Raw genomic sequence first — 72,089 nt, forward strand, 5'->3', positions numbered from 1 at the left:
AATGTGTTCGACGCAGACTTGTTCGAAAGCGGATTGAATAACTGCACAGACCAGATGGTAATACTCTAGGAGGATGGGGTCTTTGATCTGAAATTCGTCATTTAGATGACCTACAGTGAGTTTGGAGTCGGTTTTGCATGTTAACTTCTTGACGCCGACTTCACGGGCTAGGGAAAGGCCGGCGAGGATGGCTTCGTATTCGGCTTGGTTATTTGACGTTTTGAAAGCAAAGTGAAGGGATGTTTCGATGAGGATGTCGTTGGGGCCTTCTAAGACGATGCCGGCGCCGACACCCCTTGGATTTGAGGAGCCATCTACATGAAGCGTCCACTTGTCCTCAATGGGTGTTTGTTGTAGGTCATTGATGAAGTCTAAAAGACACTGGGCTTAGATGGGGCCGTGGGGTTCATAGCGGATGTTGAATTCTAACAGTTCCACGGCCCATGATGACATGCGTCCGGCTAGATCTGGCTTTTGTAATATTTTTTGAATTGGGTAGTCGGTTTTAACGGTTATGGTATGGTTTTGAAAATATGGGCGAAGGCGGTGTGCTGCGTGGACTAAGGATAAGGCTAGTTTTTCTACCATCTGATACCTGGTTTCAGGATCTTGCAGTGTTCTGCTCACAAAATACACAGGATGTTGTGTGCCCTCTATTTGTTGAACAAGCGCTGCGCTAACGGTATAGTTGGTGGCCGTGATGTATACCAGCAGGGGTTGGCTAGTGTCCGGTTTGTGGAAGATAGGCGGTGAGGTTAAGGTTGTTTTGAGTTTTTGGAAGATCTGTTCACAATCATCAGTCCACGTGAACCGGGTGGATTTCTTTAGCAGTTGGATTATGGGTTGGGTTTGTTCAGCTGGTTTGGGTAGGAAGCGAGAGATGGCTGTGAGACGGCCAATGAGACGTTGGACTTCTTTGACGGTAGTGGGGCTACGCATTTCGATGATAGCCTTGCATTTTTCAGGGTTAGCCTCTATGCCGCGTTGGGTTAACATGAAACCAAGGAATTTACCTCGGTCAACGCCGAATACGCATTTGTCGGGATTTAGGCGGAGGTTATATTGGTGCAGCGCGGAGAACATTACCGCCAGGTCTTCAGCGTGTTGATGATGGCTTGGGGACTTGACAACCATGTCATCGACGTATACTTCGACACAGTGTCCTGTTAGGTGGCTGAAAACTTTGTCCATTAGTCGTTGGTAAGTTCCCCCGGCATTTTTGAGGCCAAAGGGCATGACCCTATAGAAGTAGTTGGCATCGTCCGTGATGAAGGCGGTTTTGTGCATATTTGTTGTGGGCATTGGGATTTGGTTATACCCTGAATATGCATCCAAAAAGCTAAGCACCTTGTTTCCTGCCGCGCCGTCTACGAGTCGATCAATGTTGGGTAAGGGGTAGGCGTCACGAGGGCAAGCCTTGTTCAAGTCCGTGTAGTCTACGCACATCCGCCATTTGCCATTGGCTTTCTTCACCAAGACAACGTTAGAAAGCCAAGTGGTGTATTGAGCTTCTTCTATAAATCCTGCGCTCAGTAACTTGTTGGCTTCCACCTTGGTTGCTTGTCAGCGTTCTTCCCCAAGCTTGCATTTTTTCTGGGATACGTAGTGGGCTTCTTTATATATGGACAGCTTGTGGGATGCCACCTGGGGGTCTACTCCAGGGAGGTCGACGGCCGACCAGGCGAAAAGATCTGTGTTGTTGATGAGGATAGGTGTGATTGTGGCACGCTCGTCAGAGTTTAAACCGGTGCCTAAGTTAATAGAGTGACCATTGGGAAGCGCTAGAGGAGTGGTGTCCTCAACTGGTTCGAGGCGGACATCCCGACCTATTCTAGGGTCAAGGTCTTCGCCGGATAGGGCTATGCTGGAACCAGGGGGTCGTTCGATATGGTTGGTTTGTTGGATTGGGAGTTGTGGTCGTAAGCTTGCCATGTAGCATTCGCGTGCCAAGCGCTGGTCACAATGTATGGTCAGGATGTCACCGGATGGGGCAGGGAACTTCATGGCCAAGTGAGGGGTGGAGACGACTGCGCCAAGTGTATTGAAGGAAGGACGGCCCAGGAGGATGTGTAAGATGTTGGCGCATCGACAATAAGGAAGTGGATTGGGATGGTTTTGGTGTGATACTTGTTCGCCGAAAAAGCCATATATGGGCTCATCATATGGGATCATGGCGGTGTCAGGAAGTTGTAATTTTTGGTAGGTGGCCCAGTAGAGGTTGTCAACTGAGCTGCCTTGATCCACAAGGACTTTCTTAACAGCATAATTCTCAATTTCGACGATGATGACCATGGGGTCATCTTGTTGGTGGTCGAGGTCGTGGAAGTCATCATCTGTGAATACAATGGGTGGCATAGGGCGTCTGTGGTGGGAATGGGTGATATGGTTGATGGATTGTATATGGCGGAGGTGTCTCTTTCTGGCAAAAGAGGTGGAGCCTTCGCTTGCGAAGCCACCAGAGATGGTGTTAATGGTGCCTCGTAAGGGGGGTCTGCATGAGTGATGTCGGTGCGGGCGGGTTCTAGTTGTTGATTGTTGGGTTGGGTGGGGTGGCTATTGTGATGGGAGTCATTTGGTTAAAGTCTGTGGTCAGGTCGCGGGGGGTGGCGGGATCGAGAGGAGGAGGAATGGTCATCCCTACGGATGAAGCGGCGAAAGTGGCCTGCACGAACCAGTTCTTCTATTTTATCCTGGAGTGCTTTGCATTCTTCCGTAGTGTGACCATGGTTGCGGTGGTAGCGACAATATTTGGTCATGTCGGCGTTGGGAGGTGTGGTTGCCTTGCGTGGTGGAGGGATTAGATCAGCTTGGAGGGCTTCGTCTAGAATGCGGGAGCGGGCTACTATGAGGGGGGCGTATCTGGTGAAGCGAGGTTGGCGGGGTTCACGTGGGTGGGTATCAGGGCGTGGGTTAGGCTGTGGGGTGGGGTTGGAGGTGGTGGCGGCGTAGTCGTTGCAGAATTTGGTGTGAAGTGTTTGCATTTCCTCCATGCGGACGTAGTCGGCTGCACGCAGCTTGAGTTTGTGCATGGAGGCAGGTGGGTGGAGGTAGACGTTGTTGGTGAAGGGGCCGGGTTGTAGGGTAAGAGTCATGCACTAGAGAATCATCTCTTGGTTGAGGTGCGGTGTACGAAGGGCGGCTTTACTAAAGCGATCGATGAACGCTCTGAGTGGTTCGTTAGGTTCTTGTCTGATACCCAGTAGGGATATGGTGGTGGTTTGATGGGGACGGCTTCCGGCGAAGTGGGTGGAAAACAAGTGGGAGAGGATGTCGAAACTATCGATTGAGTAGGGCGGAAGAGTTGTGAACCATTCTAGGGCAGGGCCTTTGAGGGTGGTGGGGAAAGCTTTGCAAAAGACTGCGTCTTGGGATGTGTACAAGGCGACATGGGTGATGTAGACTTTAAGGTGCTCGTCAGGGTCGATTTCGCCAGTATAGCGATCCAGGGTAAAGGGTTTCCACTAGGTTGGGAGAGGGGTGTTGGCGATAAAGTCCGTGAATGGGTGGCGGCGTCTGGGCTGGTGAGGAGGGGGCATGTGAGGTGGGGGGTGGTTGATCATAGCAGGAAAGGTGGAGGTGATGTTGTGAGGGGGAATGTGGGTTGTGGGAAGATATTGTGGGTTATAGGGTGGAATATGTGTGGTGTGGAGGGCGGTGGGTATGTTGTAGGGGATATGGGTGGTAGGGAGGGTGGCGGTGGGGGTTGGGGGTGCGGTAAACCCCGGTTGACCATATGGAAAGTGATGGGGATGGGTAGAGGTAACGGGTGTCTGTTGGGTGGTGGTGAAGGTGTGGAGGGTGGGATTGTATTCACTTTCTTCCTCTGTAGGCTGGAAAGCCGGAGACTTCACAGCTTCAGAGGCTTCTTTGGCTTTTCCCTTCAGGTTGGGATCAGCCTCGATCCTTCGCCTGAGGCGGGAGTTCTCTTGTCTCAATGCCTTCATTTCTTCAGCACTGCGCTTCTTCAGGTCTGCGAGTTCCTGTTGCATCTTTGCTTGGCCGTCTAGGATGGCGGCCAAATCAGGGGTGATGCTAGGAGGTCCAGAGGGACCAGCATCCGCTTGCTTGTTCGCTCTAGCTCTGCTGCGGGTGGAAACCATCTTCAGAGAAAAACGGGTACTAAAGGTGTTCGTCTCGTGCCCCACGGTGGGCGCCAATTGTTCCTGTAGAAGAAACAAGATAAGTTAGGCACAAGCGTCACCTTACCACGTAGTCCGTTATCTCTTCGGTTGGCCTCTATCTGGTCGATACATGTCAGCTTGAACCCAGGAGGGGTTACCTGCAGAAGAGTCTCCGAAGCTCAAGTAAGTCAAAGCTCTCAGTGATTAATGAATGCGTACCTTTAATTGATGGGGTCCACGTGTATTTATAGAGCATTAATGATGTTTGACCATCCCATGGGCTGGGTCTTGACTTGGGCTCTAGCTAGGGCTTGCGAGTGGGCCAGGGCCCTAACCCAGGCCCTTAAGGTTTATTAGACGCAGACGCTTCCATTATACTGAGTTCATTAGAGTGGTCGGCCTAGGCTGTAAACTTACTGGATACTGGAGTAGTCGGTCTAGGCCGGCTATTTGTCTTGATGGCTTATGCTGGTGCAGGTTGTCCCTTTAGGTGTTTAGTTTACGTCAAAACCGGTATAAGTTAGGCTAAGACGGCCTAGGCTGGATACTTGGCTGCCTTGATATACACATTGTTTACTTATTTGGTCGAGTTTGGCTAGGTGTGGTACACCAGTCCCCCAGCCTTGTCCGATATGAGTTGTCGGTCAAGGGTGATATGTGTTAATATGCTAGCGGAACTGGCTAGGTGTGATACAAAATGTTTTCCTTTTTCTACATCGCTAATATTGAGTGTAAAATGTTTCATGCATACGGTTCAATGTTTTTTTTTTGTATAACATTCATTTACATATTTAAATATCTTACTAATTATTTTTGAATTTTGTTATGTACATTATTGATGTTACTTTGAAATATAATATTGTTTTTAATTGAGATAAATTCTATGTTCAGGACTGTGCACAAGGATACAATACAGTATTGATTTTAAAAAGGCATATAAACTCAAAGGAAGGTTATTTGATACTTCTATATTATTATGATTTTTTTAGTTCCATAGATTGTGTGAAAGTACAAATTCTCCCTCACAAGGATTAAGTCGTCAAAGAGTTCAAAACACAATATTGAAGATGAGTTTCCAAAGCTTACACCTTGGACTAACATACAAGGACTCTAAAGAGGTAATAATGTATAAGCAATCATAAAATAAACATTGACATAATCATTATTCTCATAATTTGTTTGTATTGTTAAAGGTAACCGCTTATGTATTGTTTAGAACCATTAAAAATATTGTGGTTGACGAGGACTAGTTGTATACCGCTCGTGTTTGTAACACGTAATATATCTAGATTCTAAGTTTTATTTATTTATTTTGCAAAAGGTGTAACAACATGTGATCAAAATGTTTCCAAGTTAGTCATACTTTCTACATTTACATTTTTATTTTACTTTTGCAATATATGTTTTTAAGAAAATACAATCTTAGTTTTTCATATATAGATCAAGATTCGAGTCGTTGACAAATCAGATTCAACAACTTTTGTTCTATTTGACCAGAATGCAACTACTCTTTTAAATAAGTTATGTGCAAAGTTTTTAGAATGTAATGATAAGGTTAAGTTTTTGAGAAATTTATAAATTTTAAGCATTATAATAACTATTTTTATTTTAAATCACTTAAAGCTTCTTTCTAAATGTAGAGTATTGTTCCTAGAAATTTACCAACCGAGTTTGCTCAATTAGTGGATAAAAGTCTTCTATTTAAAGTTGATGCTAGGAATGACAAAAGCTTCATATTGAGTCAATCTTTAAGAATTAAGAAAGTATGTATTTGTACTATAGTGGTTAGATTGCCCACTATCCCATAAGACCGTCAACCCAAAAGTCGCTAACCTAAAATAACCGCTAAGCCTAAAGTACATTGCGAGTACCACAACCAGGTACATAGCGACATACTGGGTAATAAAGTTTCCCAACCACTAACCATAACTTATATGAATCCACTCGCTCACGTAGCGACAAAGTCCGTCAATTATCTGGTTTCCTCGATTATAGAGAGGACATGTACAATAACCAGTCACGGTCGTCGAAAGTATATATAGAAATAATAATGTCTTGGTGTCGCCTACTCTAACTTAGGGAAAAAACCAGCTGAAACACTATAAAAGGATGATGGTCCTACAACCTAGGCCCTATTACATTCCAACCGGATATTACGAATATTAATAAAACAAAATTAGGTAAACAATAAATGCTCATTCATTTATTCTGCCTTTTCCCAAAAATGAGACAAAATGAAAACCATTTATTAAACTCGTAGAAAGCAAAATATACAAAAGTTATAAAAGTTTACTACAACTCCAAATTTGACAAAATAAAAGTTTACAATTTTATTCAAAACCATAAAAGACAATCGTAATAAAAATCCAAAAAGCTTCTGCCCATGTTATCCCCGCTCTGACTGTATGCCTCACCAGATCCACCTGCAACATCATATGCTCCCATGTATCACGTACATGATCATCGCCAAACACAAGCAAATAGGGTGATCTAACAATATATAAAACATATATATAAATCACATTCACACCAAAGGAATTCCATACCATATGGTCACCACCATGTTCCCGTGTTCTACGTATTTATATGAATACCTTAAAATGTCTTGTTACCACACCTACAAACACAACTTGTAGAACACGTGTGGTAAACCTACTACGGACCACACTCCATAACGCCAGGTGGAGTTCCCAATACGAACATAGTTCGTAACGTCCCAAGACTACCAAACTCGTCAGCTAAATACTAAGGAGGGCATTCTATCTGGACCTAACTGTACGAGCCATAACTCGCACACTCACACTGACAACACTCGCCAACCTGAACCACAACTCAAGAGTTCCTTGTGTTCATCCGCCATCTAGAACCACAACTCAAGAGATGTCATTCTGAGCCACAACTCAAGGAATATCACGTGTTTAACCCCTATCCCGAGCCACAACTCAAGGGATACGTTCCGAGCCACAACTCAAGGAACACTCCATCAAACTGACCTTTGAGGTATCACCAAAGCCTTGTGGACCATGCACATCCAAAACAAACAGATATTATGTTACTATGTCATCGTTTGGCGCTGCTATACAGCCGCTAAGCGAAACTCAGTTCCAGACCGCCTGGCAGAGCTTCTTTGCCTCTAGATGCTAAGCACCTTTATACCCACTACCTCTGTAGTTATCGCCTGGTGGGATGACCGTCACCGCCAAGCGCCACACCAATACTTAAGCATACCAGTTTATACTAGTTTTGATAATTGTGAATGTTGTTTATGATCAGTAAACCATTACCAATTGCAATTCAAGTTACGTCCCAGATTACTAGCTATATTCACCCATACCAATTCTTCATAATTAATTTTTTATACATCAATTCGCTAGTAATATAGGTCTAAGTATGAAATCTCAATTATGTATAATTTCCTTAACATATGACAAGGCTAGGTATCCTCCATGAATCCTTTAAAATTCTATTATAGCATATCGTAGTTCCAATTTCTTTCATCCCTATAGGTACATACCCCGTGTGCACCCTTTAACTCCTGCAATAACTCATTATTCAATTATATTCAAACCAAATATGACTCCACAACCCATCCATGCCCTTTACTCAACTATTCACTCTCCATGCATAATTCCCACCACGACACACCTCTATTATCGTCCTCTCATTTCATTTACTTTACTTATAAACTATAGTACCCACTCATGGAAGTCCAACCCAACAAACCTCCATCCATAGAAAACTCTACTGCTGTCATTGTTGCGGTGTCGCCTTGCGGCAATCTAGGAGCCACCAAGCAATGCATTACTTTTTGGGCAAATTCTAGATTTGGTATTGCACCTATACGAACCCAAAAATGACCATCATCCTCATTTGACCAATTCATAAAATCTGAACACGATTAACTGCACTCAAGTGTTAAATTAATATACAACAAATCACTCTCTGTCCAATTCACGCTGCAATTGATTCCTAAACCCAAGAATCCTCAATTATTCAAATCCTAGAACGAGAATATACCATAATCATCCAATTTCCTCCAATTAACATACAATCACAACATAATTCAACAATTTCTGGCATCCAACAATCAACCAACAATTATAACTCCCTTTTCCCCCAATCAAAATCAACCCAGAAAACCAAAACATAAAAAAAGGAGAAATTTGGCTTGTAAGACCCGTGAAAATTAATTAATTAAATAAATAATTAATTAATAAATGCAGGTAGTTAGAGCCTTTATGGAATTTAATTCTGACTTGTGTGATGTGAAAAAGTATTAGCTTAAGTGGTTGAGAGTACTTTACTGTGTGAGATGACTTGCGTTGAAGTCTTATGTATGCCATTTATGTGTTAGTTGATTTATTATTATTTTAATAATATGCATGATCAATTGGAGTGATAATATAATTATAGAATTATGTTAATTATCACGAAACATGAATTGGTTAAATGGTTGTGCATGGAATTGGACATTGGCATGGTTAGGGGTTTGAACCTTGTTAGAATCAAATTAAACTTTCTTTTTGCCAAAATTTTATTTGGAATGAAGGTGAAAGGGCATAGAAACCCTAGTGGACAAGGAGGAGCCAAGAATTAATTGAGAGAGAGAAGAAGGGTTTTGAAGGGCTAGACAGTGGGAGAACTCAGAGAAGCCATTGGTGAACAAGAAAGGGACTCAAGCATTATATTTTAAGCAAGGAAACCAGTTTAGGGGAGTTGGACTACGTTTCTTTCACTGTCCGCATAATTGTATGTATTATAACATGTATTTGTATGATTGTTTCCCTACATTACTCGAAACTCGTGTTTCTGGTAATTTCCAGAAACCGCCTAGCGGACGATGAATTGCCGCCAGGCGACTCATCCTTGTATTGCTTATTTTTGGGTTCCTGTAGAGGAACCACCTGGCGGCACATCCCTGGCCGCTAGGCGACACATGCTACAATCCAGTTTTTTGGATTTTTAATGAACTACCTAGCGGTGATGAACACCTTCCAGGCGACGCAAACCAATTTGGTTCGATTATGGTATTTTTTGGGTTCTAGGATAATTCTGATCGGAGGAAAAATTAGTTTCAATCGTTAAGGGATGATTTGATGTCAAACTTCATTAAGTTTCACGTGATTGAGGGCTAAATGTGATGGAGCAGTGTGAACATGTTTTTAGGTTTGACAAATTTCGAGATTTTGATGATTAGAGTACAATTATTGTGTAATTGCATTATAAACCTTGTTGGTATAGTTAGAAGTGAATATTGTGTCTATATCGTTGTATTCTCGTACAAAAATGAAGGAGACTGGATAGAGAAAGGCCAAAAAAGGTAATAGGAATTTTGCCAGGTGTAACAGAACCTGGATTTTTCCCAGGTCTGATGCACCGCCTGGCGGGATATAGGGTACCGCCAAGCGACAAAGCGACATCAGTGGCATTTTGGAGGTTTTAGGTGTGATGGTGATGAAGGATTATCTTGTTTCCTTTTAGATTTACGAATATGGTGAAGTTGTTTAAGAAAGCTTTTCGAAAATTCCCACTTGACATTAAGATAGCAAGCTATCTAGATGTGAAGGTTCATTTCTCAAGCTCATAAAAGGGAGGAGAGAGTTGGATTCAAGTTCAAATAGCACACGATTTTAACAAAACTTAGAAAACAAAAGTGAAAGAAGAAACAAATAGAATGGAAAGCATAGAAGGTGGTGCAATGGAGGAAGCATGCCACTCATAGGGGGGATCTAAGCCAACCAAACCCTAAAGATGAGTGAATGGTGCCGCCACTTGCAAGAAAGATAAGGCAAAGGTGAGTTTCACTGCATGGAACGAAAATTTAGTGGTTGAAACACAAGGTTTATAATATCAAATGATCAACCCTTTTACAAGACAAGGAGCCCCCTTTAAATAGAAATCCATAGGGGTCCTTTAGCAAAAAGACAAACATGAAAGGGATAAACTAGCAAACCCTAATTCCTAGGCTATGAATGCCACACAGCCAAAATGAGAGGCATTGATTGGTGGATGCATTTCCATGAGGATTAATAGGCCAAAAAGGGAAGGAGACCAAGTAGCTTTCAAAGGAATCATCCAAAATGGCAAAAGGAGACAAAGTACATGTCTACTTTTGCTTTTACTTTATGCTTTTTTCTTTTCTCTCTCCTCTAAATCATCCACATGCTCCAATCACCATGCGCCACCTAACATGCTCTACTTTCTTTAATTACCTACAAAAACAAGACAAACAAAGATTAGCTTGTTAGTTTAAGTTAAGCTAATCTTGGTCAAAGGTCAACTTTGGTCAAAGTCAACAAGTCAACAAAAATAAGTCAACTAAAAACCAACTTAGGGGATTCAAACTAAAGTAATGGAAAACAAAGATAAAGGTGATGGAATAGAAGACTCCCCTCTAGACATGCTTCTAGTGATCCTTCTTGAGGGTGCTTCTATAGAGGTATTATTGTTGGTCACGCCTTCATCATCCTCCTTTTCTTGGAGAGAATTCGACCACGAATTCTTAAACCCTATATCAAAAGGAGAAAGATCACAAACATTAAATGAGTTACTTATATTATAGCTTGGTGGTAAGCCGTACCCAATCTCCCTCTTGGAAAATGACTTTCTTTCTTCCCTTGTTACCATCCTCTTGTTGTTTCTTAACTCTCCTCTCAATGGTTTCCTTGACTTGCAAATGCAAATATTGGATGTACTTGGCTTTGGCCTCACCATCTTGGCAAGTCCATGCCTCATGAGTGTGTAGGGGAAGGAGGTCTAAAGGAGTTAGGGGATTGAAGCCATACACAACCTCAAAAGGGGAATGAGAAGTAGTGGAATGTACAACCCTATTGTAGGCAAACTCTATGTGGGGAAGAAGTTCCTCCCACTCTCTAATATTTTGCACTATCATACACCTCAATATTTGCCTTAGGGTTCTATTAACCACCTTGGTTTGGCCATCACTTTGGGGGTGGCAAGTGGTGGAGAAAAGAAGTTTGGTGCCAAATTTACCCCATAAAGTTCTCCAAAAATGGCTTAGGAACTTGGTGTCCCTATCACTCACAATGGACCTAGGTAGGCCATGTAGTCTCACAACCTCCTTGAAGAAGAGATTTGCAATATAAGTTGCATCATTAATCTTATGGCATGGAATGAAATGGGCCATTTTAGAAAACCTATCCACAACAAAAAAAATGGAATCGCTACCTTTTTTTGTCCTTGGGAGGCCTAAGACAAAATCCATAGAAATGTCAACCCAAGGCTTGGAAGGGATGGGCAAGGGGGTATAATGATGAAGGATTATCTTGTTCCTTTTTAAGAATATTGAATATGGTGTGAGTTGATTAAGAAAACTAAGTGAAATCCCCACTGGACATTAAGATAGCAAGTTATCTAGATGTGAAGGTTCCTTTCACAAAGCTCAAGAGAAGAAGATGATGGATTGATTCAAAACGAAAAGGAAATCGAAAGCACATAAACCATAGAAAATCAAGAACAATTAAAGGAAGAAGAAAACACAAAATGGAAAGGAAAGAAATGGTAAAAATGTGAGAAGCACGCCACTACAAGGCTAGGCTAGAAGCCATGGCAACCATGAAGATAAGTGGATGTGTGCCGCCACTTGCTATGCAAGATAAGGCTTAAAAGTATTCACTCCCAAGGGAGGAAACTCTCACTAATGGTTGAGATACAAGAGTGTTTTTACTTCAAAATGTTCAACCCTTTTACATGTCTAGGAGCACCCCTTATATAGAAGAGTTTAGGGGCCTCTAAGAAAATAAAAGATACCTAAGGATATCTCTACAAAAACCTAACCCTAGCTTCTAGAAACTAGGTCAAATAAGGTTACAAAAATGAGAGACAAAAGAGCCAACTATGGTGTGTGCAAGACTAATTTCGTTCTAGCACGAAAGGAGACAAAGAATGTGTCTCATATGTCTCCAAAAAGTGGCCAAAGTGTGCTAAAAACAAAGGAGACCAAAGGTACATAGGTACACTTGTTTTATGCCTTTTACTTTATACTTTATGCCTTTGCTTTACTCTCTCATCCACATCATTTATGCTCCCCAATCACCATGCGCCACCTAGCATTGCTTTCTTACTCCTAATTAACCTATAAAGCAAATAAAAATAGATTAGCATGTTGGCTTAAGTCAAGTCAACTATAGTCAACAAGTCAAACCTAGTCAAAGGTCAACAAGTCAACTAAAGTTGATTCAACTAAGTTAACTTAGGGAATCAAAAATAACAAACACAAATGAAAGGGATGAAGGATTAGTGAACTTCCGTTCTAAACATGCTTAGTCTTCTAAAGCATGCGCCTTCATCCTTGGTGGGGGTCAATCCTTCATCATCCTCCCCTCCTTGGAGAGAATTTGACCACAAATTCTTTAAGCCTTTGTAGATGGAGCTTGACTTGATTTGAGGGAGGATTTGCGCCTCCCTTTTTTGAGCTCTTGTTCCATCCTTTCTAAGGATATTACCCTTAGCTTTGGTTAGGCCATCTTTATTTTCTAGAGTACTCTTCCTCTCTTGCTTGTGCTTTGGGCCTTCCTTTTTGGCTTGAGAAGAGAAGGAATGGTGATGCACATCTTGCTTTGGAAGAATTTTTTTGTAGGCAAGTAACACCTTAGTGAAAGCTTGCCCCTTTTCTTTTTCTTCTTTATCTTTTCTTATTATATTTCTATCCTTATTAACTTCTTGAGGTGATAGAGGTTGTAAAGTGGTCTTTTTCCCATTTATGAACAAAATGTATTGGTTGGTATGACCATCATGTTAAGTTTGTTTATCAAATTGCCATGGCCTACCTAGTAAGATAAGTGTGACTTCCATGGGAACAACATCACATAAGTGTGACTTCCATGGGAACAACATCACATAACACCTCATCTTTGTAGCTTCATATAGAGAAGTTAATTAGGACTTGTTTATTGACATCTATTTCTCCCTCTTTACTTATCCAAGCAAGCTTGTAGGGCTTAACATGAGGAATGGTCTCTAAGCTAAGCTTTTCCACCAACCTTGTGCTAACTACATTGGTACTACTTCCTCCATCAATAATTAGAGAGCAAACCCATTTGTTAATTTTGCATCTAGATTGAAAAAAAAAATTCTCTTTGAGTTGGCTCAAGGTCACTTTGATCTTGACCTATTATGCGCCTGAATAACATAGGGTCTTTCTCAAAAATTTTAGTTTTACTAGAGGAAGAAGATTCTTTTGAAAGAGAATAGGGAGATGAGTGTTCACTTTCAACATCATTACTCTTCTTTCAGATCATGGTCCTTTTGGTTGGGCAATTTAAAGCAATGTGATTATAACCCAAACATTTAAAACATTTAATGGAACTTGATCTTTGAGAAGTGGAATGGTGAATGTGATCACTTGGTGACTTACTTTTACTTGGTGGTTCTTGATGAGAGTTAGAAGGAAACTTATCATGTTTCTTTTTATCATTTCCCTTCCATGAGTGACTAGAGTAGTGGTTGGGTGAGTAACTTTTCTTTGCCCTTCTTTTTCTTTTCAATTGAATTTCAATCCCAAGGGCAAGTGTGAAAAAATTTTCAAGAGTGGAGTACTCATACAACTCTACTTGGTCTTTTATATCTTTCCTAAGACCACTCACAAATCTTTTTTATTTTCTCTTTGTTAGTTTCTTTTATTTCAACCCTACGCATTTGAGACTCTAATTCTTTAAAGTATTCACTCACATTCATAGGACCTTGGTGAAGCCTTTGGAGCTTCAAAAGAAGTTCCTTACTATAGGAGGGAGGAACAAATCTAGCGCGCATAAGAGTTTTAATGTCCATCCAAGAAGCCGCGGGTGGCCCTTGGTCATAATTCTTACAAACTTTATGCCACCAAGTATTGGCATACTCCAAAAATCCTAAAACTACTAGATCAACTTGTGCTTGATCCTTTACATAATTTTCATTGAAAATTTGATCAACTTTACCTTCCCAATCAAGGAAGACTTTGGGATCACTTCCACCATAGAACTTAGGAATCTTTGGAGTTTGCTTCTCTTGTGTTGGGTTGCGCCTAGAATGCCCTCTTTTCCTAGCCTTTCTTTCTTGCTCTTTAGCTTCAAGCCTTTGAATGTGCTCTTGGATTCTTAGGTAACTATGGTCCTTTTCTTTTCTCAATTGTTCAAAGGACTCTTTCCTAGACAACTCCAAATCCCGAAGCAATCTCATTAATGTATTGTTTTTGTTTGGAGTAGGTGCATTTGATGAACTTGCCATGATTCCTACAACAAAACACTCAAATCCAATACAAAATAAATGAATTAGGGGTTAAACAACATGAAAACCGAGACCAATTCCAACTCAAAATTCAACCCAAGTGTTTAGATCACACTCCCAAAGTAACAAGGAAAGGCTAGCACTCAAAATCCACCAAAGGATTGAAGAAAACACTTTTAAAAACTTGTGCAAAACCTTTCAAATGCAAGACAAGTGATTCGGCCACAACACCCCAAGAGTTTCAAGAAAAGAAAACTAGTAAGACAAAACAAAGAACACCTAGTGACAAGCAAGAAAAGCACAAAAACAAGGAAAGCTAAACTCTAAAGAAAGAAAAATATTGGTGACAAAACTTTGAACAAGACTAACACAAGAAAAGCAAATTTTTAAGACTCTATGGAAAGTACTTGACAAGCATCTTCAAGTCTTAAATCATGCATGCACCAAGAAAGATCATAACCAAGTTAAAGCATGGAACTAATTAGCCAATATCACCCAATTCTCAAGTATGAAAACTAGTAGCATCACACCTAGTGAAAAACACACTTTTAGGTCACCAAGGAGCAAGGTTGCTCTCGGTTTTTAGGCAAAAATTGGTGCAAATTTTTCTTCTTTCACAACTAGTTTCATAAAATGGTGAGAAAGAGTTTTAGGTGGCTTGGACACTTAGTTCCTCAAGTTTTAGGCCAAAATCAATTTCATGGGGCATACATCAAGCAAGACATAAAGTGAAAGCAAGATTCAAATACTTGGAAAAACAAGAATAAGAAAACTTCAAGCTAACATATGACATATGACTCAAGCAAAAGTTAGGCACATTTAAAGACTCAAACATGTAGCTATCATGCATTTAAACTTTTGGAAATGAAGGTCAATGATTAAGCACACAAAGACATGTTATCCAACAACATTTAGGAGTAAGAAGAGTAACAAAAACAGTAGCCAAAACTGCCCAACATAACTTGAAAAACGTTGATTCGCGGTGATCTCGGCAGCTCTGACCTTTGCTCACTATTTAAATCATAACTCTCTCCACAGAACTCCAAATGCATTGGTTCTTTTTTTGTTAAAAACTAGACTAACAGAGCTTTCTTTGGACATCAAGAACGTAATTTTTGGACCATTGAGCAGGTGCAGTTTAATCTTTTAAAATTGTGAACAGTTTCTGCCAGCATTGTTTTTATGTGGACCATTCAAAGGTAGCTACACAAGACAAGATTAGAACATGAAAACACCATATTCAAGGACAACCAAAGCTCTGATACCAAATGATGAAGGATTATCTTGTTCCTTTTTAAGATGATTGAATATGGTGTGAGTTGATTAAGAAAGTTAAGTGAAATCCCCACTGGACATTAAGATAGCAAGCTATCTAGATGTGAAGGTTCCTTTCACAAAGCTCAAGAGAAGAAGATGATGGATTGATTCAAAACAAAAAGGAAATGGAAAGCACATAAACCATAGAAAATCAAGAACAATTAAAGGAAGAAGAAAACATAAAATGGAAAGGAAAGGAATGATAAAAATGTGAGAAGCACGCCACTACAAGGCTAGGCTAGAAGTCGTGGCAACCTTGAAGATGAGTGGATGTGTGCCGCCACTTGCTATGCAAGATAAGGCTTAAAAGTATTCACTCCCAAGGGAGGAAACTCTCACAAATGGTTGAGACACAAGAGTGTTTTTACTTCAAAATGTTCAACCCTTTTACATGTCTAGGAGCACCCCTTATATAGAAGAGTCTAGGGGCCTCTAAGCAAATAAAAGATACCTAAGGTTGTCTCTACAAAAACCTAAACCTAGCTTCTAGAAACTAGGTCAAATAAGGTTACAAAAAATGAGAGACAAAAGAGCTAACTATGGTGTGTGCAAGGCTAATTTCGTTCTAGCACAAAAGGAGACAAAAAATGTGTCTCATATGTCTCCAAAAAGTGGCCAAAGTGTGCTAAAAACAAAGGAGACCAAAGGTACATAGGTACACTTGCTTCATGCCTTTTACTTTATGCTTTATGTCTTTGCTTTACTCTCTCCTCCACATCATTTATGCTCCCTAATCACCATGAGCCACCTAGCATAGTTTTCTTACTCCTAATTAACCTACAAAGTAAATAAACATAGATTAGCATGTTGGCTTAAGTCAAGTCAACTATAGTCAACAAGTCAAACCTAGTCAAAGGTCAACAAGTCAACTAAAGTTGATTCAACTAAGTCAACTTTGGGAATCAAAAATAACAAACACAAATGAAAGGGATGAAAGATTAGTGAACTTCCTTTCTAAACATGCTTAGTGTTCTTAAGCATGTGCCTCCATCCTTGGTTGGGGTCAATCCTTCATGAGCTATGGCCCATGTACGCTTTACTCTTTAGTATTCTATTAACTTTCGTTTAGTCCTTGGATTCTTGGTTGTATCTGCATCACGGTGTGTCTTAGTTTTTCCTAGCATTTTTGGATATTGTAAGGAATAACGTTTATACTCCAGGACGTGTCTCTAAATTTCTATATGTGTAGCATTTCATTTAAATTAAAGTTATTATTTAAATGGGGTGTTACAAATAGATCCTTTTATTTTATGGTAATTATCGACAAAAGTGATCATAATATGATGATTCAAGGATATTAAGAAATTCCACTAAAAAAATTGAATGATATATATAATAAGAAGACATTTAAAAATCATTTAAAAGAAGCATGGAGATAGATATTAAAGCCCTACTCACAAAACATGTATGATATATGGACCATTTTTATACATGAGCACAAATACAAATGTATATCGAAACTTTGAAGAAATCCATAATATCTACGTAATATCTAATCTTCTTTAAAAGAAATTTCCTCTTCTAAGCATAAGTTAATTTTTGGGTTAAATATGTTTTTGGTCCCTTAACTTTCAGTGAATTTTGGAATTAGTCCATTTTAAAACTTTGGACCAATTTAGTCCTTCATCTTTCAGAATACGTGGATTTAGTCCTTTTAATCAAATTTTGTTAGTTTTATTTGATGTTTCGTACGCATTTTAGGATTGAATTTGAGTTGTTTATACTCTTTGACACATTTTTGCTTTAATGTTAAGTCAAATATTATTGTGAAACGTACTTGAAATGTCAAATAAACTTAGCAAAATTTGATTAAAAGGACTAAATTCACGTATTTCAAAAGATGAAGGACTAAATTGGTTCAAAGTTTCAAAATGGACTAATTCCAAAATTCACTAAAAGTTAAGGGACCAAAAACATATTTAACCCTTAATTTTTTCACTTATTTAAATAAATTATTTATATTTCTTTTCTAACATCAAATCTTAGTTTGTGTATATGTCTTCTAATTTTAACTAAAAAAAAATCCTGTAAAAAACTTTTTAAAGTTTCTATTTTCCATAGAAGTTTTTCACATATTAATTTAAGGTTCATGAAGTCTTTTTTTCTTCAATGTCATTCTATTTTTTTAAAGTACCTAAATCTTTTAATTAATTTACTCTTTAATAACTAATTCGTATTTATTGTTAAGTAAAAACAAAAATATAAAAAAAAAACCTTCAAACTATTTATGAAAAATAAAGAATAGTATATATTTTTTATTTGAGCATAACTTAAAATAATTGAAAATAAAACTCAAATATTATGTAAAATTTATATAATAAATTCTTAATTTAAAAAGGTTTAAATACATTATTGGTCCCAATTTTCGTAAACTTTGTTTCGTTTGGTCTTCATTTTTTTGAAATGTTCAAAATGGTCCTAATTTTTTGTAAATTGTGGTCAATTTGGTCTTTTTTACAGATGTCGTTTAAATCATTAACGGAAGGTGAACAGTAACGGTCATGTGTCACTTCATGGTTTTTTTAATTTTAAATATGTTGTTCACGTGTCAAGTCAACATTGTGACACGTGCTAGTGTCAGTGCCACATGTAAAGCTAGTGTCATTGCCACGTGTCAAGTTATGGCATTGCCACGTGTCAAGTTAGTGGCATTGTCACGTGTCAGTGTCTCGTGACTTATATTCAACTCGATCCTAATTTTTGTTAATTTTGTTCAATTTAGTCACACTTTTCATTATTTTTGTTCAAATATGTCTCAATTTTGCCCCTCTCCAAATTGACCAAATTTAATCTCTACATAAATGTTACACTAAAATTTTTATTTTTATTAAAATTTAAATTCACTAAGAATTTTCCTTATCATTTAAACAATAATAAAGAGTTTTCCTTATAATTTTAAAAATGATAAAGAACTTTCCTTCTAATTTTAAAAATAATTAAGAATTTTCTTTATCATTTAAAAAATAACGAAGAATTTTCCTTCTAATTTTAGAAACAATGAAGAATTTTTCCTCTAATTTTAAAATAACTTTAACCATGTTTTTTACAAGTAGAAAAATCAAACATATATATAATAATTTCCTTCCAAAAGTATAGTTAGGTTAGGTATAAAAATAATGAAAGAAATATTTAAAATAAATGTGAATTTTATTAAAAATAAAATTTTCAATATAACATTTATATAAAAATTAAATCTGGTCAATTTGGAGAGGGACAAAATTGGAATTGATTTAAACAAAAATTAGAATTAAATTGATACTAGCTTAACACGTGACACCAACACGGTTACGTGTCACAATGTTGACTGGACACGTGGATAACATTTTTAAAATTAACAGAAAATTAAAAAAATTAAAATTAAAAAAAATTAAAAAAATCACGAGGAGACATGTGACAATTATTGTTTACCTTTCATTAATAGTTTTAACGATATATATAAAAGAAAACCAAATTAATCATAATTTACAAAAATTAGGACCATTATAAACATTTAAAAAAAACAAACTATTTAAAAAATCAGAACCATTTTAAATATTTCGAAAAAAATAGTATCCAACAAAATAAAATTTACAAAAATTAGGATAATAATATATTTAATATTTTTAAAAACATACTATATTATATTCTTCTTATTCACATTATCCTGAGCAAAAGGAAGAGTGTTAATGGAGTGATATCAGGGATGAGAGTGAGGATGAAGTGGCAGTTATTTGACAGAACATCGGACATGACAGGTCTGTCATACATATGCCACGTTCCTTCACCTTAGCCTCTTTCTCTGGTTTTTTCAATTTCAGTTTTTTGCAATGTTATTCCTATTGCCACCCAAGTTCCCTTCGCAAACGCGCTTGCCTTTTCCCTCTTCTCCCAAACTGAAGGTTGTGTCCGAAACCGATGTCTTCCCTTCATTTGTCCCTAAAGAAGTCCACAGAATCAAAGACCCTTTTGCGAGAAGCCTTTCTAAACGGATTCAGAGACTTCCCGTTTCTGTAAATTCTGCATTTTATCAATTCCATCTTCCAATTTACTTACTTATTCACTAACTTATGCTCTGTATTTGTCGCTCAGCTATTTGAGCTTGTTCTCTTGAGAAAATTGCTCGATATTTACTATTGCTCATCAGTTATTTGGTGTGACACAACCAGGTGAGGTTCTTGGAAGATCCTATCATGAGTAGTTGTGTGAAGCCGATGATACAGAACAAGGAAAATCCAGTTGTCCTACTTCATGGCTTTGACAGGTGCTCAAAACAAGCAAGTGACAGAATTTGTACATTTTCTTGCACAAGTTACCTTTGGATTTCATTTCACTCCTTCTCATTGTTCAGCTCATGTTTAGAATGGAGATACACATATCCATTGCTTGAGGAAGCTGGTTATGAGACATGGGCATTTGACATTCTTGGTTGGGGTTTCTCTGATCTAGGTTTGCTTTTTTACTTCTCCCATGTTATGTTCATACCTTTCATTCACTTTAATCATGGAGTTTTCTCTTTTTCTTCTTATATCCGTCAGAGAAACTTCCTTCATGTGATGTGGTGTCAAAGCGTGATCATTTTTATCAGGTAGTTAGGTGTTCATCAGCCCATCTTCTGAGGAAATGGTTTTCTCCACAAATTGACAAATTTCTTTGCGTCTCTGTTTTTTTACTTCCTATTGTTTCATTGTGTTGTGGGTGAATTGGTTTTATGTACCAGTTTTGGAAGTCCCACATAAAAAAGGCAATGATATTGGTTGGTCCAAGCCTTGGCTCTGCACTTGCCATTGATTTTGCAGTCAATTATCCAGAAGCTGTATGTGCTATCCAACAATTTAACTTCTGAATATTAACACATTTTGATGATTTTTATATTAAAAGGCAATTCTATCAAGTAATTCTGTTGTGATATAGTAATTTATTGAAGTTCATTTTTTTAGGTGGAAAAGCTTGTTTTGATTGATGCTAGTGTGTATGCAGAAGGAACAGGAAACCTAGCAACCTTACCTAGAGCAGCAGCCTATGCTGGGGTGAGTATATCTCCAACTTTGCACAAGCTATTGTCTAGAAAATCATGTCTCTGTCTTTTTCAACTGGATAAATTCATGTGTTTATTCAATTATCTACAATATTGTTTTATATACTGTCTATAGAATATTTTTTGAAAACATTTGTCTTACTCTACTAGAATGATATTCAGTTTAATTTGTTATTCCTTTTATTTTTTTGGTTCTACATATACTCTCAAATAACCATATCATTTCTTAGTATGACGATTTGTTTTAGGAAATGACTTCTCTCTTTCTTAGGTATCAGTTACTCTTGTTGTGTCATCTTGTTATAATATAACATAATGAATTGAGCTTGGATGGCTCATGGCCTCTTGGCCTCTTTGATCCAAATAAAGAGCAGTTGACTTAATTTCCAATTGAAATTTCCTGAAGTTATAATAAAGCTCAAGGAGGAACACTCCTTGTGGAGATTAGCTTTTAGTTGAAAGAAATGGAACAGAATGAATTAAATAAGCAAGAAAATGAACAATCAGATTTAAATTGATAGATTCTGGCCTCCCTGGTTTAAACAACTCTCTCTAGCTTGTATCAGATATGAATGGTTAGTCTATGGGGTCAAGTCTATCCTGTGGCTTTGAGACTGATGATCCTTTCCACATTGAATCAGCAGCTAGTAACATCTGTGACACAGAAGCGTGGAAAACAAGTAACTAAGTGGGTCAATTTGTGGAATGGTAAACCAATGGAGGAGGTAACTTGGGAAGATGCTGACAAAATCTGCAATCATTTTCTTCTTTCTGCCTTGTGGATGATGTAGCTTTTTGGTGAATAGCATTGACAGTACTTTGACTTGCTGAAGGTTCAGATAAAAAGGCTTGTACAAGCTTAGCTTAATTGTAATTAATAGAGGTTAGTATAGGAAACTTAGTTGGAAGAGAGAAAAAGAATTGAATTTGGTATAAAAAGAAATCTATGAGCAAGTGTGGGGGAGGATTAGGACACATTTTTTATCAGCTTCTTAGCTTATAGTTGGGAGCAAGCATTGCTCTTACATTATTGTAATGATTTTCATATCTATGAACCAAGTTTGCTACAAAGATTATGATTTTGTGGATTCCGTTGAGTTTTTTTTGTGAACTGCATCTGTCAATTGGGCTTTTGAATTGATGAAATTGGAAACATCGCATCTGTTATAATTATAGAAATAAGGATTTGATATGTAAACAACAATATCTAAACTATATATGTATTATTATGAAATAAGGATTTGATATGCATTATTTCCCTGTAAATGCTGTTACAACTACTATATAAGTGTAGTTCCCCTTTCAAGTTTCACTTGTTTGCTGCTTTTGCTCCAAATTTTAATTCCTTGTGCAAATGTTATGTTCTATTCCTAACAAATTCCCCGTTGGTAATGCCATGATTCAGTATTGTGCTTCTATATTTGATCTTGCAATGATAGCATGAGATTGTTAATTCTTAAATGGTGCAAGTTGTGCTGACCATTGGCACTATTTTGAATCAGGCATATGTATTGAAGAGCACTCCATTACGCTTATATGCTAACTTTTTGAGCTTTACAAACTTGTCTTTCGGTACTAGCCTCGATTGGACTAATGTGAGTTGCTAGATCTTAACATTATCATTTTCTTTAGATAATGTGGTGTACATATGTGCATTTGTTTTCAATTTCATAATGCACCATGATGAACGTATCAAACATATTTATATCAAGAAAAGCATGTTATTCATCATACCACTTAACACTCAACATCACAAGCTTAAACATGTTTTGTTCATCACACACGTGCTCAGTGGCACTCATTCACAGTCATCTTTAGATGTTGCTGAAGGAAGTTGCATAACATGGTCGTATAATCTTAAACAGGTGGGTCGCTTGCATTGTTTATTTCCATGGTGGGAAGATGCTACAGTTGATTTTATGACTAGTGGTGGTTATAATGTTGTCTCCCAGATAAAAAAGGTATTTTCACCCATTATCAGATTTTTGGTGTCATCATCTTCTTACATTATTTGTTATAACATCACCAAAAATAAAAGTTAGAGAAAGAATGTTTAATCTATGTTGTCACATAGCACCCACCATTGATGATGGAAGGAGAGTTAGTAACACCGATATTTGGAGTTTCAGAGTTCAATTTGGATTATTCCAACAAAATTAAAGAAATCACAATTTTGAATAGCGGAGGGTGAAGTAAGTAAGTTAAAGAGATAAAGGAGTGAATAGAGAGAAAGATAGAAAGTTTAAAGGCTTGTTTAAGTTAACTCCAAAACAGAATAAGAAAATTGGATAATATCCATAATTAACTTTTTAACATTAGGGATTCATCATCATCTCTTTACTTGCAAAGGAACGGACTGAGTAGCGAAAACATCACTTATTACTCAAGAATATATGTTGACGGAATGTAATCATATTAGGGTTTTTTTTTTTTCTAATAAACATTTAAAACCTATAATTAATAACAATAATAAAATGAATTGTTAATTATACTCTATGTTCACATTTTTTTTTTCTAAACAATTACCCCATTTTTCCATATAAAAATTTATTATTTATATAACTGCGTACAAACTTTAACTTAAATGTCATTCTCTTAAATTTTTATTTAAATTAATCGTTTTTATTTTATTTTTTAACAGAAGAAATAAATGAAAAGTAAGTATTATCTCGACACTCCATTAATGTTGAACAAGAACTAAAGAAAAAAGAAAATGTATTTCCAAAAGTAATCAATCCTAAAAAATAAATAAAAATAACATTAAATTTAATTTATTTAAATAAATTATCATGATTAGAAAGTTAACATCCAAAAATGACATATTTGTTGATTATAAAATTCATTCTCTATTCTTATCTATATTCTTATCTATAGCTAGCCGTCTTTGCTCAAGATGAAGAATATTGTGATAAATGGCATGCTTATGTATGGAACTTCATCAATATTTAGTTCCACAATAATTAATTTGCCCCGTATCAAATCAATTTTATCATCTTTTCATTGTTGGTTTTTCCAAGTTTTAAATCATATTTTTAATGTATACATGGCTATAGTTTCAATTTTTGATTTATAGGTCTTTATGTTATTAGAAATTAGAGCTCTCAACTTTGACCATGGTCCATGGACTAGTCTTAGACAATCCTTAAAAGGTTCTCCTTTTAGGGAGATTGAGGGGGCCAAAATATAGTTCCAATCTCCAAAGCACTTTTACAAGTGTGTTAAGATGAGTATTAAGGTAGGTTTCACCCCAACACAAGACTTTAATCAACTCATAAAACCAATACCTTCAACTTGGGTCATATGTTAGAATCAGGTCGAAGGTCAAGTCGAAGGTCGGGACGAGCTAGCAAGGGCTGAAGGTTGACACCAATCGACCCAGACAGAAGGTCAACAAGGGTTAGCACGAGACAAAAGATCAAGATCGATTCCAAACAGAAGGTCGAGATGGGCCGGTCCAGGTCAATGGTCGAGACGAGCCAGTCGGATTGATGGTCAAGACGAAAAGGTCTGGGACAAAGCTTAAGACGATTAGTTCATGCAAAAGGTCTAGACAAGCCGCCCCAAAATGTAGGTCGAGACGGGTCGACCTGAGCCGAATGTCAAGACTAATCAGCCTAGACTGAAGGTTGAGACAGGTATGATATGGTCCAACGTCGAGACTTGTCAGCTTGGGTCGTAGGTCGACACGAGCCCCAACCAAAATTCGATCGAGTCGACCTCAATTGAAATTCTATCCAGTCGGCTCCAAACAAAATCGGTCGAATTTAGTAGAGTCTGCTCCAACTTTATTTCAGCCGAGTCGACCCTTGCTGAAATTCATTGAACTTAGCTAAGTTAGCCCCGACAGATATTGGGCTGAGTCGACCCTTTCTGAATTCAGTTGCGTCCACCCCAAAGGAAATTAAACTAAGTCAACGCCGAATGAATTTTCACTAAGACAACCCCGACCGATATTCAGTTGATTTAACCCCTAGCGGATTTCAACCAAGCCAACCCCAACCGAAATATGACCAACCTTGTCACCTAGTTGGCCCGTCCAAAAGTTGGCTGAATACGGCTTAGTTGACCTCAGATGGTGAGTTAGTCCTGTCCGAAATTCGACTGAATTTGGGCGAGGTGGTCTTACTTGAATTTAGGCGTATCGACCTTGACTGAATTTCGGGCAAGTCAGCCCGATCAAAATTCGGGAGAGTCGACCCCAACGCAAATTTGGCCCTGTCGTTAGCTAAAGGTCAAGATGTGTATGTTGTACACCCGAGAAAAAGTTTTCTAGGTGGGCCGAATCAGGTCAATGGTCGTGACAGACCGACCCGAGCTGAAGGTCGAGACGGTTGGCCCAGGCTGAAAGTTAAGACTGGTGCGTCTTAGGCCAAAGGTTGAGATTGATAGGCCCAACTTAGGCCACAGGACGACTCGAGCCGATCTGGGCTGAAGTTCGACATAGGTTGGCCTGGGCCGAAGGTCGGGATGGGTCGACCCAAATTGAAGGTCAACCTTGGTTGGTTTGGTTGAAGGTCGAGACAGATTTGTTTAAACTGAAAGTCAACCACTGGATTTTTGTGGACATTCTGACCCTATAATCTTTTTCATTAAAACACTATTTGATCTTATAGATTTTTTTAGTCCTATCTCACATGGTTCTTCCTAAATGTTGAGCCAAATTGACCGCTCTGTTAGAAGATGCTTGTCGTAAATTATTTTCATTAACAGTTTTTCAGTAATTTCCATTAAAAATTCATATTATTTTTTAGAGTGTGGGGGAAGTGCTGCTATATAAACTAGATCACTTGCATGGTTGTTGGCACGTGTCAACATTTCTATTTTTTGTTAATGATGTTCGATGCAATTTGAACTCTGATGTTTGGTAACTTTTATTCCTATTAGAGTGTAAGGAAAATGGATACAAAAGCTCAAGAGGTTGACTCACGTGTCGGGTCAGAAGGTGTATTCAAGGATGGACATGTGGTAGGAGGCACAAAAGCATGATGAGAGGCAAAGGTGCACGATCCAAGAGCGTAAGCACAAGGCTGAAGGATTTTAAGTGGGGTATTCATTAGTATAAAGGCAATAACTGTTTAGTGAGAGAGAGGGGATTTTTTTGGGTATGTTGCGATTTCTTCTCTTTTTGATTCCTTTCTCTCTATTACGTTGTCTATGTTTTGGAAACTGATTTAATTTTTTGTATTCAGAGTTGGGTTTATGCAATTTCATACTATTCTTCATTCCATGGAATAGAAAACCATTATTCCTTGTTCTATGAATTAATTCCTTTAAGTGCTTTCATTACATTTGGTGCTTTCATCACATCATGGCGGAGAACACTCGTTTGAAGGAGATTCTGCCTAAGCTATCATCGCGTTTGAAGGATGTTTTGGAAACTGAAGTGCTTTCATCGCGTTTGAAGGATGTTACTATTGACGTCAAGCAATTTTCAAAGTCGATTTCTGCAATTGATCATCATTTACAGGCCTTGATTGCAACTTTAAATGATCGTCATAAAGATGACTCTAAGTGATTTGAGACGTTGAAGTCCATCACTGTTCTCGAATCGGGACCTCATCTTTCTGCTCAGTCCTCGTCTTTCACTCCCTCTTATAGGTGCCCCAATAAACAGTACCTATGGCTGTAATTAGAGGAGGAAAATGATGTTAGTGATCAGCCCAACTCTTCTGTTGAATCTGCAGTGGATGAGACTCAACCTGTGTCTAAACCCCATTTGTCATTTAATGCCTTAAAGGGCTCTATTGGGGTTGGAACAATGAGATTTCAGGGAATTCTCAATGGGTTGCCTATTTAAATTCTTTTGGATAATGGGAATTCAGATAACTTCTTACAACCAAGGATTGCCAATTATCTAAATTTACCTATCGTACCAATACATAATTTCAATGTCTTGGTAGGAAATGGTAGCACTTTAGTTGTTGACGGATTCATCAAAGATCTCAAGGTCACCATCCAATCACACTCATTAATGCTACCAATATACTTACTTCCCATATCAGGAGTTGATTTAGTCCTCGGTGCTTCATGGTTGGCCACTTTGGGATCCTATATTTCTGACTGTAGCACCCTGACATTGAATTTTTTGTTGAATGGTCAATTTGTTACTCTACATGGAGATCATATCAAGCTTTCTACTCAGGTCTAATTTCATCATTTGAAAAGAATGCACACCACTAACTCCATTGCTGAAATGTATTCCTTACATATTCAGTTTCCTAGAGTTCCTCAAGATCAATTTCTCGCGCTGCTTGCTGATGTGGAGCCAGAAATAGCCTCGTTGTTGCACACATATCAACAAGTGTTTGATGTCCCTTCTGCTTTACCTCCTCATAGATCTCATAATCTTGCGATACCTCTCATACATGGTGTTAATCCTGTTAAAGTTAAACCATATCGGTATCCTTTTAGTCAGAAACAACAGATTGAAGAAATGGTCCAAGATATGTTGGAGGAAGGTAGTATTGTTCCAAGCAATAGTCCCTTCTCTTCCCCTATCATTTTGGTGATAAAGAAAGATGGAACTTGGAGGTTTTGTGTAACATCCCGTCAGGATATTACAGATTTATAATAAAATAAAAGAAATAAATTAAAATATACTGCATTTAATAATACCTCATTTTCCCAAAACGCAGGAAAATTTAAAATTTATTAAATAACCAACCAATGTTCAAATCCATAATCACCAAAACAAAAGGTTATAATAATACCCATAAGGGTTTACAACTTATTTCAAAACCAAAGAAAATAAACATAAGTTTCCCCGATCTATCCCCTCTCCGAAGCTAAGCTTCACGACAGCCACCTGCATCAACAACATATACTTCTGTGTACCGCGTACACGATCATCGCCAATCACAAGCAGCTAGGGTGAGCTTAACAAGTATAACATATAAAATAACACATCCTATATAACACATATATATTTAGACATGCCCAAACATCCATAGAATACTATGTACCATGGCCACAACCATAACTTTCGTGTTCTACCTCTTCTAGTGATTACTTGAAGATGACTTGCTGCCATACCTATCGGCCACAACTGATAGAGCACGTGCGGGAAACCATGTTACGGATCATACACCGTAACGCTAGGTGGAGTTCCCAAATACGAACATAGTTCGCAACGTTCCAAGACTACCAAACTCGTCAATCAACTACTGAGGAGGGCAACCCATCCGTACTGGCCATAACCAGCACACTCACACCGGCAACACTCGCCAACCCGAGCCATAACTCAAAGGTTCCTCGTGTTCATCCGCCATCCCGATCCACAACTCAAGAGGTGCTATTCCGAGCCACAACTCAAGGAATACCACGTGCTTAACCCCTATCCCGAGCCATAACTCAAGGGATACGTTCCGAGCCACAACTCAAGGAACACCAGCAATCCCACCTTTAAAGCATCACTAAAAGCCTTGTAGAGCACACCTATGAAATCAACAACTCCAAGCTGCAGCAGTAAAAATCGTCTGGCGAGGGATACGTGCCGCTAGGCGCTGCCAGCTCCCAGACCGCCTGGCGGGTGTCGCGTACCGCCAGGCACACAACGCCTCAGATTTATCCTCGCTGCAGGTACCGACTGGCGGAAGGTCCCTCACCACCAAGCGCACGGGGTTCATCAGTCCCCTGTTGCGAAGCCATCGCCTGGCGGAACCACTCATGCCGCCAGATGCACGCGAACCAGATGCCCTTTGTTTACACATCTCTCGCCTAGCGGATTCACATCGTTGCCAGGCGCCGTATCAGTACAGCAACGCACTCCAATTTGGGTTCTTCACTCGGATTTTCAAGGTTCACAAATTCTAGCACTTACTGTAATTCTCACTAAATGTATCACATCAATTCTCATAGACTTGGCTGGTCACCAATGTACCTACGCTCATTTGAGTACCTTAATTGAATCCTTTTCACTTTCTAGACTCCCGTAAGTTTCCCCTACTCACAATTCCAATCCTGATATTTGTGTTCCTACTACTATTTAGTATAATCCATCATTTACTTTAAGTAGTACCTATGTTCTTACGAGAATTGTTTTCCTTACTCCCTCTTTATAGCTTACTTACCTATAAAAATTCAACTCGCTATCTTATACACCTATTTCCACTAATCTTAGGTATTCACTATGGCATTCCAAATAGGGCCCCTCAAGATCCTGTATTATTCTCACGCTAGTTTATGCCTCACACCAGAATCTCAATTACTATTATTCCTTATTATTCTCATGTACTCATCTCCACATAACTTATCTACTATTTAGGTAATTTCATTTCATAGGCACACAATCCCATGACTCCAAGCTCCATCATAATGAACCCATTCTCACAGAAAACTTCCTCAGACCCTCAACTCCCTCTCAGCCAAGAAAAACACAACCTCTGCACTAGCGCTTGGTGGCAAGCCCCGCACTGCTAGGCGGTGCATCAGTTCTGGAAATTCCAAATTTTTGCACTGCACCAACGAGGGTCCAATTATTTTCCCAATTCTCACGAAATTTCACATACATAAAGTCCATTATACGAACTGTACCTACTCCATAAATTTTCCCCTCAGGATTGCCACACAAATGGATTTCACAGTATCAAATTCCCCAACTTTTCAACCTTAATACCTAGTTGCACTGTTTCATTCAATTAAACCTCAATTACATGACATTAAATAGTATTTTCAACATCTGATCATCCCTCAATAATTATCACAGATTTTCCCCCGATTGGAAATCACCCAAAATCATCAAAATCGAGACCTATCGCTCGCGTCGCCTGGCGGCTTGATCAGCACTGCTAGGCCCTTCATCCAAAAACCCAGAAATTGGTAAAAACCCCACGTGTTGCCTGGCGGCCAAAAGTGTGCCGCCAGGCGGTTCCTCCCCAGGAACCCCAAAACCCTGTTAAAATACATGTGCTGCCTGGTGGCTATGAGCAGCCCGCCAGGCAGTTTCTGGAAATTTTCCAGAAACGCATAAATCCAACCAGAAACAGAAGATGTTCATACAAGTCATAATATATCATGCAATCCAGTCCCAGAACATAAAATTCAACGTGAAAACTCCCCTAACTTGGATCCTTTTGCTTATAGGTGAATTGCTTGAGAGCTCCCAATGATCACCAATGTCCTTCCTTTTGGTTTCCTCTCAATTCGGCCCTAGAACCTCACTCAAACCTCACTAATCTCAATAATTTTCGTGCTCTAATTCTGAGTACAATCCCAGCTTGCCAAAACCCTCACTCTCACCACGATTTTTCCTTTTAAACTTGACTTTAATGGGGTTTAATTGCACAAAACGAAAATTGCATAATGGTGATGTTAATTACCATTTATTTGGCCTTTATGGTCTGTTTTTCAGCTAGCCATGGCTGCCCCTTAACCATCTAGGGTTTTTATGCCTTTCCACCTTCATGCTAAAAGAATTATTGGTAAAAAGAAAGTTTACTTTGGGTTTACCTAGGTTTGAACCCACAACCATGCAATGTCAACTCAATGCCAGACCATTCAACCAATTCATATTTCATGCTAACAAATATAATTCAAATATCATATTATTCCACAGCATGATTAACATATATTTAAAACAATAACAAACAATAACACAAAATTGGCATACATAGGACTTGAACCCAAGTCCTCTCACACAATCAAAGTACTCTCAACCATTTGAGCTAGTACTTTTCCACATCATATCAATCAGAATTTAATGTCATAAATGTTCTTCCCACCCGTATTTATTAATTAATTAATTAAATTTCACGGGTCTTACATTTTGCATGGATTATAGGGCCTTAAATGCTATAACAGTGAAAGATAGCTTTCTTATTCCCACAGTTGATGAATTGATTGGTGAGCTTCCTGCTGCCCAATACTTTTCCAAATTGGATCTTCACTCAAGCTATCATCAGATTTTAGTAAAGGAGGAAGATATGCATAAAACAGCCTTTCGTACTCATCAGGGTCTATATGAATGGTTGGTTATGCCATTTGGGTTAACAAATGTCCCGACAACTTTTCAAGGTTTGATGTATGAAGTGTTTAAAAGGTTGTCTAGAAAATGTGTTCTGTTTTTTTTTTTTATGATATATTGGTCTATAGCCCCTCTTGGTTGACCCATTTACAACATCTTGAGATGGTATTACAGTTGTTGTAGGAAAATAAGCTCTATGCCAAGCACTCTAAGTGTTCATTTGGTCAACAACAAGTGGAATATTTAGGACACACAGTTTTTGGAAAATGCATTGCTATGGAGGTCAGCAAGATACAAGCTATACTGGCATGGCTTGTTCCTAGAAATTTGAGACAATTGAGAGGTTTTTTTGGGCTTTCAGGCTATTATAGGAGGTTTATAAAGGGATATGTAGCTCTTGCAGGACCATTAACAGAGCTCTTAAAGAAAGATAATTTCCATTGGCAGGAGGAGGCTTCTCTAGCTTTTGCAAAATTAAAGGAGGCTTTAACTTAAGCTCATGTACTTGCTTTACCAAATTTTTCCTTGCCCTTCGAATTAGAGACTGATGCGTCAGGTGTAGGCATTGTGCTGTTTTGAGCCAGAACTTGCATCCTATTGCTTTTTTCTCAAAGAAAATGTCTTCCTCCATGCAAAAACAATCTGCTTATGTTCGGGAATTTTGTGCAGTAACCGAAGCAGTAGCCAAGTTTCGTCACTACCTGTTGGGGCATAAATTTGTTATTAAAGCTGATCAGAAAAGCTTGATGACTATAATGGATCAAAGTTTTCAAACTACTGAGCAACAGAAATGGCTGCATAAATTACTTGGGTATGAATTCACTATTGAATACAAACCAGGCAAAAAGAATGTTGCAGTTGATTCTCTTTCTCGATCATTTCACATGGCATGGTCTCAACCCATTTCTTAGTTGTTAAACTCTTTACAGGAAGCTCCACAACAAGATACAAATATTAAAAATACTCTTTGATTCTTGTTCCAACAATACAAACACTATACCTCATTATTCCATCAAGTTACTTTGGAAGAATAGAATTGTGATACCTGTTGGCCATGCTCTTTTACAGAACATCTTACAAGAGTTTCATAGCTCCTTGATTGGCGGACATGATGGGTTTGCTAGAACGCTAGCTAGAATTTCGGCTCAATTTTATTGGCCACGTATGCATAAGAACATTAAGTCTTTTGTTCAACAATGTTTGATTTGTCAACAGGCTAAAATTGCTACTACTTTACCTTCGGGTTTGTTACAACTCTTACCTGTTCCTGATGCAATTTGGGAAGATTTGGTCATGGATTTCATTACTGGCCTACCTTCATCTCATGGCTTTACTGTGATCTAAGTTGTGGTTGATAGATTATCTAAGGCAGCTCATTTCATGCCATTGAAAACTGATTACACGAGCAAAGTGGTAGCGAAGGTTTTCTTTAAAAATGTAGTGAAATTACATGGAATTCCTAAGTCCATTGTATCTGATAGAGATAAAGTGTTCACCAGTCGATTTTGGAAATATTTGTGGCAAATCAGTGGCACCACATTACAAATGTCATCGGCATATCACCCTCAATCTAATGGCCAATCTGAGGTTCTCAAGAAGTGTTTGGAATTGTACCTCAAATGTTTTACTTTTGAGTCCCCAATGGAGTGGTCCAAGTTTCTTCCATGGGCAGAATATTGGTATAACACAACCTATCATACAAGTGCTCTCATGACACCCTTTAAAGTTGTGTATGCTTGTGATCCTCCCCAACTACTGAAATATGTCCCTAATGACAATGATCCAACTACTGTGACAGAACAACTGTTTGACAAGAGATGCTCTATTGCAAATGTTGAAAATGAAATTGCAAATAGCACGGTAGATTCAAAAGAAGTATGCTGATCAGAAAAGACAAGATGTGCAGTTCGCAGTGGGTGATTTAGTCTTGGTTAAATTACAACCATATCGACAACAGTCATTAGCTTTGAGGAAGAATTAAAAGCTTGGTCTGAGATATTTTGGTTCCTTTGAAGTCATGCAGAAAGTGGGACAAGTTGCCTATAAATTGAAACTTCCGAATTTAGCTAAAATTCATCCAGTATTCCACGTTTCTCAGCTGAAATTGTGTCGTGGAAACCATGATCAACCTTATGTGCCATTGCCCATTTGTGACTCTGATGTATCTCTTGTCATTCAACCTGTTGTTGTTTTAAAGTCCTGTGTGATACTCAAAGAGAATCAACAAGTTCCCCGATCCTTGATTCAATGGGAAGATGGTTTAGCTGATGATGCTACCTGGGAAGATAATGTAGTGCTTGCTCAAACTTATCCTCACTTCAACCTTGAGGACAAGGTCAATTTCGATGGAGAGAGAAATGTAAGGAAAATGGATATAAAAGCCTAGGAGGTTGACTCACTTGTGGGGTCAGATGGAATATTCAAGGATGGACATGTGGTGGGAAGCACGGAAAGCATGATGAGAGGCAAAGGCGCACGATCCAAGAGCGTAAGCACAAGGTTGAAGGATTTTGAGTGGGGTATTCGTTAGTATAAAGGCAATAACCGTTTAGTGAGAACGGGGGGATTTTTTTGGTTTGTTGCGATTTCTTCTCTCTCTGATTCCTTTCTCTCTATTACATAGTCTCTGTTTTGGAAACCGGTTTAATTTTTGTATTCAGAGTTGGGTTTATGCAATTTTATACTATTCTTCATTCCATGGAATAGAAAACCATTATTCCATGCTCCGTGGATTGTTTCTTTCAAGTGCTTTCATTACATAGAGTCTAACTTTGAATATGAAGTCTCACAACGGATAAACAAAGAACAAGTTGACTACGACATAGATAAGAAACACAACTTGAATGCTTTAACGTTGAGTTGAACGTTGTACTAAAATTTTGTTTAGTTGGTGAAGATGTCTCAAGTATTTTTTCTTTTTTTTTCCTCTCATACTCTCTACACTTTGTTTTTAACTCTTTTACTATCTTGGTTTGAATTCAAGTTGATATCACACTTTGGAGATAAAATTAGGGTTCCAAATAGATACACACGGCCACGGTTAAACTCATACCAAAATAACAAAATAAAAGCGTTTTCATGTATGCACATTTTAATTTTAACATGTTAAACAAGTATATTTATATATATATATATATATATATATATATATATATATATATCAAAAGTAATCTTTTTTTAATAAATTTTGAAATAATATATAAGAAGTCATGTTTACAAATTTTTATTTTAACATTATAAAAGTAGTTTAAAAAATATATATTGTTTTTTGAAGATAACAATTTAGTAACATTCTAAAGAAAGTCACAAGTCAATTTTTATAAAAGATTTGACACCATTTTAATCCATACAGTTATTAATTCTTTCTTTTTATATATTTTTCATCCTATCCACTTAAGTTGAAATTCCCAACTCGACTTATGAATTCATAACGAATTCAACGTTATAAGAAAAGTAGTTTTCTTCTCTAAATCAATATGCTTTGATACTGAATTGAATTTATTTAACAGGTAAAGCAGAAAACTCTAATAATTTGGGGGGAGAATGACCGCATAATCAGCAATAAGCTTGGTGTGGTAAGTTGATACGCAGCACATTTTCCACTTTTATATTGAACACGAAAACTATTCTTGGAGATTATATTTGCTACCAATGATTGCAGTTAACTTGCGAACTTTTACTGTTTCAGCGACTGCATTGTGAATTACCTGATGCCGTTATACGCCAAATACCCGATTGTGGTCACCTCCCTCATGTTGAAAGACCAGATTCTGTAGTCAAACTCATTGTTGAATTTGTTCAGAGCCAGACCAAGACAGCAAATGAATGTGTTTCACCTTTGTGACAAGGAACCATGTTTTGTTTTTCTAGTTGCAGTTTTTTTTTTTTCTCAGCTCTACTCCGATACAAAATACACACACCATACCATTCATTTTGTGTCATGTCTTCGATGGTTCATGCTCACTTTTAAGACATCGATTCTTTCCTGTATCACGATTTAATGGTGTAGCAACTATATCCATTACATTCATCAGCGTGTCAAAATCGAGATTATGATTAAAATCATGAAGATTTTGATAAATGTAATCGTAACAAATATAATAAATTGATATTTTTTACTTGAAATTATATTCATCCAAAAAGTGAATAAGTGCTATAGCGAATAAAAAAAAAGGAACTTTAATTGTGTTATGTGTTCATTGGGTAGTGTTGCAACTCATAACACATAATAAGGAAAATTTGTATATTAAGTTTATATTTTGTTTTATTTGAATTCATTCACTACAAAAAAAAAATGAATAGGTGGTCTAACAGACAAGTTAATAATAATAATAATAATAATTATAATAATAATAATAATAATAATAATAATAATCTACACTATTTTACAATTTTGTTTAATGATCCTAACACATTGTCACGATCATGTGTGAGCATCTAAATCAAAAATATTATGTAAATCAAACAATTTTATTAATTAAATCTCGATTTTCACTAAAATTATTACAGCCATTGTTTTATGTTGCATTGAAGTTCTTTTAAATGTTAATCACTTTTACTCGTTGACCCACAGCACCAAACTATGCCACATTTAAGATTATCAAATTCTAATGTTAATTCAAATTTGTTTGTGTTTTCGTGTTGAAAATGAGATTCCCATTTGTTTATGTCATTAATTTGGACGAAGGAAGCCTTGAAAGCAATAGATCATTGAAAAATGTTTGTGACGGTGGCAACTGGCAACATGATTGGTAAGTTAGCAAAATACATTATTTGTTGTGACTCAGGCTCTTTTTCTCTATCTTTAGTTCAATGATTCTCTTATTAGGGTGTTACCAAATAAGTTACATAGCCTCAAACAGGTTGGAAATTCCATAGTACATAAATCAGTTCCATCCTTAATATAGTAGTGGAATCGTGCACAGCAACTGGAGGGAAAAAAATGATGTAACTGTTTGGTAATATATATACATGTGTATGTGTAAAAATCGTTTTATACTGAGTTCTTATCATTTGAGTCAAAGAATAATTTAAATAAGATTTTACGATTTCAGTTGTGATTAACAGTAGAAAAAAATGGCGATGGAGAAACCATGTGCTATTTTTTATTTCAGATTTGTCGGCTATGGATGGCATGATGTGAAACAAATTTATTCTCAGTTGTTGTTGTTGACTTTTAGAAAGCAATTACGTCCGAGGAAAAAATTGTTCCACGACATGAATGAAACACCACAGCAGAAAGAGAAGGACATAGGAAATTCACAAAATTCACAAGTGACATCGTATTATTGATGCAAGGACATTTGAACGACCTTTGCTTTTTCTATAATATATGCACTGGTATGTCTGTTGGAAACTTGGAATTTTCAAAACCCCTTTAGCCTCATAATAAAGTAGCAAGAGTACCATATCACAGGATCCTAATTTTACACCGATTACTGTCAAATCAGTTAACGTGATACTTGTAAATCAGAGCAAAAAAAAACTATAATGCATGTACCTAAGAATAACATAAAACATCTTATTAAAGGATATACTGTAAGGTCCTCAAATAGTTAAAATGAAACACTTTAAATAGTATATTGGAGAAAATGAATGAACAATGGGTTTAGATGCAATTGAAAAAGGTTAAACTGTGAGTGACAGAGACGTAGAGTAGCCAGCTAACATGAAGTTGAATGATGAACAGAATAGTTTATAAAAATGGGGTAGCCGGATTCCATTAAATTAAAAAACTAGTGTCTGTCACAGTCTTAGATGTACAAATGGAGAAAAGCCAAGTGCTACTTCCAACCCCTCAATAGTAATCATAAATCAACATATATCACCACTAAACAAAGGAACCAAACTTCTACTCTTTTTTCTCTTGCAAGGAAAAAAACAAAAACGGGTATGCTTGAATTGCTTGTGGATGATTCTCAGAAGTAAAATTACATGAAAACCTCACAAGCTTTTCCATGGTGGCACTGTACCTTTAGGCTACACCTTCATTGCTAACCACATGGTTAGCCCTAAGAGCAGTAGCAACACAGAGTTGGTGGCTCCCAAATTAGCTCCTTTACCATTCAAACCAGTTGTAGATGTTGGACTTATTCCAAATGTGTTAGGAGTACCAGGAGTTGTACCTGCTGATGGGGTTGTACCAGGTGGTGATCCAGTTGATGGTGTTGTTCCTGCATTGCTGCAAGACAGCCAAAATAAAAGGACCATCAAAACCTGTTTCATTTTATCACAACCTTGGTCATTAATTAAATGTTCTACATAAGTTCAGTCCTAGGAAATGTTTGTGAAACATCCTAATCATGCCACCTCATATTTCATCAGAAGAAGCAAGTGTGACATTGTTATTTGGTAGTCATTAGATAACTTTTCTGCAAGAATGTAATTCAGAATTTCTGCTTCAGGGAGGTGAGTGCATTAACCCAGAAAAGGGGATTTTAGTATAAAACAAACTAGTTTCTTCAGAGTCATATTGCCAGTTTTGAAATTAAAACAAATGAATCCCAGTTTTTCAAAATGCCTTTTGGGTTATGCTAAGTGAAAATTAGATGCTAATAAAATAGGGTATAATGCTAAAATTGTCCAATGCCACCATTCACCTAAACACAAAAAATGGAAACTAGAAAGAGACTTAGGAACACAAAAAAGTGGGTTACAAGAAAAACGATTCATTAGAGGATGGAAGAACCCAACCGTCACCCATAAAATGCCCTATTAGAAAGGAATTTTCATCAAGATTCCAAAACCTCACACTCGATTGCCTCAAAATTCCTTGAATTTCCAAAGAACTTAACCGATTAAATGGATGCATGACAGATAAAACGACAAGAAATCAAATGAGACCCATAATAATCAAAGAACACATACCTAGGACTTGAGGGGTAGACACACCCAGATGATGTAGCTGTAGAAAAAAAAATGCACAAGAAAGAGAAGAGCATTAATAAAAGTGAAATACTAGAACATGTGGCCAAAAATAGATGCATTTAGAAGTACACTTACCAGGTGGATTTGCACTGGTTGTGGCAGCACCTGCAAAATCACATGTTCCTTGAGCATTACCCTTTCTCTGGTAATAGCTATTAACTGCATAATTACAGTGATCCTTCACAGTGTTGGGTTGGTAACAAGCTCCATTTTGGAGAATAGGCATACAGTCAGCTCCAGCTCCACAAGCATAATCTATTGCTTTCTGAAGGGCTTGATCACCAACACCGTCTTTGCATAAGCAGTAAAGAGCACCTATTGCAAATCAAAAAAAAAATCAGAAACATAGCAAAAAGGTTATTTCACACCATAATCCTGTCATATCGGTTTAACAACATGAGAAACATGTTTTACATAAAGAAAAAAAGGTCAAAACTCCATTAGCCCCTAAAATAACTCTAAAAGTTTTTCATCTTTCTGCAGAACAGTAGAAAAGACCATTTATAGAAAAACCCCAAAACTAAAGCAAGGAAAAAGTCCAGGAACTGCAATTATTCATATGAACCCACCCCAGAAAACTAAAGGGCGTTCATCACTTCTCAAAAGAACTTTGAAAATCAAATGTTGAATCATAAGAACACACAGAAATCAGTGCAGGTACTTACTTGAATGACGAGTCAGGGCCAGGAAAAACACAAGATACACAAAAAGAGCCATGACTTGAGGACACTATTTATTTGAGACCAATTGAATGAGGCTGATGGAGCTATTTGTGTCAGAGGCCGATAGAAAGCAAGGGAGATGAAAAGAATAAGAGTTAGGAGAATAATGAGTATTTTCTAGGACAAGAAAAGACTGGTCTCTGTGGTAGGCACTATTTAACTTGCTTGTGTTTTACATTATTAAATTACATATATAAGTAACAGACATGAAGAATGTGTGTGTTTTATGGGAAATTGTGTATGTATCACACAATACACCTAAGCTTTTTGGAGTTCTAAGTTGAACGGCTGCTTTGTTTTCTGTCATACATCTTGACTTGTACCATAATTATGGTTTAAGTTGAAAGTGTTTGGGTGTGAAAGGGTAATGGTTATGGAATGGAATAGTGTAATGCTTAATAGTGTACTTTTTCATCTTGTTAGTTTGGTAGGCTTAAAAAATTTATTAGGTGCTATTTTTTTCAAGAAAATTTATTCATAATACTTTTTCAATTAAATTTTAATTTTTGTCAATTTTATTCAATTTAATTTTACTTTTAATATCGTTTAAATAATTAAAGATACGTAATAGATGTTATTAGTAAATATTGATTGAGTATTTTATATTTAATTTGATCTCGTATCTATATACATTATTTTTGTTCAATTTAATTCTAATTTTTTTTTTAAATTAAACAATAGAGACAAAATTTAATTTTTATATAACTGTTATAATAATATTTTTATAAAAAAATAATATTTTATTAAATATTTTTTTATTTAGAATTAGAGTTCATCTCAAATTAAAATGAAAATTTTAAAAGTAGAGAATATTAAAAATCACATAAATAATTAAATAAAAATATCATTCAAAGAATATACAAAGGAATTGTTTTTAAGGTATGGTTTAAATGGATCTTATGTTCTCAAGTTAATCTATTTGCCTTTTATAATCTAATTCATTCATAATTATAAACTAATAAAAATATCATTTTCCCATTTTAAAATCAAATAACAAAACCAGAGATCAGCTCATATAACCTTTTTCATTTACTTTTATTTTAAATAAAAGTCATATTCTTTTTCTGACCAAGTTAGAACCACCGACCAACTCATTTGTTGATATTGCTAAATAGATAACCGTTGGATATTTACAAAGAAACGTAAATATGTCATGTTCATTTATCAAAATTTAAATATTAAAATGACCGTTGAATCAAATTAAATTTAATGAAATTAATTCTACTAAATAAATAATTAAATGCTTCACATTATTATTAATGATAAAGTAACAAAACTTGAATGATAGACCGTTGTTGACTTTCAAATTTGAAGTTATAATAATCCTAAGATATAATCAGTTTTATGACTGCCATTCTTTTAAATGAAAACTTTAGAATGTGAAAAAACAAAAATCAGAATGCAGAGAAACATATAATAATTGACAAAATAAATAATACATAATTAATATTTTTATAGTTAAATAATTACTATAGTTGTGAAAACTGGCCAATAAATTAATTGGTAGATTATAAACTAGTTTTTAATATAAGAATTAATTAACAAATTAATTCTATTAATCACTCATTTGAAATATTATGATGGTCCAATTGTGTTTTAATAAAAATTTAAACACTTATTGGTTATTATTATAGAAAATAATAATAAAACAAAATAAACTAAAGATAAAATAAAAATCAACTTGATGGACGTTGGTTTATAGAAGGGATTGAGGTTTTGTCTCTGACGATAAGGTTATTTTTACAGTAATCCATCAAGAATGTGTGAGAAGAGTAAGAAAGGCAAAGAGATAGATTGGGAAACGGTGGTTGAAGAGCACACAAAATTATAAATTGAATAACGCACAAGATCTCTCATGGATCAAGATTAATGCTCTATTATGTTTGATCGTGTGAGAATCATAAATCTTAATGATCCTTAATTAATTTCACATGTGGTATCAGAGCATGTGTTGTAAGATTTATGATTTTCCAATTATGTGTTAATGTCTAATTAGATAAACCCTAATTAAGGATTTGGAGATTTTAAGATGTATGCTTCACAATTTATTTTGATGAAACTTAATTATAAAATATAGGGGTTTTACCGTCTTTCGTTGTTGCGTATGTAAAAGTGAATATGCACCTCATGATTGAATTGAAAGTTGAGTGTTACAAACGTTGAACGGGCATGAATTAGTTTTTTGGTTGAAACTGTTACCGCATGATTTAACTGCAAATAGTAAAGCTTCTCGATAATACGTGCCTAATTCGAAAGTGTTTTTCTTATGTTTTTCTTATGAATTGGTTTTGATGTGGATCATAAACCACAAGTGCGTGAATCATTCTTGCAAGCTTTTTATTAAATTTGATTGGTATTTGTCTCGTGTGCGGTTACGTTTCTACCAATAACAATAATGGTCTTTTAGTTGTATTCAATAATAGTAATGCTATTGGATTAAGTTCGTGCATTATCTTGTCATTATATATCAAAAGGTTTGGAATTGAAAAATATTCCATTTTACGAGTTTTTAATTGCATGAATTGAAATTATGGTTTTCGATTTTATTTATGGCACGTAATATTTTATGTGAATAATGTATATATGTTTTTGATAAATTAAAATTAATGAGAATGCTATGTATGGTTTATAACAATTAAATGTGTGTTTATTTATTTATTTATTTGAATTCAAGTATGATAAATTTTGTTAGTCACTAAAATGGCCAAAATTTTAAAGTTTGTTGTGATTTCAAATTATTAATATTTTTTTTTATTTCAATTACCCTTAGTATGGATGCTAATTTATGAATAATTAAATTTATGGGTTAATTGAAATTCATTAATTATAAGACATTTCAGGATCGCCCAAAGGTTGATTAATTGTTCTTATAATTAATGAGCATGATTGTAGATAATTTTGTATGTGTCACTAGTTTTATTTATATACCTAAAGGTAGTAGGTGATTCTAGTTGATGCATTTTTTAATTATCAATTATGTTATAATATGATTAGCATCATTATGCTTATGTTTGTGTATTATTGGATCTCCCATAGGAGAACATTAATATTTATAGAATGATTGTTTATGTTTGAATATGTTTTTACATGTAGCTTTATGACTCAAAACATTAATGTTAGGCATGTGTTAATTGTAGTCTCTGTTCTGGTATCTTTACACTCGCATGCTTCGTTTGTTCCAGTCTTTAATGGGTTGAATTTCCCTAACTGGAGTGAGCAAGTCCAATTTCATTTAGGTGTGTTGGATCTTGATCTAGCTTTTCAAGTTGAAAAGTCGGTTGCTATCACGGATGCCAGTAGCAATGAAGAGAAAGCCCATTATAAATCTTGGGAAAGATCAAACAGACTTAGTTTAATGTTTATGAGAAAGAGCATAACAAGCAATATTAAGTCAACTCTCCCCAAAACCGATAACGCAAAAGAATTTATGAAATTTGTGGAAGAGCACTCCCAAACTGCTGATAAATCTCTCGTTGGGACACTGATGAATACGTTGACCACCATGAAGTTTGACGGTTCATGTACCATGCATGAGCATGTGATCGAGATGACAAATATTGCAACAAGACTTAAGTCTCTAGGAATGGCAGTGGATGAAGGTTTTCTCATGCAATTCATTCTAAACTCATTAACGTTTGAGTATGGTCTGTTCCAAATGAACTACAACACCATGAAAGACAAGTGGAATGTGCATGAATTGCACAGTATGCTAGTTCAGGAGGAGACCCGACTGAAGAACTTAGGAAGCCACTATATTCAATATGTGAAGAATCAAGGAGCTGTTGAAAAGAAAGTTGCTAAGAAACATGGAAAGGGTAAAGGACCACTGAAGATTGACGAGTCCTTAACCAAAATCCAAAAGAAAAATGACAAATGTCATTTTTGCGGGAAGTCTGGACATTTCCAAAAGGACTGCATAAAGCGTAGAGCTTGGTTCGAAAAGAAAGGTGAGCATAATGCTTACGTATGTTTTAAATCAAACTTAACTGAAGTTCTCCATAATATGTGGTGGATTGATTCTAGATGTACGACTCATGTTTCTAATGTGATGCAGGGATTTCTTACAACCCGAACCATAAACCCAAATGAGAAGTTCATCTTCATGGGCAATAAAGAGAAAGTTCTAGTGGAAGCGGTTTGGACTTATCGTCTAATCCTCGACACTGGATATCACTTAGACCTTATGGATACTTTTTATGTACCTAGTATCACTAGGAATTTAATTTCTTTGTCTAAGCTTGATGTTGTTGGATACTCTTTTAAGTTTGGGAATGGTTGTTTCAGTTTGTTTAAGCGTACTTTGATTGGATTTGGTACACTTTATGATGGTTTATATGAATTGAATTTAGATAATTTATATGCTGAAACTCTTTTGACTTTGCATCACAATGTTGGCACTAAACGTAGTTTAGTGGATGAACGATCTGCTTACTTGTGGCATAAATGTTTGGAACATATTTCTAGAGAAAGAATGCAAAGATTAGTAAAGAATGAAATCCTTCCGGATTTAGATTTTACTGATCTGAATGTGTGTATGGATTGTATTAAAGGAAAACAAACAAAACACACAAAGAAATTAGCCACGAGAAGCACTCAGCTTCTTGAAATCATACACACCGATATATGTGGTCCGTTTGATGTAAACTCTTTCAATAAAGAGAAGTACTTCATCACCTTTATTGATGATTTTTCGTGTTATGGACATGTCTATCTACTGCATGAGAAATCTCAATCAACGAATGCCTTGGAAGTTTATATAAATGAAGTGGAAAGACAATTAGACAGAAAGGTCAAAATCGTAAGGTCTGATAGAGGTGGTGAGTATTATGAAAGATATGATGAAAATGGACAACACTCTGGTCCATTTGCTAAGTTCCTTGAGAAACGTGGTATTTGTGCTCAATACACAATGCCAGACACACCACAACAAAATGGTGTATCAGAAAGGCGTAATCGAATCTTAATGGATATGGTTAGGAGTATGTTAAGTAATTCATATTTATTTGTATCATTGTGGATGTATGCTTTAAAGACTGTCATGTATTTGTTGAACAAAGTTCCTAGTAAAGCTGTTCAAAAGACTCCTTTTAAGTTGTGGATGAGTAGGAAACCCAATTTGAGACACCTGCATGTTTGGGGTTGCTAGGCAGAAGTAAGAATATACAATCCGCAAGAAAAGAAACTGAACGAAAGAACAATCAGTGGATATTTCATTGGTTATCCAGAAAAATCAAAAGGGTATATGTTTTACTGTCTTACCCATAGTACAAGAATCGTTGAAACTAGTAATGCTCGGTTCATTGAGAATGGTGAAACCACCGGGAGTGAAGCTTCACAAAATGTGGAGATTAAGAAAGTTAGAGTACAAGTTCCTATACCTAGTACTTCTTTATCAAGAGTTGTTGTTCCACATGTTTTAGAAACTCATAACAATCAAGAAGAACAACAAATTAATGATCCCGAGGTTAACAATGAACCAATAGTAGAACAACAACAAGAAATAGTATTAAGAAGATCTCATAGAGATAGAAAGTCTTCTATTTCGAATGACTATGTGGTTTATCTACAAGAGCCAGAAAATGACTTAAGTATTGATAATGATCCAATTTATTTTTCAGAAGCCATTAATGATGATAATTCTGATAAGTTGTTAGATGCCATGAAAGATGAGCTTAAATCAATGACACATAATGACGTATGAGACCTTGTAGAATTGCCAAAAGGATGCAAGAGAGTTGAGTGTAAATGGGTCTTTAAGACTAAGCGTGACTCTCAAGGCAATATTGAATGTTACAAGGCCCAACTTGTTGCCAAAGGTTTTACTTAGAAAGATGGCATTGACTATAAGGAAACATTTTTGCCTGTTTCTAAGAAAGATTCTTTTAGAATTATCATGGCATTAGTAGCTCATTATAGTCTTGAGTTGCATCAAATGGATGTTAAAATTGCTTTTCTGAATGGGGATTTAGAAGAGGATGTTTATATGGACCAACCGGTGGGGTTCGCTGAAGAAGGAAAGGAACACATGGTGTGTAAACTTAAGAGATCGATATATGGACTTAAGCAAGCTTCTCGGCAATGGTATCTTAAGTTCAATGATACTATTGTGTCCTTTGGATTTAAGGAAAACACTGTTGATCGGTGTATATATCTGAAGGTCGGTGGAATTAAGTTTATATTTCTGATTCTAAATATTGATGATATCTTGCTTGCGACTAATGATCTTGGTATATTAAGTGAGACTAAGAGGTTTCTCTCTAATAACTTTGAAATGAAAGATATGGGTGAGGCATACTATGTGATAGGAATATAAATATTATGTGACAGATCACAAGGACTGTTAGGTTTGTCTCAGAATGCATATATTAGTAGTTTTAGAGAGATTCAGAATAGATAAATGTTCAGCATCTCCCGTTCCAATATAGAAAGGAGACAAATTTAGTCTCATGCAATGTCCAAAGAAAGATTTGGAACGGAAACAGATAGAAAATATCCCTTATGCATATGTTGTTAGGAGTTTGATGTAAGCTCAAACATGTACAAGGCCATATATTAGCTTTGTAGTTGGTATGCTTGGTAGATACCAAAGTAATCCAGGACTGGAGCTTTGGAAAGCTGCAAAGAAAGTTTTAAGATACCTAGAAGGAATAAAGAATCACATGCTTACTTATAGAAAATATGATCACCTTGAGGTGATAGGTTATACAGATTTAGACTTTGCCGACTATGTGGATACAAGAAAGTCTACATTTGGTTATGTGTATCTTTTAGCTGGAGGAGCGATTTCATGGAAAAGTGCGAAGCAGTATGTCATTTCTACATCCACCATGGAAGCTGAATTTGTGGCATGCTTTGAGGCCACAGTTCAGGCTAATTGGTTGCAGAACTTTATTTTAGGACTTGGAGTAATCGACAATATTTCCAAGCCGCTGAAAATTTATTGTGATAATTCTGCAACAGTCTTCTTTTCTAAAAACGACAAGTATTCCAAAGGTGCTAAGCACATGGAGTTGAAATACTTTGATGTTAAAGAAGAAGTTCAGAAACGTAGAGTGTCAATAGAACATATTAGCACAAATCTTATGATTGCTGACCCTTTAACAAAAGGGTTACCGCCCAAATTGTATGTTGGTCATGTAAAGAATATGGGCATTATGTCCACTAGTTAATGTTAAATGTTGATTATTAATGTTATTAATGTTTATGTGACACTCTGAGCTCCCTAATGTATAAGTTTCTGAGATCTGTGTTTTCTTCTTTATGTTTATGCATGCAAATTATGATGAAAAAAACAAATTATGCTATGTTATTGCTTTGTAAAAATGACATTATGTTTGAACCCATTATGGACTTCTTGTTTTAAGGTCATATTAAGGAGAAAGGGATGATATAATAGTACATAGAAGGGATCATGTCGATCAAATGATGTGTGACCGTCATGACTCTTATTATCTATGTATCTTTAATTATGAATAATGATGGAACTAATTTATGTAAGGTCTTTTAATGCACATTATGTTTATGAATTAAATCACATAATGTTATGACATCATATGAGTCAAGTGGGAGAATGTTAGAATTAATTGACGAATTAATTCTATTAGTGACTCATTTGAAATATTATGATGGTCCAATTGTGATTTAATAAAAATTTAAAGACTTATTGGTTATTATTATGGGAAGTGATAATAAAATAAAATAAACTAAAGATAAAATAAAAAATAACTTGATGGACAGTGGTTTATAAAAGGGATTGGGGTTTTGTCTATGGCCATAAGGTTTTTTTCACATTAACTCATCAAGAACGTGTGTGAGAAGAGAAAGAAAGACAAAGAGATAGATTGGGGAACGATGGTTGAAGAGCACACAACAAAATTATAAATTGAAGAACGCATATTCATAGGATCTCTCATAGATCAAGGTTAGCGCTAGTGGGGGAAGAACGTTGTGACAAAGGGGAGTCACGGCTCCCCCAACCATTTTTTTATTTTATTTTTTATTTATTTAAAAAATAATATTTATATATTATTATTTTATTTATATTAATTGATTTTTATTTTATTTTATTTTCTATATATTTAAAAATATATATTTATATATTATTACTTTATTTATATATTATTATTTTATTTATATATTATTATCTTATTTATATTAATTTAGTTTGGAATTTTTTTTAAAATTTAAAAATTATGTTTTTTTTCTATTATAATTTCTTATACTTCGTTATTTAGTTTTTCTCTTCCATGCCTCCATCTCTTTCTCTCATTTTATTTTCATCTCAATTTTTACCGTCAATTCCTTATTATTTTCAAAATCAAATTGCACTATGACAAAATTGAAGAGTTAATGAACATTTTGGACCGAACAACTTCTTCTTTTGAGTAAGTTCATTTTTTCCCTTTTTTTTTGAAACAATTTGTTTCCCTCTTGTATGTGGCTTTTCTACGCTCTAGGCATATATTTCTATCTGTTAGAGATCAACAAATCATGCTTTAATTATTGATCAAACTCTTCTTTGTGTAGATGGAACTATTTTAGACTTTGAAGTTGTGTAAGAAAACAGCAAGATTAGGAATTTACTCTAAGGTAAGGGAAGCTAATCATTTAGAAGTTATTAGTTTTCTTAAAATATCGAGTCTTGCTTTTAAGATTTAATTTGGGGCATTCATAATTTTATTTTTTTGTAAATAGGTGAGAGGTGACAAATTTATATTAGAAAAATTATGATAAAAAGTATATTAATTGATTCTTTTTTCAAGAGGAAGGCTTGTGATGAAGATGAAAAAAATGCATTTAGAAAATTATCCGTTGTCTGGTAAAGATGATCATCCAAGAAGATTTTAGTACACATGGTTTAGCTTATTTTCTTCATGGTTATAGTATTCGCCATTAAAAGATGTTGTATATTGCTTACCGTGCTATCTTTTTAATAAAAAATCAAGCGGACGATCTAACTCATATTTTCATTGTTACAGGTAATTGAGTTTATTTTCATTGAATTCTAATTAGAAATTTGAATTAAAGAAATTATTATTTTTTAATTAAAAAAAATAATTTATATATAACAAATATAATTTGCCCCCCTAAGATTTTTGGTCAAGTTCCGCCACTGGTTAGCGCTATATTATATTTTACTATGAGAATCATCAATTTTAACAATCCTTAATTAGTTTTACATTTAAATGATAAAATACTTGTTAACTTACGAGTTTCACACTAATAAATTAGCTGCTAGTTTATAAGTTTTCAATTAGTTAATTAATTTATTACATTAAATTATTTAATAAAACTAACTAACAAACCAATTAATAAATACAAAATGATATAAAGGAACATAACTATACAATTTTTATTATATAATTTTTTTTCTTTTCTAGAAAAAAAAATTATATGAACAATTTGTTTGTTTTCTAAAAAAAAAATACTATTTTATAATTAGTGAGAAAAGGTTTCTATAAATAAATCAAAATTAATAACATGGATAGGTAGTTCAGAGGAAGTTATTATGTTAAAAAAGATGTAAGTGACTTATAATATATTGAGTAATATATATATATATATATATATATATATATATATATATAATTGTTTTACACACTTTTTTTCAATTTTAGTTTTAAATAATATTTTAAAATTAAAAATAATTAATTTACTAATTTTATTATTTAAACCACCAGTTTTTATATTTAATTAATTTTTATTTGACTGTTATTTTAAATTTAAATTATTGAAATTATATTTTTTAATTAAAATCATAATAATAATTTATTAATTTTGTTATAATAAAAAATATATATGTATTGAGTTATATATATATATATATATATATATATATATATATAATAATTGTTTCACCCACTTTTTTTCAATTTTAGTTTTAAATAATATTTTAAAATTAAAAATAATTAATTTACTAATTTTATTATTTAAGCCACCAGTTTTTATATTTAATTATTTTTTTATTTGACTGTTATTTTAAATTTTCACTTATTATTAGAAATTAAATATTTAATTATTAATCTAAATCTTACATTAAACTTATTACTTAAAATATTTATTTTTGTATAATTTGCATACCTCATCATATAATAAAATTTGTCATGTTTATGTTAATTGTTTTTTACTTAAACTATACATAAAAAAATTAAAAAGTAATTTAACAAAATAAAAATAATATAATAATTAATACATAAACTTAAAAATATATTTTAAAATAAAAGAAATTATAGGCAATGAAAAATATATTAAAATATAGAAAATAATAATATAAGAAAATTAAATAAATTCAAAATTATGAGTTAATTAAAGAAACATCTAGTATAAAAATTTATAAAGTAAACTATTTTAAGTATTTCATCAAATATTTATGTATTGATAAAGTTAACTTAAAAGTCAATCAAATGAATTAATAATATCTTATTCAAAATATCAAATACACTCAACATATATAAATCATTAACCTTCTAGAAAACAGCACAGTTTATAAACTAATTAAAATTATAAAAATGTATTTTTTGTTTAAATTGTTACTTTTGATAAATTTATATAAACTAATAAATAATTAATATGTATTTTTTTGCTAATAAATATTAAATTTATTTATCTATTTTGTAAATATTATTGATTTATTTTTAAATTGAATTTATAGAATTTTTAATAATTTTAATAAATGAATTTCTTAGTAGTCATTTTAAATTATTTGAAAACAAAATTTCTAATAATGTAAATTTAAAATATTAAATTAAATAATTAATTTAAATTTTTAATTTTGATTACCAAATAACTTTATCATTTTTAAATCGTTTAAAATGTTATCAACTTTAAATCACACAATTTCACTAGACCAAAAAGAAGAAGAAGATATTTTTCAAAAATATTATAGTATTTAAAAAAGTATTATATTGATAAAAAATAATGATTATATAATATTTTATTAATAACTACCTAACAACTCAATTTAATATATCATTTTATATTACATAAATTAACTCAATAAAATCATAGTTTGAAAAAACATTTTATATTAAACAGAAAATAATAATATTATAAATAATATGTGATCTAAGAAAATCTTATTAAAAACGGTGCTACTTTAGAAAAAAACATCTTAAAAGCGTTATAGTTTATAACAAACATATTTAAAATTATTAAGTTACTAACAATAAAAAAATACATATCACAGCAACAATAAATAATAATAATAATAATAAATAACTTAAATTGTCATGTATTCATCTCTATCATATTTATTTTTACTACAAAAAATTTTACATTATCTCAAGAATATTTACTTATCGACTATTATTTATTGATAATCTCAAGAATATATACTTATGGACTATTATTTATCGGTAAAATTTGAATTACTGTTAAGATACTAACAGTGATGACGATTGCCTTAATGACAAAAATATCCACATCCACAAATAAAATTGTGTGTAAAATTTGTTTAAAAAATATGTCAATTATATTATTTGTAAAGTGTATATTAAAATTTCGTATCTATTAGTCAAGTTAGATGCCAATTATCTGTCGATAGCATCCGTCAATAATGTTTTTATTAACAAGGTAAAATTGATTAAAACTTACAAATGTAATAAACATTCTTGACTTTGAAAAGCACTTCACAAACTCCAAAAACATTGTACCCTCCGTTGGTATTAATGAAACCTTACATCATCAATTTTCTTTCCCAATGTTAATCTCATAATCATCTAAGGTAGGGGTGTCAAAACGGGCCAACCCGGCCCACCTGTGGCCCGCCAAAAATGGCCCAAGCCGAGTTGGCCCGCCATGTCAAAACGGGACGAAAATTGTAACCCGTCCCGTTTTCGGACGGGCTGGCGGGCCGGCGGGATGGCCCATATGTTATTTTTTTTTACTTTTTTTATTTTTTTTTTATTTTTTTTTATTTTTTTTTAACTTTTTTAAACTTTTTATTAAAAAGTTTTTTATAAATTTATTTATATAATATAAAAAAAGTATTATTTTTTAATTATTTTTAATTTTAAACATAAAAAATTAAAAAAAGGGTTGGCGGGCCGGCCTATTTTGGCCCGCTAAACTGGCGGGCCAGGCAGGGCGTGCTGCAGCGGGTTCACGGGTTGGAAATTCCAACCCGGCCTGCCCTTTTTTTTGGGGGGGGGGGGGTCGGCCCGGCGGGCTTGCCCCATTTTGCCATCCATAATCTGAGGTCAAAATCACAAGTTTCGATATTCCTAAGGTTTTGTTTGTTGGTGGCATAGGTTATGCTTCTTGGTCACAACTTTCTTCTCTGTTTAGAATGTTTGATTGTAATTACTTTCTAATAAATGACATTGAAGAGCAAATACAATTGAGTTAATAACAATTTTGATACTAGAAGACTGGATGTTGCAAGTAATCATAGTAAAATTTGTTGCATTAACATACGAAAATTGTAGACTTCAATAAATTAATTTCAAATTTTTCATAAATATAAGACTCTTAACATTTGATGAGTACTCTGATGACACTTTCACACCATGTGAACACTTCAAAACATTTCTTCTTCTTTTAGATAGTGTATGAAAAACTAGGTGCAAATAGGTGTGCTTTCTAGTAATCTACAAATGTAACTCGAAAAGTATATACATCTTATCCAAATCTTGACGTGATTTTACTCCATGTATTGTCTTTCCTTCGATGTTGAGCAACATGCCAATTACATTTTTACAAAATTTTCTCGACATACATCATATTTATACCATATCTAACTTGTAGTTTAAACTAATAATAAGATAAAAAAATATAGATTATTTTTTTTTAAATATTCTTTTCAATTGATTTCTAACCACAATGTTAATGTTCATAACTTGCTTATAAAGTTACTCTGATAAAAAAATAATAACATCCCATTTTTTAATAGCATAAAACTAATAAAAATCAAATATTGCATTGTCAATATTTAAAAGTAGATAACTTACAATATATAATTTATTAGTACAACTATCCCAAAAGAAAATAACCACTTTGACATAGTATATACATCCAAGAATCTATAATAGTTCACAAAAATTATACATGACAAAAGGGGAATATTATCACATAGACTTAAACTATTTGTTCCTTAGCATCCAAATGTGCATCCAAACATGTATCTTCATTTGCTCAGACCAAAAGGTGATTATTGCAAAAGGAAGAAAAACAAAATCAAGAAACACATGAGGGTAAGCTAATATACAAAAGAAACATCATATATCAATTAAACAAGTTGCATAAACATACTAAATAATCCAAACACTTGTAAAACACAAGCTACATAATCCAAATAAAATGCATTGATGTCGTGTCGAATTGCTTGAAAATTTTGAACTTGTGATGGATACTTTCCACCCACAAGTTTAGTCTTTTTCCTATCATGAGAACTCCAAAATTATTCTTAGACAAGGACCTCCTACTAATCTCACCACCTAACCCATCTTCCTTTATATGAGTTTGAATGGTTAGTAGAGTATCAGGATAATCCATACATTCATCGCATTTATATACTTAAAACGATCCTTTATAAATTATAAAATACATGTTGGAAGTTAATAAATTATGAAAGAATTTCTATGTCTTATTCACATGTCAGGAAGGTTCATATATACACGATACATTGCTTTATTTTGGTATCAGGTTTCCTAAACTTATGCCTGCAAATCCCTAAGATTGTGCCTATCATATTTCCTTGGACAACATGAATAAAATCCCCAAATATAAGCCTAATAATGATTATGCATTTAATACAAAATATTGATGCAAAAAATATTTTATTTCCTATGATCCCCCTCTCAAGGTGGTGCATGTGGAGTCCAAATGCCCAGCTTGCCAAGTAAATCATGAAACTGAGTGCGTCCCAAAGTTTTTGTAAAAGTATCTCTGAGTTGGGTACGAGTGGAAACATAAGATGGCTGTAAATTTTGATGGACAATCTCATCACGAATAAAGTGACAATCGACGTCAATATGTTTGGTACGCTCATGAAAAACATGGTGCTTTGCAATGTGTAATGCATCTTGATTGTCACAATAAAGTTGTATGGCATGGAATGAGTGACCCCAAGACTTGAAAGAACACTTTTGATCCACTTCAGTTCACATGTGGTACTAGCCATGGAACGATACTCAACCTCAGCAGATGAATGGACCACAATATGATGTTTTTTAGTTTTCCAAGAAAAAAGAGAATGTCCAAGAAAAACAATCCACCTAGTGAGAGACTTACGAGTGAGTGAACAAGCGGCCCAATCAGAGTCACACCAACCAGAAAGTTGGAGATCATAGTGACTATCTAATAACACTCCTTGGCCGGGGTTACTTTTGAGATATCAAACCACTCGCAAGGCAACTTCCTAGTGCTCTATTCACTTTTGTTGCATGAACTGGGAAAGAACATGGACGCAATACGATAATTCTAGTTTGGTGAAACATAAGTAAATGAGGTGTCCCACTAACCAGCGATAACAATCAGGATTAGCAAGAAGCTCACCATTGGCAAGACCAAGGTGATGATTTTGTTCGAGTGGGGTACTGACTGATTTCACACCAAGTAGGCCAACCTCACTAATAATATCTAGAGCATATTTTGGTTGATAGAGAAAAATACCTGTAGAGGATCTAGCAACTTCCACTCCTAAGAAGTATTTTAACTTTCCCAAATCTTTCATACGGAAACGTCGACTTAAGTAGTCTTTAAAACATTGTATGGAGTCATGATTATTTCCACATATAATCAAATCATCGACATACACTAAAACCACCAATTGTATATTTTTATCATGAAGTGTAAACAAAGAGTAATTTGAGTAAGACCATTCGAAACCGTACTCTTTGAAGGCCTAAGATAGTTTAGCAAACCAAAAGCGTGGGGATTGCTTTAGCCCATACAATGATTTGTGAAGTTTACAAACCATATCTGAATGAGATGAGCGAAAGCCTAGTGGAAATTTCATGTAGATCTCTTCTTGCAAATCACCATATAGGAACGCATTGTGTACATCCATTTCGTGAAGTTCCCAATGCTTTGCAGCAGCCACCGCAAGAACAATTCGCATGGTGACCATTTTTTCCACTGGAGCGAAAGTTTCGTTGTAATCTATGCCTTCAATTTGATGATTTCCAAGGATAACTAAGCGAGCTTTAAACCTTTCTATGGTTCCTATAGCATGATACTTGATTTTATAAACCCACTTGCATCCTAGTGCCTTTTTTTGTGGTGGGAGGGGCCACACTGTCCATGTATTATTTTCTTCAAGTGCTTGTATTTCTTGTTGCATTGCTGACCACCATCTCTTATCTTTTATTACTTCTGAAAATGTCATGGTCTTTTTCTCCATCATCATAGATGCAAGAAACCTACAATGCTTCAATGAAAATTTTTCACAATTACCATAATGAGCAATAGGATAAAGCACCTTTGAATGTCGTTGTGGAGTGGGTGAACAATTAGATAGGCTCCTAAAAACTCGCATTGTATTGGTCATGTAATCTCGAAGCTTTATAAAGGGAACTCGGATACGCTTGCCTTGCCCAAACTGCTCTTCATTTTCTTTGCGAATCAATTGCAACATCAATTACAATATCATGTGCATTCTCAAGGCTTATACCTCCCCTTATGTCAACATGTCTTTCATTGCCTACTAACTCAGTGGTTGCGAGTAGCTCATGATTAATACTTTCATGTGTTTCATCAAGGCACGAAGAGCTTCCTTTTTATCTAGTAACAAAAAAAATCCAAATTGCTCGAGAATAATCATCCATTATAGTTAAAAAGTAATAAGCACCACATGAGGAAGGAGTTTTGTAAGGTCCCCACAAGTCAAAATGAACTAGATCAAATGCACTGGCAGCTTTATGATTACTTAAAGGGAAACTATCTCTAGTTTGCTTAGCCCTTTGGCATACATCACATGCCTTATGTCCATAGTTATTATCTTGCTACTAGTATTTGAGCGAACCGTTCCATACAACACGTCGTCTAATCCCATCAAAAATTGGTGTACCTTTTCTTCTTCCCTTCGTCTCTCTAATTGTGCCTTGATGTCACATTCACACCCTTCACATGTGCATTTTGGTATTTGTTGGTAGTTTCCCAACTCATCTCACAATGTCTTGAGCTTTCCATAGTAGTTTACCATGGCCATCCCTTTTTGTTTGCATTGACCCAGTTCTGATTTCAATTATTGGACTTTTGGCCCATTCACAATTAAAAAATGTTCTTTAATGTCGTCCCATAGTTCCTTTGCGTTCTCCCTATAAGAGATGGTAGAACGCAAAGAGGTTTCGATAGTGTTTAGAATCCAAGACACCACCATAGATTGCACGGTCCACCAATCCTCAATTTCTGGTGAGTCTTCATTTGGTTGTTATACTTTACCGTCAAGAAACCCCCATTTACGTCGTGCACGTAACGAGGTTCTCACAACTTTTGCCCATTCTTCATAATTTTCACCTCGAAGTTAAACTTGGGTGATTACGCTCCCTGGATTGTCGTTCAAATTTAGATCATACGATGATGGCTTCTTCCTTACCATCCCGGGTATTTCCACAGATTTCTCTTTCTCAGAACCTAGTTGCTCTGATGCCATAATAAATTATGAAAGAATATATGTGTCTTATTCACATATAAAAAAGGTTCATATATACATGATACATTGCTCTATTTTGGTATCAGGTTTCCTAAACTTATGCCTGCAAATCCCTATGATTGTGCCTATCATATTTCCCTGGACAACATGAATAAAATCCCCAAACATAAACCTAATAATAATTATGCATTTAATACAAATGATTGTTGCAACAAATATTTTATTTCCTATTAGAAGTCATCCAACTACAACTTAATGTCAATCACCGCTGCTCAACGCAACTCAACTACAGAATTCCTTGGAAGAGTGGCACTCGGTGCCAGTTAAATGGTGCCTAACGAGAGCACCATTGGAGTTCTCAAGATTTAATTTGATTTTTTGGAGCCCAATGAGCTCTTTGACTTTGGTGTCACCCAACGAGAATAACTCTCGCCCAGTGACAGCCAAACCAAAGAAGCCACTGTCTAAGTGGTGCCCAACGCTATTAGTGGTGCCTGCTAGTATCTCAATACTAAAAAACTCCCTTTTTGAGTTATGGGTTGGTAATTTAGCACTCATGAGTTAATTCCCACTTAATAACATCTAAATACTTTAAACTTCCAGGTTCCTAACTCAGGCAGTGCCGAATAGGTAAACAAGGGTTGAAAACAAGAGAGAAGACAAAGAACTCTAGAAAAGTAATTTTTAGAAAGATAAAATGTTTTTAAAATAATAAAACTCATATATAACCTGTATAATTATATTTTACCATTTTAATATTAAAATAGTCAAGTATCACTGTTTTAAAGACAATATCAATTTTAAAATACCATTTTCTAGGTTCTTACGTAAAACCTTATCCTTCTAATATCAATTAAAGAAAATGTATCTAGATTAGGAGAGAATATGATCAAAAGTGCCTTCACTTTATAAGTCTGAAGTTGTCATAGTTGCAAGTTTATGACTTGCCATTATTTCACCATGTTCCATTGTAACAATATATATATATATATATATATATATATATATGAACTTGCATTAAGTGCTGCCAAATCTTTTCTATACAAATAATCAATCATATATTAAAAAAAAATTAAGATTTATTAATTTAGTCTTCAATTCTTAACTTTATATTTTATATGTTATTCATGTAGATTAATTCATAATTTATTAGTTATATATAATTTTTCTAAAAGTTAATCATATTTAAAGAATTAAAATTATTATTTCGTTCTTATAATTTTAAATTATTTAAAATATATACTTTTAAAGTTAGTCTCTATATTTGAAATTAATCTATTAAAATTTTAAACAGTTTATTATTTTTTTAGTTTATAAGTTAATCCTACATATATATATATATATATATATATATATATATATATATATATATATATATATATATATATATATATATATATATATATATATATATTTTCTATAAATCCTTTATAATTTATATTTTATAATTTACTTCCTAAATTATTAAGCAATCCAATTATAAAATAATTTAGCCATCTTTTATGGATTAATATAATTAATTATTTATTTCAATTACTTCTAAAGTATAAAATACAAGTTAAATAACTTATAATATTCAATCGTACAAAATAAATTAATTTAAATTGTATAATTATAAATTTTACTATACAAGCAAATATCTCGTTAAGAATTAATTTTAGTGATAAAAAATTGTTAGTCAATATAGTGACCAATTTAAATATCAATTTACAAATTAAAATATATTGACCAATTTAAATATCAATTTACAAATTAAAAAAAATAATTGGTTACTAAAATAATCACGATTATGAATAAAAAATTATTATTAATTTCTAAATTGGTATATAAAATTTAGCTATTAATCAAAGTTTTGACTACTAAAATTTGTTTATAAATTGATCACTAAACATTAACTATCAAGATATTAAATTAGTCTCTAATTGATTAGTGACAAATTTAGTAACCAATTATAACTTTTTATTCATAATAGTAATTATTTTAATAACTAATAATTTTTTATTTTATAAATTGATATCTAAATTAGTCACTATAATAACTAATAATTTTTAGTCATTAAAATTAATTATTATTTAAGAGTTTTATTGTAATATTAATCTTAAATTACTCATTTATTTTAATTTTTAAAAATCAAATTTTTATTATCAACAATGAACTATCAAAGTCAATCTAATGAAATATTTATCCATTCTTCTGAAATCCTTAAAATCAATCACGATTTTAATTTAAATAAAAAAATAGAGGTTTAAAACAATAACATTAATGATGTATGCTCAATCGTGATAAAAAGATATTCTAATATGATCGAAGAGAAACCCTTGCAGCGAGAAAGTGAACATGGAAATGGAATAAACTCATTTTCGTTTTTCATGGCCCAATTGCAAAATTACGAGAAACATGATTTAAGTCTCAAAAAGCAAAAAGTATTTGAGTAAAATAGGTAAATTATCCATTACTACAATTGAGAAGTTTATAAGGGATGTAAAGTAAAAATTGTAAACTAAAAATAAAAGCCGCAAGTAGAACTTTTCTAGCATTGTTTGTATGTAACGAAAGCACAATAACTATGAAGTAGCTATAATCTGCATTTTCTGGTCCAAATGAACTGCAATGCTCAATGCTCCAGGCGCAGACGTATCTTATCATCAGTGCTGTAAAACAAACAAACAAATGTCAAAGGAAATTATAAATACCAATAGTGCATCAAAATTGATGAGTTACTAAACCATGATGTCTGTTTGACCAAAAATCAAAATTAACTGATATTAATTGAAGCATTGACTAACTTACCATTCCAATGCAAGCTTTTCTTAACTGAGTTAATTGTATAGCTAGAAAATCATGATGGCTTTTTGACCAAAAGAAAATTACTAGGCATTGATTAAAACGTTGACCATCCTACTCTAGGTGACACCCTTTTTCATTACAGGACAAACTATGAACTCATTTTACATCATTCCTTTTACCTTCGGATTGCGACCACTTGATACAATACAATACAACACCCTCACAGAAATAATGCAAAAAAAAAACAATTTTTTACTCAAACCTCAGGAGCAGCAGCAGGTTTGATTTCTTCTGGTTTGATTTCATCACCTGCATGAGTGTTAATGAAGTATTTAGAGTGATCATGTGTTTATGTGTGAGTATTACTCTTGTAAATCTTCATTATCGAGAAAGAAATTATTAGTATATAGTTCTGAAAAATATTTGTATTACACAGTAATTAAAAAAAATTTCTGATTGCAGTTTATTTTACGATACAAGGAAGAAAAAGAAGTAAGATTTTACTAATAACAAACAAGTAGCTCTAGAAAAAAAGGGTGAAATTCAAAGGCAAGCAACTAATTCCTTTCACTTTACTCTAATGTGGTGATCTTCTCCTTCAAAGTTTCGAAGAGAGGGAGTAGTTGGGATGATAGTGCTATGGTGACACTATATATATATATATATATATATATCAATCTCTTTCTATCTGTCTAAGACATAATCATTTCCACAAAAGTAAGACTTACTATAATAATTAGTGAAAAGGGGTTTAAATTTATGAATCCATATGGTTTATTAATTACGAGTTGGAAATAAATATTTTTCATAATGGGTTTTAACTAGTGTAATGATAATAATAACAACTTTCCCACATTTTTTCTACTCTAGATAATTAAAACTTATAAAAAACTTAGTAATCTATATCATTAATGTTATATATAAAGTTTGAATGATGATGATATGATGATGATACCTCCATCCTCGGGCAAATCGGAGGTCCAGAGAGTGAGATTGTCTCTCAAGAGCTGCATGATCAAGGTGCTGTCCTTGTATGACTCTTCACTCAAGGTGTCTAACTCAGCAATTGCTTCATCAAAAGCTTGCTTAGCCAAATGGCAGGCCCTGTAAGTTTTATCAATAACCAAGTCTAAAATCTCGTAGGATGTGTAGAAAGTGACAAAGTCCTAGATTTCAGAAAAAAGGGTGATAATTTATGAACATGTATGTTACATAAACTCAATGACATGAACCAATGGATTTTAATGCACACCAGACCCATTACTTACGGCTCCAAATGGCAACATAGAACTAAATAATTTAGGTTTTTGTTTTCTGATCCTTAGCAACTAGCTGAAACCAAAGATAAAGAAAGAAAATTTTACCTTTCAGGAGAGTTCATTATCTCATAATAGAAGACTGAGAAGTTGAGTGCAAGTCCAAGACGAATTGGATGTGTTGATGGAAGATCTGTGTTTGCTGCAGCTAAAGCAGCCTAACAATAATAGTTTGCAACATCATCAAACAAACAGCACCAGATATGGATAAACACAATGAAGTATATGAAGGAGTTCATTGTTGAAATGAGAGATATTATATATATACCAACCTCATATCCCTTCAGTGATTGCTCAGCTGCCTCCTTTCTTTCTTGGTCAGTCTTGAACTCAGCTAGATATCGATAATAGTCACCCTTCCTGTATCAAAAAGAATTGATTAAGCTCAAGAAAATTCAACACAGAAGAGACATATAATGACACACAATCTTCTTTCTTGTTACAAGATATTAGGTAGATTCTTTGAGGAAAGATACTAAAAATTTATGATATTAACAAGTTATGAACAAATTGATTGAAGAGATCATCATGATCTACAAGAAATCCACAAACTGAGCAAATATCCATAAGTGTTTCGTTAATCTTAACGATGACTGTGAAAAATGTATAAACTTAAGATATATTTAATGCTATCAATTAAATTAACCAAATTACAAAAACCTTTTAATTTTGTATCCTTGATCTAATAATATATCAGTTCTAATTTCTAGAGTAAAATAAAAATGTAGATGCTGTATTATGGAGTGTTAATGTTATTCTCTAATCAGAATTTGAACAAGGTAAATATTTAATAAGAAAAACAGTAGAAATTAAATAACAGTGAACATGACTCACATCTTATAGTAGAAAACGGTGGCTTCTCCTGAGGTGGAAGAAGGAACAAGATGCTTGTCAATAATTGACAGAATATCGCTGCAAATTTTGGAGAGTTCCTCTTCCACCTTTTGACGATAATTCTTTATCATTTTTGCATTGCTCTCGTTTCCTTTAGACTCTTCCTTCTGTTCAATCGATGACATAATGCGCCAAGAAGCTCTTCGTGCACCAATCACATTTTTATATCCCACCGACAGCAGATTCCTCTCTTCCACGGTCAATTCTAGATCAAGCTTTGCAATCGCCTTCATGCATTCAACCATTTCTGATGAATTTCGCATGTTAATATATATACCATTTCCAACAAATCATTCCAAACACTCTCATCAATAATCAAACAAAATGAATCAAATGTTTTGGATCCTTTTAATCTGGTTCGTGAAAAGTTGGAAAAAAAAAATCGAGATTCACGCGTATAACAAGGTGGCATAAAGAAAACAGAAAAAGTGATGATGATGACCTTCATATCTCTCAGCTTGCTCAGAGAGCTTCGCGATGTAAACTTGGGTCTCTCTCTCCTTCTCCGAGGACATTGTTGTGTTGAATCAGAGGAAGAAGGGTTTGAAAATGTGAATGGTTGTGGAGAAGAAGAAGATGATGAAGAAGAAGATGAAGAATAAGAAGAAGAAGAATGCGAGGAAGAAGGCGAAGGAACCGTGGAGTGTATATATATAGAACGAAGAATGCGGGGAGAGGTTAAGACTGAATCTGAGCCCTAGGATGAGCGATTTTGTAATTCTAGTTTCACTCTTCCTTATTCTTAGAACAAAACCAATCACAAACCCTAACTTCTAGGGCTTGTTTAACATCGTTTCAATATTTTATATATATATATATATATATATATATATATATATATATATATATATATATATATATATATATATATATATATATAATTTTATTCATTTTAAAATTCACAATTATTGCATTTAATTAATATATTTCTTTCACATTCTACTCAAATTGCTAGATCTGATAAAACACAAAATTATGCATATGTAGAGTAGAGAAGAATAAAATATTAATACACCATCCTCTTACATTTTTGCATACATAAATGTATGAATATAGGTTGTAAAGGAGTTTTTAAAAAAAAATAAAAATTAAACACATACTCTTCTTGGTTAGTTTTTATTGCCCACCTTAAAAGACAATATACACATACAAAAAATGAGGATAAAAATGTTTGTATTGCTAATAAGAACTTTACATTTTTTTTTTCAAAAGCTCGTGAAATATTGTTCTACTCACAAGGACATATAGTATTCAAAAGTCAAGTAAAAATAAACACAGTAAAAAAATATAATAAATAATGTTAAATTCAACTTGAAAATAGAAAAAGAAATATGAAGTAAAAATGAAAAGAATAGTTTTTAATAGTTCTTTCTAAAGAAAACATTATGCTTTGAAAAAGTATAGTAAGTTTAGTTTATTAATTAATCAAATCTTGTGAATTTAGTTTTCTTTTTTTTTTCCTTAAGGTTTCTGGTTATCAGGTTTTGGTTTTATTGTAGTCTCTATCTTTTTTTACTTTTGTAATTTAAAAAAAAATAGTAAGTTATGTTAATGTTAAAAATAAGTAATTTTATCATTTTTCAAATAAATTCTTAGATCATTACTAATATGTTGAAGATGTCTAACCTTTATCGATACATTATGTTGAGTTCGTTAGAGTGGTCGGCCTAGGCTCTAAACTTAGCGGATATGCTGGAGTGGTCTGTCTAGGCCGGCTATTTGTCTCGATGGCTTACGTTGGTGTAGGTTAGGCTAAGCCGGACTAGGCTGGATACTTGGCTGCCTTAATATGCATATTGTTTACTTGTTTGGTCTAGTTTGGATAGGTGTGGTACACTAGTCCCGCAGCCTTGTCCGATGGGTGATATGTGTTAATATGCTAGCGGAACCGGCTAGGTGTAATACACCAGTCCCCCAGCCTTTAAGTGTGGTGAACAGTGTTAAGGCTAAGAATTTGTAACCGTTAGAAGGTAGGTGAAGGGGTGTCAGTTGGTCAAATCGAACAAGTTTTGGCGCCGTCGTTTTGAAGTGTCATATCCTTCGTAATGATGGTGTCGATTGGTCTGGTGTATCATTTTGGCGGGAAGATTTTCGTTGTTTGAGATCGTGGACTATAAATATGGATTTGAAAACAGATGGGAGGTTACTTGTTTCATTTGTGAGAATTCTGAATCCAGAGATCTTGTGCACGTAATACTGTCCGACTAGTTCCCACTTTCAACCGACATCTTCTCGTAAAAAACAAAACCAGGTATGTCTAGTAGTGATAGCATGTCTACGTTTAGTAGTAGCGAGAGTACTGAGTCGGAGAGGAGTAAAGATAGGTTGCTTGGTGACGAGGGTACGAGTTCTATGGCTGGTACCAGTGGGATGCCAATGGAGGTTGTGAGGGAGGTTCGGGAGGATCCCCCCGAAGAGTTAGAGGAGAGCAACTGGCCGGCGAAAGGCGGCTACCGGTGGGTGGCTGGTGATGTTCGTGATCAGTTGTCTCTGTTCAGGTGGTCCCGCTTACTGAACTCTTGGTTGAATTGCACACCTGTTATCTCCAAGGGTGTCAGTAGGGGTATTGTTTCTTTGGAGAGGGTCAGCGCTATCGACCCGGTATGCCACGGGCAGGAAGGGGCTACCGAAAAGTTCTTCTACATGTACATGTGCCACTTCTCTCAACTTCATGTACGATTGCCGCTAGACGATTTTACCATGGGCGTGTTGCGGGCGTTGAATGTGGCACCTACACAGCTACATCCGAATAGTTGGGCTTATTTGTAGGCTTTCCACATCCTGTGCCAATCTTTATATTTGGAGCCCACTCCTTACGCTTTTTTGTATTTCTACGATACTAGACCTCGGCGGCCGGTTACTTGGCTATCCTTGATAAGTCGCCCTAGCATCAGCAGACTGGATGCCTTCTCCCAGTCTTTCAAGCATTTCAAGGACGGGTACTTCAAAGTCATCGTCAAGGAAGGGGGTAAATCTCATTTTTTGAATGCGGATGGGAGTACCAAGTTTCCCTTTAGCTGGACCAACAATCCTTCTCAATATAAAGACATGGGAGTGGAGGAGTTGTCGGCTGGTGATAAGGAGGTGGTGGGGATTTTGTTGAAGTTTGTGGATAAGTTGCCCACTAAGGGCCTAGTTAGGGTTTATAATTCGGTGCATCCGATAATAGATATTGAAGGTATCTGTTTATTACTTAAGCTGTGTTGATAATGCTAAGTTGTTTTGATCCGAGTCGTGATATGTTATTGCAGGGCATATGGCGCAATCTGGCAAGAAGAATCTGGCGCTCTTTCAATCATTGAGGAAGGAAATGGCCGCTAAGGCCAAGGTGGCTGGGAAAGCTGATGTTCCCAATCTGCAGGAATCGGTGGTGGAGGTGCACGTACATGGAGGGACGAAGAGGAAGGCTGAGCTTCCGCCTCGACCCGGGAAGGGCAAAGATGTGAAGAAGATAAGGGCAGCTCTTCTTGGAACGGCTAGCGGGGCGGGGTCGGCTAGTGGGGAGAAAGGGCCTGAAGCCGGGTTGATCGAGTTGCCGGAGATATTCGTTAGGAAGGATATCTCGATCGACCTCCCGGATACCGTTGTTAACTCGATCGATAATATGGATGTGGATCATATTGTGAGAACAATGGTAGAGTTTGGGAGCAAGGCCTTAGTTCTGAGCCGGCGTGTAGGGTCTCTTTACAGAAGGGATGTAAAGGAGGTTGGGGAGTTGCAGGGTAAGGTGGATAAGCTGGAGGAGGAGAAGGCGGCTTTAGAAAAGGAGAAAGAAGGCTGGGAAGCGGAGAGGAAAAGGCTGGTGATGAGTTTAAATTTTTGCCCTCATTTAATATTTAAATTTGGGGATTTAATTGAATTTTCTGTGCTTAAAGATTGATTTAATTAGGATTTGTTATTATTGGATTTATTGAGTAAGTTTGGTAAAAATGGCGTAAAAATTGATTTTAGTTGCATAAAATATTATTGGATATTCTAACGTTTGTTAATGCAGCTGGAATTTATTTTTGGTCAATTAATAGTGTGATTTTAAAATATTCAAAGTTACAAAATAAGTCCAAAATCAAGAAATTCTGAAAAAGAATAAATCAGGAGCTAAATGCACCCCCAGATTTTATTTGCACACTCCTGCAAAGTGGACCACCAAAAACCTGTTCTGCACCCCCAGTTTTCACTAAGTTGCACCCCTCCTACCACTTAAACTCCACTCAACCAGATCATGCCATGTGGCAATCCCCACCTTTTATAATTAGCCAACCATAAGCTGCCACGTGTCATAATCCTCCACTCACCAAATTGACCACTCAGATTCTGCCACGTCATCATCTCCTCCATCTCACTCATGAAACCCTAACCCTAATTTTCTTCTCTCCTTCCACCACCATGGCAGCCGCCGCCGCACCTCCTCACCTCGCCGGCCACCACTGCATCACCATCACACCATTGCCGGCGACGCACCAGCAGCGACAGCACCACCAATTGCAGCAACGGCGGCGCAACCATCTTCCTCCTTCGCGCCGCCTCCATCTTCACCTGCGCGCAACCATCATCAACCACAACACCACCACGCATCTTCTTCCTTCACACACCTGCAGCGTTTCAGCCACGTCGGCCACTACCAACCTGGAACAGCAACGCGCCGCTCCGTCGCGCGAACCTGCGCAGCGCACACGAACCACCACCTCGCCACTGTGAAGCTTAATCTCGCACAACGATGGCAGCAGCTTCACGCCACCACTGCAGAACCACCACACCACCACCGCGAGTTCTTCTTCCCGCGAGCGCGTCAGCCACCGCTACAGCAACAACTCCACCATCTTCATTCACGCCTGCACTGCCAGCAGCCGCCATCAGCCGCGCAGCCAAGGAAGAAACATGGAGCAGCAAACCCTAATTCTGGAGAGAGAGTACTCTGCGCCACGTGTCAGCATCCGATAGGACAGTCAAACTGGTCAACTGGTCAACTGGTCAAAGTCAGCAGTCAACTTTGGTCAAAACTGCAAATATGGTTAAATGAGAGGGGCAGAATTGGAAATTGGACAGGAATTAAGTTGCTAATTAATTAAATAAAAATAAAAGATTTTAGCAACTGACAGATAAAGCCCAAAGTCCAGTGGGAGCCTATATAAAGAGACTTAAGGGAGCAGAAACTGACAACTGAACTTACAGCTTTAACACTTAGAACTCTCTGGTTTTGGCAGATACCGTCTCCACCACATCTCTCATTCTTTCTTTTATTTTCTTTCCTTCATTTCATCATGTATTCCATCAAAGCCATGGAGGGCTAAGCTTTTAGGGTTGATTCCACTGTAATTTCTTAATTGGATTCTGAGGTTAGATGAATTTATATGTTTTGTTATTTTGATTATTGTTGTGGTTTTTGTTTATCTATGTCCTTTGCTTCTTAATTGAATAGAAAATTATGATTTTAAATCTACATGCATGCTAATCATATGAGTTAAAAGGTTTTTAAATTAAATTGAGACTTTACTTTGATTTTGTTTAGAAACTTTCATTTGGTTAAATAAGTTTTTGCCAATAATTGAGACTTTAATTTGATTAGAGGTAATTACTTTAATTAAAATTAGTCAAGACTTTACTTTGATTAATTAAGTTTTCTATTTGGTAAAGAAACAAAGGAATAGACATGATTAGGCATAGTAAAATTAATTGAGACTGTACTTTGATTAAATTTACTATGGACAATCTAACAATTCTCACTTTTAATTGAGACTGTACTTTGATTAAAAGTGAGGATGCCAACAAATGAATTGAGTCTTTACATTGATTTATTTGTAAATCAACAACAATAATTAATTTAACAATAATCTCTAGATAACCAATGAAGAATCTTATTTAGAAAAAGCAGTGGAATTGACCTATTTACTATTACTGTGTTTACAATCTTCCGTGTCATTTTCTTTGCATATCAAAACCCCCTATTTTTATAATTGCTAGTTTTAATTGCATTTTTAAGAATCAAATATTTGAGATCAATTCCGTATTCGTTGTGAGACGACTCAGGGTTATCTTAACCCTAACTATTTTGTTCACTACTAACTGGCAATACTGAAGTTGCTAAAGTAGTGGTAATTTGATCGCCTAACGACAGCGATATCAAATTTAACGCCGCTACCGGGGAATACGGTTAGTATTTCTTTTATTTTGATTCTGTTTTTATTTATTTTATTTTATTTTATTTTATTTATTTTATTTTATTATTTTTATTTTTATTTTACGCATATACGTTTAATAGAGTTTGTTATTTTGTAGTCTTTAGTTTTCTTTTAATATATTCCAAGCAAAGTTCTATTTTTGTTTTGATTAAGAATTTCTTTTAAGAAATTTTTTGAGACTAGTTTGGAAAACTCTGTCTAGGAAAGACTTGGTATTTAAGTTGTCCACTGTGACGCACCTCTCTTTCCTGGGAGTAGACCCAACGACATCTTAACTCATTTCTTTCTTGAAATCTTTCTCCAAAACAAGAATAGGAAGAAAAAAAAAACACACAGGGAAACACTTTCAGGTGGACTGCATAGTGCATGACTCGGGCCAATCCGGGTCAATTTTATCAACTTGATTCAGAACTTGAAAGGAACTTGCGTAAATCATGTAGGAGACTTGAACTCAAGTGTTCTACTGAAGGAGCACCATCATCATCTGAACATACCACTGAAAGTGTACCACTAGAATCACCTCCAGTGATTAACATATCTTCTGATCCATCACCTGAACCAGAAATTCAAGAAGATAGAATGGAAGAAAGAACAATAAGAGAGTTGGCTTCACCGGATGCAGCAATTACACAAAACATGTGCATCCAATATCCAGATGGAGAATGTGAGCTTAAGTCTGGGTTAATCCATCTTTTACCCAAATTCCATGGATTAGCAGGAGAAGACCCGTACCATCATTTGAAGGAATTTCATGTTGTTTGTTCATCCATGAGACCTACAACAGTGACAGAGGAACATATCAAGCTTAAGGCTTTTCCATTCTCATTGCAAGATGCCGCTAAGAATTGGTTATACTGCCTTCCGCCAGGATCCATCAATACTTGGGAGACTCTGAAAAGATTATTTCTGGAAAAGTTTTTTCCAGCATCTAGAGTTGCTGCTATTCGCAAAGATATTTATGGGATAAGGCAACAAGAAAGAGAAAGTCTTCACGAGTATTGGGAAAGATTCAAAAAGTTATGTGCTTCATGTCCTCATCACCAAATAAACAAGCATCTCCTCATTCAATACTTTTATGAGGGATTGAGTATCATGGATAGACAAATGATAGATGCTGCAAGTGGATGGTCATTGGTGGACAAAACGCCAACAAATGCAAGACAATTGATTGAAACTATGGCGTCGAACCATCAACAATTTTCCACAAGGAGTAATTCTATAACTCTATTGAAAGGAACCCATGGAGTAGAAGCTTCATATCTTGCAGATCACAAGAAATTAGAAGGGAAGTTGGATGACTTAGCGGCAATGGTAAGGACCTTGACAGACTTACAGAAAAAGCCTATTCCTTCTACTTTATGTGGAATTTGTGCTTCTACTAATCATCCTACAGAGGCTTGTTCTATGTTAAAAGAGACAGGGACGTTAGACAATGAACAACCTCAAGCATATGCTGCAAACATCTATGGCAATAATAGACCACCTCGGTAGCAATACAACCATGATTTGTCCTCCAACAAGTACAACCCAGATTGGAAGGAATATCCCAGCCAGAAATGGGGAAATCAACAGCCTCAACACCAACAAGTCTATGTTCCACCTCAACAGAGGCAACAACCACAACCAACTGCAACCTCTGGTGATTCAAACATGGAGGCAATGATGAAAATGATGGCTGACATGATGAAGGGACAAATCAATGAGTTGAAACAGACAATGGAAGCAACCAATCAAAACTTGCAGAACCAGATTGGACAAATGGCAAATGAGTTAAATCAGATGAAGTCTCAACAAGGCTCAAGCAATTTGCCTGCACAAACTGTAATCAACCCGAGAAATGTAAGTGCTATTACTTTAAGATCGGGTAAGCAAATACAAGGTCTTGGGGATGCCCAAGAAGATGAAGATAAGGAAAATGAAGTTGTACCTAATGATGAAAGAGGAAGATTAGATGAAGCAACACAAGCAACATCTGAGATGCCTGCACCCAATGATAACTCCAGGTTGGTATCCCCTAATACTTCCTCTGAAAATCCTTCTCCTTATTCTCCTCCTCCTCCCTATTCAAACCGTTTGAAACCAAAAACTAAAAAGATGGAGGAGTTAGACAAAGAAATCCTGAATACTTTCAAGAAAGTGGAGATAAACATCCCTTTGTTGGATGCTGTGAGACAAATTCCTAAATACGCCAAGTTTCTCAAAGAATTATGTACACATAAAAGGCGTATTATGGACAAAGAGGTAGTGAACATGGGAAGAAATGTCTCTAGCTTAATTAAGAAGCCTGCAGTCAGAATGCCGCAAAAGTGTAAGGATCCAGGTATGTTTTCTGTTCCCTGCATTATAGGAAGTACTAAGTTTGACAATGCTATGTTAGATTTAGGAGCTTCAATTAATGTAATGCCTTTATCTGTTTTTACTTCACTTCATCTTGGACCTCTTAAGTCTACTGGTGTAGTCATTCAGTTGGCCAATCGTAGCACAGTTAACCCTGCAGGTGTGCTAGAAGATGTGCTTGTCCGTGTGGACAAGTTAATTTTTCCTGCAGATTTCTATATCTTGGACATGAAGGATGATGAAGGAATGAGTTCAACCATAATTATCTTAGGAAGGCCATTCATGATGACAGCACGTACCAAGATAGACGTGCATGCAGGATCCTTGACTATGGAGATAGGAGATGAGAAGGTGCAGTTCAATGTGCTAGAAGCCATGAAGCACCCAATTGAAGACCATTCTTTGTTTTGTATTGATTTATTGAGTAATGTAGTGAACAATTATGCTTTTGGACTTTTGGACGTTTTATCTGGTTTTTCTTCTTCTTTGGATTTTTCTTTTTCGAATGTTTCGGGCTCAATTTTAGACGAAAGAGAAAATTATAAAACAGGTGATGTTGAGGACGCGGTGTCACTATTTGATACCTCTGTGGCGTCCAAGTGTGATGCTGAGGTGGCTGAAATTACCTTAGGCAGTAAAATGTTGCCATCTGTGGAACAGCCACCCACTTTGAAGTTGAAAACTTTACCATCTCATCTGAAATATGTTTATCTTGAGAGGGATGGGAAACTCCCTGTTATTATATCTGCCTTGCTTACTGACGAGCAGGAACAAAAGCTATTGCAGGTTATCAAAGATCACAAGCGAGCAATAGGCTGGACTTTGGCAGATATTCCTGGTATTAGTCCTTCTTTCTGCATGCACAGAATACTCTTGGAGGAGGATGCTAAGCCAGTAAGACAACCTCAGAGGAGACTGAATCCTCAGCTGATGGAGGTTGTGAAGAAAGAAGTCACCAAGTTGCTACAAGCAGGTATTATATATCCCATTTCTGACAGCACTTGGGTGAGTCCTGTACATGTGGTCCCCAAGAAATCTGGGATCACCGTGGTCAAGAATGAGAAGAACGAGTTGATTCCTACTCGTATTCAGAATAGCTGGAGGGTCTATATTGATTATAAAAGACTAAATCAGGCCACCAGGAAGGACCATTTTCCTTTACCATTCATGGACCAGATGTTAGATCGATTGGCAGGTAAGTCTCATTACTGTTTTCTTGGTGGATTCTCTGGGTATTTTCAGATTTGTATTGCCCCAGAGGATCAACATAAAACTACCTTTACTTGTCCATTCGGTACATATGCTTATAGGAAAATGCCATTTGGCCTTTGCAATGCTCCTGGAACATTTCAGCGATGTATGATGAGTATTTTTACAGATTTGTTAGAGCATTGTATTGAGGTTTTTATGGATGATTTTAGTGTATATGGTTCATCTTTTGATCACTGCTTGTCTAATCTTGCTAGAGTCTTGGAGAGATGTGAAGAAACTAACCTTGTTCTAAATTTTGAAAAATGTCATTTTATGGTGGAACAAGGTATAGTTTTAGGTCACGTTGTTTCCAAGAATGGTATATCTGTAGATCCTGCTAAAATTGATATTATTTCACAATTGCCTTACCCCTCTTCTGTGAAAGAGGTTCGATCTTTTCTTGGACATGCAGGATTTTACAGGAGGTTTATCAAGGACTTCAGCAAGATAGCCAACCCTCTCTCCAACTTGTTGCAAAAGGATGTAGTATTTGACTTTGGAGAGAGGTGCAAAGATGCGTTTGATACATTGAAAAAGGCGCTTACCACCACTCCTATCATCCAGCCACCTGATTGGACATTACCATTCGAGTTGATGTGTGATGCATCAAACTTTGCAGTAGGAGCGGTGCTTGCACAAAAAGATGGGAAGCTATCACATGTGATATATTATGCTTTCAGAACATTAGATACAGCGCAGGCTAACTACACCACGACTAAGAAGGAATTATTGGCTGTTGTGTTTGCCTTGGACAAATTCAGACCGTATATACTTGGTTCCAAGGTAATTGTTTATACTGATCATGCAGCATTAAAATTCCTTCTGAAGAAAGCAGATTCAAAACCAAGGTTGATCAGATGGATGCTACTGCTCCAAGAGTTTGACATTGAGATTCTAGACAGAAGTGGAGCACATAACTTGGTAGCCGATCATCTTAGCAGGATTGAAAATGGAGAAGATAACATTCCTATTAAGGATGACTTTCCTGATGAAGTCCTCCTAGCATTGACTGCTGTGAAAGGTATGTTTCCTGAACCTTGGTTTGCTGACATTGTTAACTATTTGGCTGTTTCTGCTATTCCTCCTTCCTTCTCCAAATATGAAAGAATCAAGCTAAAAAGTGAGGCAAAGTACTATATCTGGGAAGACCCAATCTTATGGCGCATTGGTAGTGACCAAGTCATAAGGAGGTGTGTTCCAGACATCGAGATACCTCATGTGCTAGAGTTCTGTCATTCGTCTCCTTTTGGTGGACATTATGGCACACAAAGAACAGGTAAGAAGGTGTTGGATTGTGGATTATATTGGCCTACTATTTTTAAAGATGCACAGAGGGTATATGAAAATTGTGAGCAGTGCCAACGGGCATCCAGATCCATTACAAGAAGGGATGAAATGCCTCAACAACCCATGCTATATTGTGAGGTATTTGATATTTGGGGTATTGATTTTATGGGTCCTTTTCCTCCTTCTTTTGGGTTTTCTTATATTTTGCTTGTTGTAGACTATGTCTCCAAATGGGTGGAAGCCATAGCTACAAGGACTAATGATTCTCGAGTTGTTATGAGTTTTGTCAGGTCTAACATTTTCTGTAGATATGGGATACCACGAGCCATCATGAGTGACCAGGGGACTCATTTCTGTAATAGGCTACTTGAGAACATGTTGAAGAAGTATGGCGTGACACATCGCATTGCTACACCATATCACCCTCAAACCAATGAGGAAGCAGAGATCTCTAATAGGGAGATTAAAAAGATACTAGAGAAAGTAGTGAAGCCTAGTCGAAAGGATTGGGCCACAAGATTGGATGAAGCACTTTGGGCACACAGGATAGCCTACAAAACACCTATAGGTATGTCACCTTTCAGGGTGGTTTTTGGAAAGGCTTGTCATCTACCTGTGGAGATTGAACATCGGGCCTATTGGGCCGTGAAAGCATGCAACTTGGATTTGGAAGAAGTAGGAAATGAGCGAAAACTTCAGTTGCAAGAACTAGAGGAGATTAGGCTTACAGCCTATGAAAATTCAAAGTTCTACAAAGAGAAAACCAAGAAGTTCCATGACCAAAAGCTTGTGGCTAGAAAGGATTTCAAGGTAGGCCAGAAGGTGTTACTATACAAATCCAAGCTTGGTCACATGAGTGGTAAGTTGCGTTCTACTTGGGAAGGACCATACATTGTTACAAAAGTCTTCCCTTATGGAGCAGTGGAGATCAAGGAAGAATCTTCAGCAAGAACTTTTAAAGTTAATGGGCATCGTCTTCGGATATTCAATGAAAATCAAGATATGCTGAATAAGACGATGGATGCGATGAACTTAACTTCTCCCTCATACCTTCCACCTTGAGGAGGTAAGTAGACTTCATACTTTTTCTTTGCATTTTATACATATTGAATACATTGAGGACAATGCATGGATAAAGTGTGGGGGTGTGGGGAGATTTCTCCC

At 35.4% G+C, this 72,089-nt stretch overlaps 3 protein-coding genes and 1 pseudogene across 7 annotated transcripts; 1 reads left to right on the top strand and 3 right to left on the bottom strand.

The window, feature by feature from the left end:
- The first annotated feature begins 19,313 nt into the window (after nt 1-19,313).
- On the top strand, nt 19,314-34,667 carry LOC114179002 (alpha/beta hydrolase domain-containing protein VTE7-like). 5 transcript variants are annotated; one of them, XM_028065179.2, is made up of 11 exons: nt 19,314-19,651; nt 19,808-19,902; nt 19,990-20,087; nt 20,177-20,226; nt 20,359-20,454; nt 20,579-20,668; nt 21,318-21,401; nt 22,179-22,271; nt 22,542-22,637; nt 34,147-34,212; nt 34,326-34,667. In XM_028065179.2, the coding sequence occupies exons 1-11, from the start codon at nt 19,469-19,471 to the stop codon at nt 34,479-34,481; spliced, it is 1,107 nt and encodes a 368-aa protein (XP_027920980.2). In that variant the 5' UTR covers nt 19,314-19,468; the 3' UTR covers nt 34,482-34,667. The 5 variants fall into 5 exon arrangements, with proteins under 5 accessions (XP_027920980.2, XP_027920981.2, XP_027920982.2 ...); XM_028065180.2 differs by having other exon boundaries at nt 21,321-21,401; XM_028065181.2 differs by lacking the exon at nt 21,318-21,401.
- A 1,664-nt stretch (nt 34,668-36,331) lies between these two features.
- Nucleotides 36,332-38,481, bottom strand: LOC114176853 (PLASMODESMATA CALLOSE-BINDING PROTEIN 4-like). The gene is made up of 4 exons (XM_028062031.2): nt 38,230-38,481; nt 37,640-37,879; nt 37,505-37,541; nt 36,332-36,818 (listed from the first exon to the last, which is right to left on the bottom strand). Exons 1-4 carry the CDS (start codon nt 38,279-38,281, stop codon nt 36,617-36,619), a joined length of 531 nt encoding a protein of 176 aa, XP_027917832.1. The 5' UTR covers nt 38,282-38,481; the 3' UTR covers nt 36,332-36,616.
- Nucleotides 38,482-54,151: 15,670 nt separating this feature from the next.
- LOC146887805 (uncharacterized) lies at nt 54,152-54,877 on the bottom strand (annotated as a pseudogene).
- A 2,426-nt stretch (nt 54,878-57,303) lies between these two features.
- Nucleotides 57,304-60,480, bottom strand: LOC114179088 (14-3-3-like protein GF14 iota). The gene is made up of 7 exons (XM_028065303.2): nt 60,317-60,480; nt 59,815-60,121; nt 59,253-59,340; nt 59,029-59,138; nt 58,620-58,768; nt 57,927-57,973; nt 57,304-57,528 (listed from the first exon to the last, which is right to left on the bottom strand). The coding sequence occupies exons 1-7, from the start codon at nt 60,387-60,389 to the stop codon at nt 57,523-57,525; spliced, it is 780 nt and encodes a 259-aa protein (XP_027921104.1). The 5' UTR covers nt 60,390-60,480; the 3' UTR covers nt 57,304-57,522.
- Nucleotides 60,481-72,089: the final 11,609 nt, after the last annotated feature.

The sequence above is a fragment of the Vigna unguiculata genome, chromosome 3 (assembly GCF_037176805.1).
Source record: "Vigna unguiculata cultivar grain cowpea cultivar isolate G323 ecotype 2 chromosome 3, ASM3717680v1, whole genome shotgun sequence".
Lineage (NCBI taxonomy): Eukaryota > Viridiplantae > Streptophyta > Magnoliopsida > Fabales > Fabaceae > Vigna > Vigna unguiculata.

Excerpts from the sequence above, each read along its gene's own strand:
- LOC114176853 (XM_028062031.2), bottom strand. The coding sequence starts at position 38,281 with ATGGCTCTTTTTGTGTATCTTGTGTTTTTCCTGGCCCTGACTCGTCAT. Across the intron at positions 37,880-38,229 it reads GGCCCTGACTCGTCATTCAA|GTGCTCTTTACTGCTTATGC; the intron begins GTAAGTACCTGC and ends GATTTGCAATAG. Across the intron at positions 36,819-37,504 it reads GTCTACCCCTCAAGTCCTAG|CAATGCAGGAACAACACCAT; the intron begins GTATGTGTTCTT and ends GCTGTCTTGCAG.
- LOC114179088 (XM_028065303.2), bottom strand. The coding sequence starts at position 60,389 with ATGTCCTCGGAGAAGGAGAGAGAGACCCAAGTTTACATCGCGAAGCTC. Across the intron at positions 59,139-59,252 it reads AATCACTGAAGGGATATGAG|GCTGCTTTAGCTGCAGCAAA; the intron begins GTTGGTATATAT and ends TATTATTGTTAG. Across the intron at positions 58,769-59,028 it reads ATAATGAACTCTCCTGAAAG|GGCCTGCCATTTGGCTAAGC; the intron begins GTAAAATTTTCT and ends TAAAACTTACAG.
- LOC114179002 (XM_085671416.1), top strand. The coding sequence starts at position 19,469 with ATGTTATTCCTATTGCCACCCAAGTTCCCTTCGCAAACGCGCTTGCCT. Across the intron at positions 20,669-22,178 it reads GAGCAGCAGCCTATGCTGGG|GCATATGTATTGAAGAGCAC; the intron begins GTGAGTATATCT and ends ATTTTGAATCAG. Across the intron at positions 34,213-34,325 it reads TCAGCAATAAGCTTGGTGTG|CGACTGCATTGTGAATTACC; the intron begins GTAAGTTGATAC and ends TTACTGTTTCAG.